Below are 65,000 nucleotides of genomic sequence, written 5' to 3'. Positions count from 1 at the left end.
AACAAACAGTAGGCATTAGTGCCCTGAGTGCCAGTATTAGCGCATCTCTGGGTGGCACTAAGAATAATATTGCCGTTTCTTGCTTTCCCACAGCGGTGTGCTTCTTTGGCGGCCGTCTTGACAAGCCCCCGGTTTTCTCACGCTCCACCGCCTGTCGTATGGTGAAGAATTCTCAATAAATCTGGCTAAGCCTGAATAAAATCCCCCAGAAACACGCATGCCAACTCAGAATATACATTTTCTGCTCTCCACAACAGAGTACTGCTCGGCAGCATAACCCCGTTCAGTCAAAAAACGCCAGTGACCATGCGATTTGGCCAGCCTTTCCTCTTAGTCAGAACATTTCAGCAAATCAGCATTAAGACGAAATGAACTTGGTATCCTTATAAAAAAAAACACAATACAGTTGGCACTCCACGTTCGTGGAGGTTAGGGCCGCAGGACCCCCACGAAAGTGGAAAAACCACCAACATCTCTAGCACACCCCCCCCCCCCCAAACTCTTAATACTGTTGGCCATATTTAACACACGAAAAAAAGTAAAACAGTACACCATACTGCATTTATGACTTACAACTTTTTTCAGTTTTCTTTACATTTTCTAGTCTACTCGAGTCTGGGATTTTCCACAGTAGGCCGCAAAACTGCAAAACAAGTTCTATTACCTATTGACGGCAAACTCGTGAATAATCAAATCGGCAGAAGTTAAACCCACGAAAGTCGATGTTTGACTGTACTGTCTCTGTAAAACTATCTATATTACCTTTGGTAATAAATTCTGGCGCAAAAAGTTGTGAGCTTATTGACGGTCAGTGGCACGGCCAAATAGACAGTGAGAGAGTGAGACAGACAGACAGACAGAGAGAGAGAGAGTGAGAGGGCTACTTTTTCTCACAGAGAGTATGTTGAAGATTAGTAGCAGGGGGGGGCTGTTGCTTTTTTGGGTGCACAGACACTGGGTGGGCTGATTTTATAATCTCCCATGAGTCCAGTTTCAGGTAGGGAGCAGACGAGAGAGGGAGAGAGAGAGACAGAGAGAGAGAGAGGGAGAGAGAGAAAGAGGGAGAGAGAGAAAGAGGGAGAGAGGCCTGCTATATTCACTCAGACTGTCTCGTCGTTTTCATACATTCCCCCGACTGCCCGCCGTATTATTGGAGGTTATTTTCAGGCCCATTTATTTAACTGGATTTGAATGACATCGGTTCGGGTTGAGTGGAACCAGTACAAACTCCAGAACTGTGCAGCCCAGAAAAAACACTAGTGCAAATAAATCAATTTGTATGTGTGTGTGTGTGTGTGTGTGTGTGTGTGTGCATGCGTGTGTGGTAGACCAAAAGACAGCAGAGAGAGAGAGAGGGAAAGCGAGTGAAGCAGACAGAGGGTGGGATAGAAATGGGTAGGATGGAGAATTAGGTTTCTTTTGCCACTTTCTTTTTAACCTTACTCCTCCTTTATCTCTCTCTCTTCTTTCTCTTCAGCACAGGCCCAACTGTCACTACTGTTCGCTGTGTTTTCAAAAATATGGAAAGTGAGGCAGGGTGTGTTGATGGCTTATGTGTTTAGGATTCAGGTTCTCCTGGTTGTCACGTGACTATTCTGTGAAGGCTTACAGAGGAATGTATATCGAAGGAACGGATGAACTTTACCCAGCAGGCCCTGGGGTAAATGCCACAGGTAGTGACACACGACGGAAGTGTGTTTAAAAGAATTACACCTTCCTACTAACCTGAGGGATTCCAGTCACAGGAACACACACAGACACACACACACACACACACACACACACACATAGACAGGTGTCAGTAACTGATAATCACTGAGAAGCAACCAGTGACAACTCCTCGGGGTTATATACAGCTCCTTGTGTGTGTGTGTGTGTGTGTGAGAGAGAGAGAGAGAGAGAGAGAGAGAGAGAGAGAGATGAAAAGTGTGCTGTCCAAGCAAGACCACCCACATTCTCTCTCTCTCCCTCTCTCTCTCTCTCTCTCTCTCTCTCTCAGACATGTACCCAGTGTGGATAAGATCCTGGGGAGTGATCATAAAGGTCTCAGTAGGGGGAGCTATCTCAGTTTTGCCCATCATCCTCCTGTGTTACACGTTTAAAGAAAAAAACAAAACTTGGCTTTAAAAAGTGAGGCAGCCGCAAAACAAAACTAAAACAAGACAACAACAACGACGACAACAACATCAGAGAGGCACTCTAGCAGCTTCCTTTTCAGCCGATGACAGGATGTTTCATCGCCATGACAACCAAACCAAGCCACAGTCCTGCTTCAGGCTCAGGGGTTTTGCTGGAAAATGGATGGGTGCCGATCGCCTTTAGCTCAACAGGATGAATATGGGCTCACCTCAGTCCTTTCCAAGACCTGGGAGCAGAAAGAGACAGAGATGGGAGGGGGGGGGGGGGGGGGGGAGGAATGTTCCCCTCCAGGGTGTTTACCATGCACACCTGGGTGCTTTGAGGAAGGGAGTGAGGGAAGGGAGAGAAAAGGAGATGGAGGGGGGGGAGAGAGAGAGAGAGAGAGAAACCCAGCAGACACAGACTTTTGCATCACACATTTGGTGCCAGCATAAAGAGGTAAAGATGCTTTGTACAGCTGAGAAAACCTAAACAAACTGAGCATGTAAAAACTGATTTACTGAGCAAGAACTCATGTTACAACTACACCTGATACAGGAGAGAAAGTTTAATAAATGTACCTCTTTAAAGAGGAAAGATTTTTATAATCATACTGTTTATACAGGAGACAATAACTACCATACATCACGTAAGCACACAAGGATTATCAACGACCATTAGTGTACTATAACATACTTTCTCCAGAATTAAAAAGCAATTGCTGTTTACTCAACTAGTGAAGTCAGCTATTTTCACTTACACCTTCCTGGGTTTTCCCAGAATGCATCAGTTCCCCATATCTCTCTCAGCAAACAGTAAGCCACGTGGAAGTAAAAACTGCGCCGGGAATCCAGTCATTCCTTCAGCTTTCACAGCGAGGATCATCCTGGATCCCACCGCATTCCCTGCATGACGTCACTTTCCTCTCCTTCATTTTACTCTCTTAGATCAACACTGAGCGTTTACTCTTCCTGCAGAGTAGTTCCCCCCCCCCTTTTTTTTTCTCTTCCCCACGCTGAGTGACTGACAGGGCCTGCTGCTACCGCTAGTGCGAGCTAATCCTCGTCGCCGGTAATGAGACATCTTCAAAGAGCCAGGCAAAACACAAGCAAAGCCCCTGTAAAGACCCCGCAGAGCCGTCGGGCCCAGTTCTATCGCCTGCCTAAGAGCCTGCGTCAAGCCCGTTTTGGGTCCAGCGTTGGCGCTGGAAAGGTTTCCTGGGATGAGGAACATACTAGGGGTCCAAACTCTTCTACTCAGCTGCATGTACTCTGAGAAGAGAGTGTGTGTGTGTGTGTGTGTGTGTGTGTGTGTGCGCACGCGTGTGTGCGCGCGCGTGTGTGTCTATGTGTGAGAGTGTGTCTGTGTGTCTGCATGTCTGTGTGTGTGTGTGTGTGTGTGTGTGTGTGTGTGCGTGTGTGCGTGTGTGTGTGTGTGAACGAAAAGAATGAAATATAAACTGGCACAAAACTACCGAGGGTATTAGCTGGGCTCTGTTCAAGGCCATTTGAATCCGCTTTAAAACTGCCCCTCAGTTGGAAATGTGTTCTTTTATTGTCTGCTATAAGTCTCTAGGCAATAAGCAAACGGCTGGCGTCACGAGCTTGCCTGCTACCCCTCTATTTGAGACCGTGCTATTTGAGGTTAAGTGCTTTTCACTCAAGGTCAGAACAGCCAGAGACTTTGACTCTGCAACCCCTCCAAGTTACCGATTCATTAGTTGGGATTCGACACAACAACCTTAGGAGTCGCTCGCCCGTATCCCTAACCTCTGAGCTACCTGCCAAATTTCAAAAAGGTGTTTATCGGGCATGGTAAGGATCTCTATCTGGGCCTTTCAGGCCTTGACACCAGAGGTTAGGTGTTTGTTTCTTCGGAGTATCACGTGTCGGACCCGCTGTTTGGGTCGTTTCGGCTGACCGCGCCGTATGAGTGAGGGTTCATAACCCCTGTGGATACTACAGGGCAACGAGAGTGTGACGGAGAGCCACGGACCAGTCTGCCGGGGGTGTTGGGTGGTGGAGCGGTGTTGGATGGGGCCTTGAGCCTGAGAGCATTCCTTAGGGTGGAGGTCGAGTGGGTTCTGGTTGGGCGGTGGGGGAGGTTTGGGGGGCAGGCACTGGAGCACAGCCCACCACCCATTGCGCATTCCCATTCGGGTTGATCCTGCACAGGCAAGCCGGCGGATAATTAGCATCAGTAAACACACACGCGGCTCCATCAAAGCCCTGTCAGCAATGGGGCGTGATACAGGAGTGAATGAGTGAGTGTGTGTGTGTGCTTTGATGTGTTGAATATGTGTGTGTATCCCTGTGCATGTGTATGTGTGTGTGTGTGTGTGTGTGTGTGTGTGTGCAATTACATGTCTCATAGTTGAGTATATGACAAAGAGTATATTTATGTGCACTTGTCTGAGGGTTGTTAATGAGTGTATATGTGTTTGCATGTGTGTTTATGCATGTGTTTTCACCTCTGTGTGTGTGTGTGTGTGTGTGTGCTTATTTGGATGCTCTCAGTGTCGTGCGTGTGTGCGTGCGTGCATGCTTGCGTACGTGCGTACATGCAGGCGTGTGTGAGCGTGCGTGTGTGTCTGTGAGTGCGTGCATGCATGTGAGTTTCCATTGACACCCTACCACCCAAGGAGTGTTGTCAGGTAAATCTGTCTGGCAGAGGTGAAGTGGATGGGTGCAGAGAGAGGGAAAGAGAGAGAGTTCCAGCTGAAACAACCACTCAGGCTACAGATAGTGATCTGATATCAATGCAGACACCTGATACCGCATCAGACACACACTCAACCTCTCTGAAGACCTTCTCTAGCCATAAACACATTCTCTTCAACCAGAGTGCCCTTGGCAAACAACCAGGCGTGCATTTGTGTGTGTGTGTGTGTGTGTGTGTGTGTGTGTGTGTGTGTCTGTGTGTGTGTTTATGAGTGTGTTAACAATGATCCATGAATGCACATACAACTAGATTCTCAATTTACACGTAGTCGACCTGACCATATTATGCAGATAGAAAACCTGAAGTATAATTTTCTTTACTTATCACACAAAAGGAAGGCTAGAATCAGCAAAATGTCACACTTGAGATGGAAAGGGAATAAACAATACACTATTCAGTAGCAGTTTATTTTGCCTTTTTTTAAAGAGTCTAAGAGCAAAACATAGGTCTGTGGAAAACCGAAACGTGAGTCTGAGAACAACAGCGTGTACTTTCATGTGGCCTGGGCTGTTGATGCCACCTTGTTGCCATGGCAACCACAGGTACTGGCTCACACACTGTCCTGTTGTCCCATTAAAGCTTGTGCGTCTGAGGGACCTTTTTCTGGTTGTTCATGCCAGACCCGTACCCAACCCTGTGGTCCGGTCATGATGTTACCCTTCCGTTCCACAGAGGGGAGCTGCAGCTTTTTACATGGCTGAAAACACACACGGACACAGATACACACACAAACACACACACACATATACACGCGCACACACATGCGCACACCTACACTTAAGAGGCTTTAAGGCCAACGCCACTACTTCAAACCTGCACGCAGCGAATCAAACACACAGTAGAAAAAAATGATCGCAGCAGAAAAAAAGAAAGTCAGCTTATGCTTCCCCCCCCCCCTTCCCCCCACCTCACCCCCCCCACCACCATCGTCATCAGCCCCACAAACAAAAAGACGTACACCTTTCAAAGAGTTTGTTCAAAGCCACAAAACGGGGCTTAAACCTCTTCTGTCTTTTAACATAGAAATTTGCAATATCCAGCTGTTTAACTGTAATGAATGCTCCAATATATGAAGTTTGGAATTTCATTGCTACATGCAGAGTAAATAAATAAACGAATAAATATTCAGGAAATTCTCAGAACAAAAATTCCATTGACTGATATGTTGACAAGATAGTAGCAACCGACACACAAGACATATCAAAGCACTAATTTTAAAACAACATAAAATTTCACAGATTTTTTTTCTCTTTTTTTTTTCTTTTTGTTGTTTTTTGGTACCGAGTCTATTTACATAGAGAATGTTAACGAACCTACAGTTTTATCAAAGTATTAAGCGTGAAAGCCAACTGTTCTGAAAGTCTGTATGTTGTCAAAAGTGTTTTATGGTGATAACGATGATGTAAGTGAGACCAAAGAGGTGTTGGGAGGGCGGTAGTTTGGGGGGGGGGGTGTTGGTAATGAAAAAACATGTTCTGGACACATCTCATTACACCCACTCTGGGCCAGATCTGTCATTTTTGTGGACATACACTGCACATCGAGAAAAAGAGCAATCGCCCGGGGAACGGAGAACTGAACACACTCTTTCTTCTTTTCCATATCACTTATGACAGAGTTTTCTCTTCTCCGTCACCTCCGGACGGGTGTGTTTCAGGCGGTAGGCAGGAGAATCCCTCGGCTGTCTCTGAGATTGAGACCGTGTGTCAAACAGAGAGAGCAGATACGAAAGAGAGCTGAAACTTCTGATGTTTCATCTCAACAATTTATTAATAGAAAAAACAAGGGAACGTAAACACACAAGCACAAACACACGCACACACACACACACTCACACACACACACTCACACACACACTCACACACACACACACACACTCACACTCACACACACACACTCACACACACACACACACGCACGCACACGCACACTCACACACACACACTCACACACACACACACACGCACGCACACGCACACTCACACACACACACTCACACACACACACACACGCACGCACACGCACACTCACACACACACACTCACACACACACACACACTCACACACACACACTCACACACACACACTCACACACACACACACACACTCACACTCACACACACACACTCACACACACACACTCACACACACACACTCACACACACACACACACACACTCACACACACACACACACGCACGCACACGCACACTCACACACACACACTCACACACACACACACACGCACGCACACGCACACTCACACACACACACTCACACACACACACACGCACGCACACGCACACTCACACACACACACTCACACACACACATAAAATCATGAGTTTTTGTGCCGTTTAAAAAGGCTTTTGTTTTGAATATTTTCCTCAGGTTTTCAGGAGGTTGCAGAGAACAGAATTTGGCAGGGACACACACTTACAGACACAACTCTCATCTTAATAAATTAAATAAGAGGAAAAATCATTCCTGAGAGATTTGTAATTGAACTGTTTATAAAGAAATGTGGGTACTTTGCATTCCTGTGTCTCAAATGAAAAGTGAAATGAATCCAATGAATCCAATGAATCCAATATACATATAATATATACAATATATTTAATGCATATATTTGAATGCAAGTTCATGGCATTGACTGGTACACTGCAGAGAACAAATATGTAAAATTAATGTACTCAACGAAACAAAATGCAAACTGCTTAATTTGCTTGTAAAAACAGAATAACTAACTCAATAACTAATCTAGGATTAATTTTCTACAGCAAATATCTTATTAATGGTGCACAAGTTCCAAGATCAAATCATTTTTCATGAAAAACATAATAATTAAAAAGGCAAGCATTAAGTCCTCTGAATTAACAAAATTTATATTAACAAAAGTTAAAACATACTATTTATCAAAATGAAATATAGAGCTCATAAATAAAAAAGAAAAAAACTCCATTTTTACTTTCATCCTTAATCAACACCGTCAGGATGTTCTGTTGAAATACAGAACATAAACATAGTACATTAAAATTGTACTTTTCCATCTGGTGCCACAACAACCACATATTTATTGTATCATCCATAGTGACTATATTGTAATCTTAAAATTGCACAATATTTCAGTCAAATGGTGGTTGACATTCCAAACTGACACTGCTCTTAAAAAGCCTTTCTCTCCTTTCTTTTACTCAGACATAAATGTCTTTTGTATGTAGTCTTTGTATTCTCTGTTCAAAATAGAATACTTTCACTAATCCAAAACAATGTGGTATGACTGGTCGACACGACAAGCAAGAAATAAAACTAAATGCATCCATTTCTATGTAATGCAGTATTCATGCTGACAAGATACAGAGACTGAAATAACTAAATGTGTGTGTGTGTGTGTGTGAGAGAGAGAGAGAGTGTGTGTGTGTGTGAGTATGTGTGTGAGTATGTGTGTGTATTTGTGTGTGTGTGTGTGTGTGTGTGAGAGAGAGAGGGGGGGGGGGGGGGGGAGAGACTCACTGTAAACGTATTGACAGTGGACTGTAGCACTCCAAACAGGAAAGAAAGAGTAGAAAGATTTTTTGTTCTCCTACCAAAGTCACTCTGAGGACACACTGTATTGTATTCTTTCTTCTCATTTTCTTTTTCTTGTTCCACCTACACACTGCGCAGAGCTACAGGATGCAAACAGACGGAGGTACCTGCAGTTACAGACAGTGTTTTGTTTTGCTTGTACTTGGTTGTGAACTGCCAAGAAGTCCACCGCTTACACACTCACACACATACACTCACACACATAGTCAGTAGATGGTCTTTCTATAGCTGTCTGGTTAGGAGAGAGAAGGGCTTCCCCTCTCCTCCCCTCTGCCCCAGAGAACACGAGTCAACATACCACAATCCCCATGTCACCTAATGTTACACCTCAGGGCCTGCTAGTGGCTATCCAAACCAAATCAGACACACACACGTACACACACACACACACACACACACACACACACCCCACAGAGATGTTTGTTTACTTAAAGATAAACTCACAACCTTCAACCGTCCACCGCATCCACATAGGCACTCATTCAAACAAATGATTAAGTCATTCTCAACCACTGATCAAGTGGATATATATGTGTGTGCGTGTGTGTGTGTGTGTGTGTGTGTGTGTGCGTCTATGTGCACGAGTGATCACAACATATTTGTCTTATCTGATCACAGGTGAATTAAAAACCTCTGCATGAGTGAGGCAGAGTCAGTTTTTTAACTGTTTTTGCGGTTGTTGTTTTTTGTTTGTTTGTTTGTTTGTTCGTTCATTTTTTCCTTTTGTGTTTTGAGATGCTGTGAAAACGTGTTAAACTGGGTCAAATTCATATTATAAAGTAACTTGCTTCAGAGCTTAAACTCAAGTAAACTCAAAAACTAAGAACTGAGTTTATAGTGGGAAAAATTTTTTAAATAAATTGCCTTCAGAAATATGAAGTGGATCGTCAAGAGAGAAGAAAGACAGAAAAAAGACAGCGTGTTTGTGGACGTTTTATGTCGGGTTTTATGTCCATTATCATTCTGCTGTGGGACACGTGGGAAGAATAAGAGATGGAGGGAATATCACTGACCATCTCATGCCACTGTTCCGCGTACAATCACTTTCTGTCCTTTATCAGGTGGAGAGAGGAAGAGGAGGAGGAAGAGGAAGAAGATCTCTACCAGCTGAGTCTGTACTACCAGCTAAAACTATACATGTAGTGACTCATTTTTCTGTCTATTCTGAAACGCATTTTTAATTGGATGGTGCGTATGCCTGTATGTGTGTGTCTGTGTTTGTGAGTGTGTGTGTCTGTCTGTGTTTGTGAGTGTGTGTATGTGTGTGTGTGTGTGTGTGTGTGTGTGTGTGTGTGTGTGTGTCTGTGTGTGTGTGTGTGTGTGTGTGTGCGTGTCTGTGAGTGTGAGTGTGTGTGTGTGTGTATATGTGTGTGGAGTGAGGAGAGTTTTGAGTATCTACAGCTCTGATCCCTGACTCCTCTGTTTAGGGGGTCAACATGGTGGTCTGTAAGTAGGTGGGTTTAGGGGGAGATCCCAAAATGAACAAATTATCCATTTCCTGGACTAGACTGGGTGACCAGGGATCTCTCTCTCTCTCTCTCTCTCTCTCTCTCTCTCATGCTTAGTGGCTGCATCATTCACAAACGTGTTGAAAACCACACTGTTTCTCATTGTGAAGAAGTATCATCAAGTTACCGACCCTGAATGAGGCAGTTCCTGGTGGAAAACGGCTGAGAAAGAGAGAAAGAAAAAGGGGGAACGAAGGAGAGAAAATGACCCTGATCCAGAGAGGGGCGTTAAGAGTTTGGAAGGGTTTGAAACAAAAGAGTCAGATTGTGGCATTAGAGGAAGAAGTGAAACAGGATTTAGAGCATAAAATAATATCATTAATAACTCATAGACTACAGCTGAATGAGTAAAACAGAGAGGAGGAGAGAAACAGGTCCCTCTTTCACCCTCTACTGCTCTAATGCTCCCACACACACACACACACACATTCACACACAAACACACACGTGATCTTATCCTTGAGTTACTGTTAGCGCGGCTCCAGTTCAAGTTCATGGTGGTGTGTGTGTGTGTGTGTGTGTGTGTGTGTGTAGGAGTGCTCGGCAGAACAGAAGAGAAATTAACAGTGGAGTAGGGTGGACTTAGGAGACGGTTTGATGTTTCTGCCTCTCACATTCAAAGTTAGACATTCAAAGTAATGCTGAACAAAAGGTGGGAAGATTCATATTTTACCCCGTTTATACCCATCGGCCCGACCGAGCAGAGGAAAAGCAGGCGGTAAAAGATGCAAATATGACGAATGTGGGCCTAGTCTTGAGTTTTTGGACAGACGCGCACTCTCACGGAAAAACCAGGCGAGGATCCGCCCCGGGTTCAGAGGAAAAACCCTTAATTAATTTCGGAGGTCTCTCAAGGCCCCGGTCAGTATCAACGAGCCTTTGTGGCAGGAATGTCAGCTATTTAGAGATTGACCAATCGGATGCGAGGTAAGAGACGAGGTGATGAAGGCCCTGGCCGCTTCTACGCAGATAGGAAGAGGATCTGTTTCAAAAGCTAAAAGCTTCCCCCTATTTCTGAAACAAAGGTGGGAGCAAGAAAAAGAGAAAGAGAGAGAGAGAGAGAGAGAGAGAGAGAGAGAGAGAGAAAGAGATTTTGAAAAGAGAAACATTCCGCAACACCCTTGGTCTCTCCCTCTTGGTTTCTCTGAGAAATGGCCTTGACAAAATAAATGCTTTATATGTGCTTTCAAACCCTGTATGTGCGCGTGTGTGTGTGTGTGTGTGTGTGTGACGCTTGTGTGCGTGTATGGACTCACATGTGCTTCTGACAATATGACAGACCATCTACACTCACATTTTCACACCTAATTATTCCTATATCCTAAAAAATAAAATGACATGAACGTCTCACAAATCGAAGCCCTTCGAAAAGAATTGTAAACAGGCAACACTGAGAATCTGTGCAGTTCTCAGAAGACTGCTTATCACACACATACACACACAAACATACACACACAGACACACACACACACACAGACATACACACACACACACACACACACACAGACATACACACACACAGGCCAGTTTGACAAATGCATATTAAGACACGTTAAACGTATATTTTCCATAATCCCAGTATGTAGATATTTCTTAAATGCACAGCTTCCTTAGAACAGGCAAAAGTGAGAAAAGGAAAGAGTTGGAGACAGAGAAAGAGAAATAAAAAGTTATAGAGAAGCCTCAAGAAGAGTTTGTGATGGGGACGAAATATTTAATGCCTGTTAATGTGTGTCTCTCCACAACGGGGCTGGCACACTCTGTGTGTGTGTGTGTGTGTGTGTGTGTGTGTGTGTGTGTGTGTGTGTGTGTTGAAGGACATTGTGGGCAGCTGTCATGCCTATATTTGTTAAGTCTGTAGAGACCAGTGGGCAGAAGACCCTCCCTTTCTTCCAAATAAACAAGCAATCGGGCATCACCAGAGCGCTGAGAGAGAGAGAGAGAGAGAGAGAGAGATTGGAGTGAATACCCCTTTCTTCAAATCCCCTCTCTCTCTGCCATGGAAAGAAGTATTTAAAGGTGTTTTTATAACTCTCTCAATGATGGTTCTTAATATTTTCTTCAGACTATTTATGTGAATCATGAGTTTTTTGTTGTTTAGTTTCTATCGCAATATTTCCTTGGAAACCACAATTTACAAACAGATTTATATGTCGTGAAAGTGCCTATTACTCTTTCCATTTGTAACAGTTAATTTCTAACTAAATATTGACTTGCTGATTACCTCGCTGAACCCTTTTAGAAGTTCTCTATTGTTTGAGTGCATACTATAACGTGGTGTTATTTCGAGAAATATGTATTTAGCATGAATAGTGTAAACAAACTGAACTGTCTCACGCGTCACCAAGAAATCCCTTAATTTGTCAACTTCAGACAATATAAGAAACAAAAGAATAAAGTAAAGAAATGTTGTATCAAAAATGTAAATCCATGGAATTTTAAAACTACTTGCAATGCAACGTATGACAAAAGTGTTCATTTTTAACCTACCGCATCATTTTTATGACGAAGAGTGAAATATCACCTCAAAACTATCCTTAAACCGAGAATACGAATTTTAAAACGATTCTTTTTTTTTCATCTGTGAGTTTGCATAGACATAATTATGCTGGTTATATGAGTAGTTTTGGTTCTGCGCAAACAAAGATATTGTTTGCCAGACTATAATCACGCCAAAAATAAAAACTATAAATTCAAAAACCGCTGACTCAGTCCATGAATACAACACATAAACACCAAATAAGTACTAATAAACAATAGTGTATCCGAATGACGTCGGAAAATCCTGGCATAATTGGCATTTAACACAATTTGCCACTTCAAAATAATTTCCATGACCCAAATCGAACTTCAATTGTATTTCAAACTTCTGTTTAAAAAAATGTGCGTGACAGTGATTGTGGGAGTTGTGCCGGGTTGCGCATTGACCTAGGGACACTTGGGAATCTTGGTTTCAGCCGTTAAGCGAATCCATTGTGTTCACTCCCATTGTGTTTTTATGCGCCTTGCTTAAATGACAAAAATACAAATCTAACAGTTCAACAGGAAAACTGAATTTTTCAGCCAAAAAGGAAGTGTGTTTATTGTAAATGGTCCTGTCTGTGTCCTTCTCCCTTGTTATTGTCACGTTCGGTCCCAATTCTCAAAACCCGCATAAAACACAATCAATTATAAACATTCCCTGATAGTTCTTTTCAGTTCGTGTAGGACAAAGGTATGGATGTGACATTGTAATAGTACTAGTGTAAGAAACTTCAAATTTATATCCTTATTCGAAAAATGGGCAAATAGCGTAGGGCAACACTTTTGTTATAATTCAAACGTCATCTAACGGTTAAGTTACACCTAACAGTGAACATATAGTGTGTTTTGGTTAGAGAGACAGGCTAGTATTTTTCAATTCACTGAAAAGATATCGCGATGTGGCAACTACTGTAAGTTGATTTTGATGGTTACATTGGTCAGTATAGGATTTTTCCTTTCTGCCTGCTAAAGCATTTTACGTTTTATTTTGTTATATTTCGGTTATTATTATTATTATTATTATTATTATTATTATTATTATTGTCCGTACAGGAAAAGGACTGCTCACAGCTCTAAAGGTCTTTCCTCAGGATAAAATTATTTCGGGAAGAAATGCAGAGACCTCGCCTTTGACGTGTAGAATTAATACAACGAATATCATAATAATACATAATTGGATTTAACTGGCTTTACGTCATTTTAACACGACACCGAACAGCCCAGTTATTAGGGGGCTGTTTTGATCGAATCGATGAAAAAAATATATATGATTCGTAACTCCATCTTTTGATTAAAGCACAAAAATGTATAACAGCGGTTTTTTCAAATTTCAGGCATCTTCCACAATTACTGTTTGTCCGACTGCCGTAAGCCCTCCGCCGCGAGGAAAGACAGCATGACCAGTTACTCAGCAACTCAACTGTCAACGGTCAACTGCTCACTTCCCCCTTGGTCTTAGTCGGGGATTTGGGCTAATATTTAGATAGTATAGAATTTTATACATGGAGCTTGCCGCTGGAGACCCCATAGTTCCAGTCACGCTATATGAATGTTGAAAATTACCGTTACATATTCTTTTGACACCGGTTGATTTATTATCTGCTAATTGATCTTTGGTTTTAATTAATGTTTTGCCATTTTTGCCTTCTCCTGGGTTTTCTTTAAAAAAGAGAGAGAGAGGGAAAAAACTGAGGAGATACCTGGGAAGTTCAAGGGGCCGCCTGGATGAGATTCATTTAAATGAATAAAAAAAATCTGAGCATTTAACTACATTAAAACATTAAAGCCACGTCCAAAACAAAAATTTCGATAAGCCCCTGGCCCGTATAGTGTTTTAACAGAGAAATGTCATTGAGCTTTAAACTGTTTTCAATTCAAAATAACTTTATCTTTAAGATACGCTCTGTTATTTGCAATGTCTCCTGAACGGCGGTTAATCAACATCACACCTTGTAGTTTGCAAACACCAAAGAAAGGGCGGGGAACATGCCTAAACATACGAAACGTCCTAGTAACTTTTCTAATGAGGCATGGATGCGAGCTCTTCTTCTCGCAATCGATCAAGTTACCACAACAGAACGCGAACACGCAGCTTATGGACCACACAGCGCCAACTCTAAATGCATAACAAAGAAAACCACCGTAACTTGTGAAGTCTGTGTACACACATTCCAGTTAAGATACTTCATCGCTCCCTGTGAACTAAACAACCATCAAAAACATCTATAATAATAATAATAATAATAATAATAATAATAATAATAATAATAATAATAATAATAATAATAATAATAATGAACGTCTTTTTTGGTCACAAAAACAACATATAAAAAGACATTATATGGAAAGATATGATATAAATCTTGATATGCATGGGGAATATGCTTGCTATGGTAGACTGCAAAATATTAAACAGCTCCCGAAACAGGACTCAATTCTCCCTCAAGAGTCTTAGCTGAACCCCTTAACAGAAAAGGGAAATTATATATGAAGGCCTGCAGCATGAGTTCTCCTGAATGTACGCCATACCAATCGACGTGATGGAGAAGTTAGGATAGTACAAAGGCTAACAAGTGTCTATTAATTTCCATTGAGGTGAACTGTTTATGAAGAAGGGTTGCGTATAGTTCATTCACTAATGAGAGAGGAAATAACGGGAGATCCGGGGTTCTTGAGCTTTGAATGCGCTTGCGAAAAAACGAAAAAATATACTTTATTTCCTTTTTTATGTATGGTAACGTAGGTTGCTGACGCCCTTTTTTATTTTGGATTATTTGCTCTCAGTGCAAAACATCTAACAGAGATGTCATATTAGAAAACAAAATCAGCCCATCCTAGTACATCAAAACAGCTTTAATGAATCTCGCGCCGATGTAAACTGTGCGTAAAGCCTGGACATGAACATCAGCTTGCACGTTAGAATCGCTATACATGGAGTATAATGTCTGGAGAAAGAGAAAGATCCTCTGCCCTCTTGCCCAGTGGATATAATAACCAAGGTCAGTGCTTGGCCGAGACTTGTAACGTGTTGGGTATCAAATGTCTTTTGGAACAGTAGCCAGATACGAGGCTACTGTGCACAGTTCCGAGATGAATAAGGAGAACTGTACAGGCTTACTTGGCCTACCTAAAAACGGTCTTCTGGCAAGTAAAGAATGCCATGTAGACCATTTATATAGTTCTGCGTCTGAGGTGATAGAATGACAAGTACATGATTAGTTACACCAAAACCGTTGGCCGCTTACCCCCCCCCCCCCGATCCCCCCCCCGCCACCACAGACAAACACACACACACACACACACACACACACATTCGTCAAGAAATGCAGATACTGTAGCTGACAAATTACACAATAAATGTGCGTTAAAATGAATTCTGTTAGCTTATGGCCCTTCTATCACCAGAGGAGGAGAATATAGTCGCTATCAATATTGATATAAATTCCTCTGAATAACTACAGCACTGGAGAATTTATTGTTGTTTGCTAGGTATGATTTCATGTTCCGTATATAACATCCTGCTTAGCCTTCGTTATATCTGCTTTGTGTTAAATCCACCTTGTTCAACGTAACTTTCACAAAAAGCAAGTTTCGCGTTATAAAGTCGGGTTGAGGAAGTTCATTGTGGGTTTATGATGTACATTGCGCCATCTTCATGTACAGAGTTTTTTTTTCAGAATCATGCTTTAGGATCATATTCAATAGTGCTTTAACTCACGTAATTGATAGCAATAGGAAACAACACCACACTGAAGTGTTGTGGCCCAGTGCAAAAGAGCCTTCAACAACACCACTGATCAACTGTGATTGGATGCTTTGTTCTCACATGATAAACTGTTTTAGTCCCATGTTTTGTCCTATCTTCCCTTCTGTGAGCGCAATGACAGAAATGCTGTCCTGGAATTCCCCTTGTTGTTTAAGACAGGGTTGTGCAAAAACACACATTACCAGACACTTGAAGCATACAAAATACTTTTTTCGTGAAGTCAATTTGTGTTGAGTTGTGGGAGGTTGGAGACTTTTAATACGAAATGTAGAGTCTAACTTTATATATTTAAAAAATTAAGTGTCCTTTGAATTACTGCTTAATTTGCTAGAGTAATTTGTCAGTATTAGGCTAACTCTTTGGTACATTTAAATGTTTGTGTTTGATTAATCAATAAATGCTAAAATACAAACACTGTTTTATACTAAAATAGAATGAGGATAAATGAAATAGCCTTAGCTTTGAGACAGCTCATTATAGACAGAAAGAAAAAATCATCAGTGAATTATTATATTAAGACATTCGTATATACACGTTTCACTGGGGAATGATTGCCAAATTCACGTCTTAATTTATTCAAGAGAATTAACGTTGTCGTTTCGAAGTGATACAGCCTGCCCTCATTTGATGAGTTAACTTAAATTTCTGTGTTTGAGTTTGCTGCTGCAAATGAATTGGTTTGCACCTCGTTTGGTTAACGGTGGCTAAGCGACGCCTTTAGAACAGTTTAAAATCATAAATCTTACTAAGCAGTTGGAGCTATTGCAGTTGTTAATATTATTACGAAATTAACTGCAAATAGTTTATGATGTCTGCTTTTTTCTATCTATGTTGCCTGAAGTACAATCTGTCAGCGTTCCTCTTTGGATGTAGGCACGAAGAGGTTTATAAAAGTTGGCACTGTTTCACACAAGTTGTCCATGGCCGGATAAAGACTAGATCCCCGTTGAGGCAAAGTATTTTACAAAATAGCACATATTCCAAATGGAGGCTGATGCGACTGACGTTAAACTTTCATTTTCGTGTGCGTTTGAGGCACAAATAAATGAGACATCGAGCCCGAATAAAAGTAAGTGTGGGCCAGAGTAAAAAAAAACTTTATTATGTTACTTTTTTATTTTCTGATAAACCGGGTAGTTATCAGGTTTTACTAATCGCACGACTGAGCTGGGTTCTACTTTAGAAGTAATACGGTATGCAGCTAGGACAAGCGCACACCTGGCGCATACAGCGAGGCGCCAGTGGGAGTCAAAACAGGAAATGTGGCTGGTACTGCAAAACCCGCTGAAACCACACCGCACATTTTTAAAATAGCCTATCAAATAAATACATCCCTCAATTCAGATACATTCAGCGTAGCCTCCATATTGTTTTATCGTGATAACTGGGCCACAAATATCAGAAACAATGCCAATGAGTGCAAAATTTCACACAGAAATCCAGAAAAAAGATAAGAAGGTAGCGTGTCTTTCAAGGAGTAGTTAAGCAAGATTAAAGAAATTTAGGACAATGAAATTATTGTCGTCTTGAACATGCATTTAATATCTTATCCAAACGTGAGGCAACTTTTCTGCGCTCATGCTGTAATATCCGTATAACCGTGTTACTTAAGCATAATGAGTTATGTAAAGACTTCAGATTCAAGTATAGTATACGACTCCTGTTTACAAACAAATTTTGAGCAAAAGAAAATCTTATGGAAGATCTCTTTGTTGCTGAGTCGGTTATTAGGAGATATGAAGATTAGCTGGATATCCTCTTGACACGTTACACTGAAATAATATATCTCTCAAGTACAAATAAAACTGCTCTAACTTTAAAAGCCTTAAGAGAAAAATTCTGACGTATTATTACTAGTTTACAAATGAGGAAATGTACAATGTCTGTCACGGGTTTTTCATTTATGCGTAAAAAAAAATACAAATCAAATGTCTCGATTGCGCAACTTCACGCGCAAAAGTAAGAGAGCGTTCCTTAACACCTATTCCATTTTTAACAAGTTCTGAATTTCGTCTGTTATCACTTGAGTATTTACAAAGGACGCTTCCGACTTGGCAATGATTAAGTGAATTGATATCAACAGAAGCATCAAGATAAAACGAAGGAAGGACACGGGCATGTTTTGAACCACAGCAACTTGATATTTCACGAACACACTGTTCACTTGGAACACACTGGGGGAAAAACAGAAAAAAAAATCCAGTGTCTGATACACAAGTTCAAACAAACACAAATCATTAAATACCACAGATATTGACAGTTTTATATTTAATGTAATCTTTGCCTAATTTCGTATAAAAATATATTGGGTCTAGATTTCCTTTCTTAAGGGAACTTGCAGCTAAATGATAGATATGATCTTGAATTTTGTTCATGGTGCGTTTTTCTTCCATGGATTAACCTCGCTGGTTATCATATTGACCTTTCAGATTACTGTCCATGGAGACCTGCGTGATCATTTGCTTCAAAATGCAGGGGATCATCTCAGCAGTTTATTTGTGTCCGATAGCACCGAGATAAATAGCCAAAACAAATAGCGTTAAGCTGAAAAGAAAACAGAGTAGCCCTTAACTAGGTTACCGCATTAGATCCCCCGTTGCTTTTGCCCCGTTATTCAATCGCCAGTGTGTAAATTAGATTCAATGCAGTTGCTATCGCAGCAGCTTAACAAAATAACTTTTGTTGCTCTTCATTAATAATGAGGGTTTGATAAGCTGATAACCAACAAGATACTGTATGTGCGCGAGAAAGGTCAAGTGCCTAAGCCATGCGCACCTCGCCTTGTGTTTCACTTGCACACGGCTCAGCGGTTTACTCTTGCAGCTTCATTCGGCCACGGACACAAAGTGAGCCTTGTACAAGTTTCAACATGTTTTCTTACCAACATTTTGATTCAGATTTCCACTATAGTTTGACAGAGACAACAATAATAATAGTTGCGTTTTATCGTCATCTTTTCAAACCTGGTTCAACAAACAACGTTTACATGATGTATGTTAGGCTCTTAATTTTATTCTCAAACCATTCAAACTGTAATGCTGACATAGTTTAACCACAACAGTAACATATTAAACCTCAACTCGCTTACGCACATGTCAGCTTTATTCAATTAGTTGAAGCGCCCCTAAATTTGAATCGTGTCTAATAATATCTACCAGCGCTTGAGCGAGGCATAAAAGGGACCGGATTTGTCCGGAACTGTCCACTATTGCTATAAGCTCGTATCTGGGGAACTGGGGTGCCTCAATGTCAAGTAGCCCGGTCTATGAAGACAATAAACGCAAAAGTAGTGTGGATACAAAAACAAAATACAAAAACTAGGAAGCTGCACAACCAAAACGGTTCTGAGATCAGCTTAAAACCAGAGGACAAATAAACATTCGTACCAATGTATCCCCTTCACTTCTAAACAGTAAGAAAGTGCTTGATTAATCTGTTAGCCTCATTTTGTTTTTATAGCGATTATTTTTTTCGCATAACCTATAGGGCACAAGTTCGCATTTACAGTAAAAACTGAAGCACTTTGAAGACGGACATCCGCAGTGACGTTCACGAGTTTTTTTTTTTTTTTTTTCTTTCCTCAGTGAATTCAAATTCGGTACAGTGATTGACAAGGTCCTATTCAAATAAAACATCCAGTGGAAAGCGTGCACACTTTTTGGGAGCTCTGCACTGGAGGCGTGGAGGAGCGCCTACTTCTGACATTCTCTCCGCGGTAGCTTCTCCTCGAAGCTGACTAGCGAAGTCCAATGACATCACCTAGACACCAGTGAATGGGGGAAGTTCGCTTTTAAAAGCGAGAAAACCCTTTTTTTGTGGATGAGCGATGTTTTAATACAGGGGTACGTGTTTGGGCACATCCTTTTAATTGGAGCATAAAAGCAACTCTAAGCCAGACAGTGTCTTGCTAAATTCCGTGGGAATAGTTTGTTTTGAAAACACTGGAGCACACCACATCGCCAAAAAGGCCCCTTCACCAACGATAGTAAAGGCCGACGAGCATAATGTATGCTTCTAGTTGTTGTTTGTGTTTTTACTGTATGGAATAGCGCTGAGAGAGAGCAAGGGGAATACGGGGTTTCTGGACTCGATTTCTCGCCTATGGACGACAGCGGTCCCCTTTCTCCAAAGGCAAATGCTTTCAGTATTGCCTCTCTGATTTCAGCAGCGGAGCAAGCAGGAAACGCAGAATTTGACAAACACGGCACTGGTCCGGACAAGCTCCCTACACAAAACGGCTACAGAACTTGTAAAATGCACTACAGCACGGTCACCAGAGAGATGGAAGGTACGGCCGTACTCTTGTCAATAACCTTGTGATTTTGTGCTCTTGCTCCGAAATGTTGTCTTACTCGTCTCACACATTGCATTTGCATGTAGCTTTTAAGCACTTTGTACACTCTTCCACGTAAAATCATGCACATGATCCAACCTCCAAAAAGAGTATAAAAGCGAACTAATCCGTGCTTAATGCCCGAAAGGATTTTAAAGCTACGCACGATAAACCTACATAGGCTATCACAACCGTCTTTTCCCACTTGGACTGAGCGAAACCGTTCCACTTAACAAAAAAATAAAAACATCAGTAATGCAATCTCTTGCACAGTATATACTGTTGATATTGCAAATTCTTTCAACGAATGGAAAATAGGCGAATAATATAGTAAGACAAGGCTGTAGTTCGTAGTACCCAGCGGGTTTGGAAATGTCACAAGTTGTTTAGACAAATCAGTATCAACTTCAGTAAGCACTGGGATGCTTAGTGACGGCTGTGGGTGCGTGGGATATGAGTGTGTATTGGACTGACCGCAAAAACGCTGATAATAGGAAATAACATTGCAGCAATAAATGAGGGATTTATCTGCTTACTCTCCTTTAAAACAACATATAGCACGGGATTTTTTTTTCAGTTCGATCAGCTCACAACGTTTACCGTTTGTTTGTTCATGTAGAGTAGGTGTTTGTTTACCGTACTAAAAGTTTACACTCCGTCGTGCCAGCCAGCCATTCTATTGTTAGAGCATGCTGATGAGGGTGATACCCTTATCCAAAAGTAAATGGGTACCGGAAAGCCCATTAAAAAGGGGCGCACTTCACTGTCAATCAGTCTCGTCCCAAGGCGAGGAAAGCCACATTACCTGCAGTTCCTTATCTAAATAGAAATAAGAACCGGTTTTATCGTGAAGGGGAGGCCCTCTGCGGGAGATAAGAGAGAAGTCTGGATTTCAGTTTAGCATACTGCAGTAGCGCAGTGTAGAGGCCGCATGGAACACGTCTGAGGGCAGACCCCAGAAAACAAATGGAACGCGTAGCTGTACCCCAACGCTCATTCGCGTATTAACTTTAACTTCTTTTGTCAGAGAGAGAGAGAAAGAGAGTGTGTGAGAGAGAGAGAGAGAGAGAGAGCTTTAAGCAGCGACTGCTCGAATTTGAAAGCGAAATAATTTTTTTTTACCATACTGAAGTTTCGATCGAATACCTTCCTACAGTCAGAGTGGCTTTACTTTGGATACACAGCGAGAAGCAACGAGAAACTGTAAATGCACGAAACGGAAACCATTTTTAAAACTTTCACTTGGAAGAGGCGACGTGAAACTTTATGTCTTTTTTGACAACTGGCTTCAACATATCATACAACTGTTTGCGGTTGTTTGTTATTAACGAGTGCAGCACACAATAGTAAATCCGGTTTTTGGAATGATTTCAGCAATATCCAGTCCGTGGCTGACGCAGCTGTCCCATTTTTGCGATGTTGCAGCCTTCACGACGAGCAGCCTGAGTAGCCTCAATACACCGGGGAATTATCACCTCTCGCCATCCCCTGGGGACCCGTACGGCCAACATGAAACCCACTTCGAGCCTTGTCCAGCCGCCCAACACGGCTATAGCTACACGGGCTCGAACCCGAGCCAGGCCCAGCAGAGTGACACTGGCGCGTCGAACTGTTCTTCGTCGTCCTCGAGCTCCCCGCAAAACAAGACGTTAATAAAGAAGAACCCCAAAGTGGCCAATATTAACGTTCAGCTGGAAATGAAAGCACTGTGGGATGAGTTCAATCAACTGGGGACTGAGATGATTGTTACCAAGGCTGGCAGGTGAGTGTTACTGACATTCAGACTTGAAAGTTCATAACTCTGTTGATATCTAGAATTAATCTTGTGGTATGCTGCTGGTCCCGAACACATTCAACCTGAATCTACATAAACCGTGAAACTACATAAACCGTGTGGCGTACATACTTCATTTTAGAATGTGCCATTCACAAAAAAACAAAGAAGGAGACGGAACCTTTTAAAAAATTTATTTCACTTTCCCAATCACCGTCTGCTGTCATAACAAAACAAAACAAAACAGCAAGGCAACGATCGTACAGCAATAGAGAAAATGATATCTATTATTTAAATGGCTTTTAATATTTAGCTACAAATGAGCAACAAAGCCATAGCTATGCACATTCACGTTTGATTAAAATGTTCATTTTCAGAAATAAGCAACATGTAAGGGTATAAGCAAATGTAAACTAAATTAACATAGTCTGTAGGATGCCTCTGGAATATAAGTATAGTGGGAGAAAGGTTACACCAGAAAACGATGCACCGGTGCATTTCATTAACAGTTTGTGATTTGGGCAAATCAAAGAGCGAAAACCAATTGCGGCAAAACATTTTTAGTGGTGGGAATGCCAAACACTATGATGTGTTTTAGTGTACAGATTTAAAAGACCCGACAAGACTGTTGGCTTCTCACACAGATTTAAAAGGAGTTTGTGAGGCTCCCTCTGGATGTGACCTGCCAAATTCATAGATCTGACGGTAAATATAAATATTTCGCGCTGTTTAGAACTGTGCATGAACGGGTAACTATCCTAAGAGAGAGACTAATGTTATTGTTGTTGTTTTTCGATTTAGCGATCAGTAGCTACATGACACAGAACGATGCTTTTTCTTTCTTTTTTTTTTTTCAAAAATCATGGCTTTGTGCAAAGGAGTTCAATTACGTAAACATCGGTCATGAACGCGCGAGGCAGTAAAACAGCGAATGGTGCATTTAAAATCATAAAAGTTAAAATGCAAACGCAGTCTGCAACATTATAACTAGGCCCATGGCCTGTTATTAAATTCAATTACAAGACATCAGCTTATGCCCTCCCTTGTAAGCAGAGGATAGCCAGGCTGCACTTATGGCCTTTCTTTGGTGATGTAGGATGCGGTTGAAATGCCTACCGATTATTTAAACTGATAATGCCTCTGTTCAAACAGATAATGTTCACTGTTTGGACAGTGATCTACTAGCCTTTACTAGCGCACAGTTTATACACCATGCATTAAAGTGTCGAGTCGTTTTTCAAAACGGACATTTCTCTGTTCGTCAATTCATTCATCTTCTGCTCCTGCCACAAATGTTGTATCCTCGTATTCTCACGCTGTAAGCGATTTATTTATTATACGTTTACTTTTATCCATAACAACCATTACCGGGGTTGTGCTTACCTCTCAAACGAGAATTGTAAACTAGCAGCCGTAGGCCCAACTGTGAGTACACGTATTTTGTGTGCCGATATTAAGACATTTACTGTACAACCAAGTAACAGAAGTAAACAATTTAATCACAAAACGTCTGCAAGTATATGTTTCAGATTAGTCTCTTAAGATATGTAAACATGTGATCACCATATTTTACAAGCAGCTGCTTGACGCGGCAATGAAATTCAAGGACTGAAATATGTATTTTATGTAGCCTGCAAAAAATCGGCTAAAATCAAAGCTAATTGACTGTTCTTTGAGATGTACCGCATTAGCCTAAAACCTGTCAAATTTGTGTCCATGTCCAATGGACATTATCTCAATTTTCGTCAGGTTTTCACTCTTGGCAAATATAGTACTTTCTGTACGTGTGCGTAGACGCCCCTGATAATGGTCTTAGCTTATTGTTTAGTGCTTTACTTTCAAATTTAAACTTCCTATGAAGCAGAAGTACAAAAAATGCCATTATGAATGTGCCTATAAGACGTCTCTTAAAAGTATACATAGCCTTTACGATATAGATGTTTATATACATCATATTTATTTTAAATTTCTTTCACGATTTAAAGAGTACAGCAACAGAAATACATAGCACAATAAGAAAGAAGAAGAAAAAAAGAAGAAGTATGTCCAGGGATACTGCACGAAACTTTTCCTAACTCCCTGCTACTTTTTAGTCAGGCTGCAAAGGATCATCTGTCAGTCCAAAGACGCTCACAACATTGAATCCAAGTGAAGACACTTTAAGCGCTACTTTAACCTCACCAGTGCACAGCTTTGGCCTCAATAGAGAATGACGTTAATTGAGCGATGATTCTAGGATCAGTTTCACTAGTGTGCTTTGTAAAAAAAAAAATGCTCCTTGGTTCGGCTTAAATAAAAAGAAAAATACAATGTTTGGAACACAATGTGCAGAATGTGTGTGTGTGTGTGTGTGTGTGTGTGTGTGTGTGTGTGTGTGTGTGTGTGTGTGTGTTGGCATGCAGGTGAGTGTGTATGCGAGAGAACCAGACAGATGGATTGGATGTGTATGTGGGTCAATCAAAAGATGCCTACTCAATGCAAAATCCACCGACAGTTTTTCAAGAATGAAAAAATGAATAAATGATTGCACAGATTAACTCGGCAATGGAAGGGGGGCGAGACACAATTTTCGAACGTGATATACTTTTCTTTCAGACTTTGAGGCGAAATCATATTATGAGAGTAACATACAAATACCCTCGTGCTTTAGAATTTTTCCTTTTTCGAATTAGCGATATGTAACTTTAATGTTCAAACAAATTTAATATAAAATCAAGGCAATTACGGAGAAATAATTAAAACTAAGATGAGTTTGTGGTTTAATATTCTTTTGGGGTGTATTCTTTAGATATCCAATCCATTAGAAGAATATAGGATCTGGTATAATAACTGGATAAAACAGGTTAATGTACCAAACGAATAACTGTAGTGTGGACACTTGAGTCGTTTAAAGATCTAAAAGACACAAGATTCCTTCTGCTATGGAATCGAGGTATTGGAGATGTCTTCTTACATTAGGCCTACCTACATTTTCTATTCCAGGCGAATGTTTCCAACATTTCAAGTTAAAATATTTGGGATGGATCCTATGGCTGACTATATGCTCCTAATGGACTTCCTACCAGTCGATGACAAACGATATCGGTAAGTTATACCAAAAGATATGATAACTTTCCATTGCGCTACACTCACATAACAATAACAACCGGTTCAGCACACCTATGGAATTATGGAAGTAGAACGGAAAGCGATATGGTTCCCGCTTCCCCTTATTGTTGAATGAGGTATAATTACAAAGTGCGCCTAGAATGACAGAATCCACTGAATGTTTGTATCATCTCTCTCCCGTCCTCTGTTTTAATTAGGTATGCCTTTCATAGTTCTTCGTGGCTGGTAGCAGGTAAAGCGGATCCCGCTACCCCGGGGAGAGTTCACTACCACCCTGATTCTCCGGCCAAGGGCGCCCAGTGGATGAAACAAATAGTGTCTTTCGACAAACTAAAACTTACCAACAACTTGCTGGATGACAATGGACATGTAAGCACATGCTTCAAACGAGACAATAGTTACTCGGGAGCGACTCGGAGAGCAAAGCATTAGTGGTTATTGCTTTGGCGTTATTAAATGGGCTTCTTAGTGTTAGACAGCGTTTTAAATCAATGCATTGTATTTCGTTTAGAGTAATTCTGAAAGAGCAGGCTACAATTCAAGTCAGCGTGTTTCTCAGTGAAACTGGATGTAATATTTCAGTGAGGGTCGCAATTATTTTGTTAGGCCCAACTGAGGCAACATTCCATAATGAATTCTGGTAGGCTACTTGTTATAAATGTAAAAAAAAATGAATAATACGACATCTTAAAATATTGTGAATAATGCAACCACCTAGTTATCAAAACATAGCTATGTCTGTGCATATCATTCTTTATGTCTATGGAGTATGAAGTTAAAACAAGTTATCCAAAAAATGCTAAAGCACACATGCATCCGACCCATTAAGATGGTTAATCACACTTCGTGCTGTTTTGCGCCAAAAATGGAAACAATGGACCCATTTCACAAAGTTGTTCATGCAGGAATGAGTCTAATGCTTAGCCGCCCGTCTGTTTTTCTTGCAGATCATTCTGAACTCCATGCACAGGTATCAGCCTAGATTCCATGTGGTCTACGTTGACCCACGAAAAGACAGCGAGAAATACGCCGAGGAAAATTACAAAACATTCGTCTTCGAAGAAACTCGCTTCACGGCAGTCACAGCATATCAGAACCACAGGGTGAGACTTTAATATTATTTCTAGCGTACATTTTGTGTACAGCATTGTTACTTGGCTTTGAATTTGCTTCAGCTTTCTAACTAACTAGACCCAGACAGCAAGCGGCTCCCGTTTCCAAGGAACGTTCTATATTGTTGGCTTTCTTTTTTTTTTTATTTAGTTTCTTTCTTTTTGACAGTACATCTCACTGCGTACAGTTTGGAACCCCAAAATGCCTGTTAACATATTCAACGCAGTCCAACGTATCGCAGTCCTTGCAAATGTATTGTATCCCGCGGTACATTTTCTATTGGGAAATCAGCGAACGGGTTGTCTCACATTCTTACATATCTTGAGTTTGGCGTAGGCTATTTCCCACTATTATATTTGTTCAACAGTTGGCTATTTGCCCTCTTCAGTTAAAAAAAAAAAACAAACAAACAAAAAAAAAACCTGATGAACAGAAATAAAAGTATAGGCCTACATCTGATGATTGTTTTCATAGAACATCTATGATAACACATTCCCCCTACGTAAAACGTTTACTACAAGTGCGTTTTGTCAAAAGAAAGTTATTTTTGTAAAATTGAGTGGTCTATTAAAATAGACTTTAAAACTTGAGGCAGTATGTCGAAAGGATAGTTTTTCTTCCATTATGTACCATATCCCTGATGCTCCTGCACAGCTGTCCAGTTTTTTTTTTCTTTTTTTTTTCTCCCCCGTCTTTGTTTCCCCTGCCGTCTTTCCTGCTCTGTCTTCTATCAGTTTGACCTTTCGTTGTCAAACTCCTGCCGAGGGGGTTTGCGTTTGTTTTTCAACTCATTCCGGAAAATCAAGAGCACATATCTTCATCCACGACCGTGCAAAACGTTTGTGCCAATCAAATCAGACGCGCTCAATCGCGAAGCTGACATTTTGCACGATTTGTGTATGGTATTTGTTTAACATGTAAATTATCCAATTATTCACTGGGATGGGGCTGAGATAAAAAAAAAAAAAAACAAATATCAATAACATCGTAAGGATGTACTGTGGTGATAATAAAATCACACCTAACGCTCGTCACTACTAACTCATTTTTATTAATTTACTTTTTAAAGGGTTTTTTTCAGTTTAGTTTTCTAATATTTAGTATAACCAACAGAAAACGCGCGCATAACGAAAGATCATTTTATGAATTCCCCTACACCATAGGCCTAGCTGACCTGTTAATTGTAGCTTTAGGATAATTTTTTTCTCTGTAAATGGTCGCAGGTAAATGTATCATTTAAGAAGTAACAGTGTATGTATTGTGAATGATACACAAACATTAGCTAAACGAATCTGTTGCAAGTGAAGGTTTTCAATCGTGCGTGATCCTAATGGCCTTCTTTATCCATTTTGTTTCAGATAACCCAGCTAAAAATCGCTAGTAATCCTTTTGCAAAGGGATTCAGAGACTGTGACCCTGAAGACTGGTAAGTAAACTTTGTGTTTGTTCCATCAGCGACCTTATGTGCAGATTTTTCTCTGTTTCTGAGCGAGGACGAAACAAATAAAATAATAAACCTGCACTGAGATTGTTTTAAAAACTATCTGCCCACCAGTTATTAATCTGCAGTAATAGAACAGATAATAGAAAGCATGTTTATAATCCAAATCGAATACATCCAGCAATATAAACATGAATAAGAATGTTCTAATAATCCGCACATTTGTGTAAAGCAATCTGTAATCTATGAAGAATGTGTATTGTAACGTAAACAAAGTTTCTCAATATTTAGTCTAGGATTGCAATCAAAGTCCTAGCCAAGGTTAAATAAACACTGTAAATTACAAGAGTATTGAGTATTGAAATGTGTCTGAATATTGAGTATGTTGTAATGTAAGCTGTAACCTATGTTTTCTGTTGCTGTGGAAACGGGTTCTTACAATTTGATCCAGTATTTGCCATTTGTCTATATATACGTCATACTGTGGAAGACAGTCACTTTATTGACTATAGATGAGCTAATAGTGAATATGTATGGTCTGTAAACATGTATAGCAGATGTGCGTGTAGTGAGTTTTCACGCTGAGTTTGTGTTTGTTATTGTTTACGTTATGTTGGGTTATGTTTAGTGTTGCTGACGGTGTCATGTCTGTTCTAGGCCCAGGAATCACAGGCCTGGTTCACTGCCAATAATCAGTGCTTTTGCTCGAACCCGGAACCCGATGTCTTCTCCCCCACAGCAGAATGGCACTGAGAAAGGTTTGCATCCCCCTCCTTCTGTTTCTCCCTTTCGTCTCTGCCTGCAGTTCTTTCGTTAATATAAATTGCTCGTCATTTCAAAGGGCTAAGAAACCAAGTAAAAGAATCTGTCATCCTTTGGAATCCGGCCTGAGTGGGTTATAAGTTAGTTTGCAGTTATGACGTGTCCTGATTTTTTCAGTAACAGTTTCTAATGCGCTACATATGAACATTTGTCCTGTTACAGGATTGTGAAACATTAGCTGAACCTTAAATAGATCAAACCAGAATAAACCAGAAGGACACACGTGATCTAACAGACCTTTTTTACCATCTTTATCAATGTGTGTGCGTATGTGTACACACACACACACACACACACACACACATATGCGTGTGTGTGTGTGTGTGTACCCATGTACATACAAACATACAGACATAAACTAAAAAAAAAAAAAACCCTCAAAAGTTTGTGATTTAACTATGAGCTCGTTCAGAAAACTTCAGTCAATTTCATATACTATTTAAGTGCAGTTATGCACAGCCACAGAAATCTTGAAACATTATAAGGTAGAAAATAAGCTTAACACATCAGAGGTTCTTTAATGTGGTTCATTTTTACTGATGTGGTGCAAAATGTGGAATGATCTATGTGTGAAACAATAATGTGATATACTACAAATGAGAAAATAATAAACATCAATCATTGCTTTCAGACACCATTTTTAACTGAGTGACCCAATTATTTCAACAGTGCACAGACACAGTTTTCATTGTGGTTGGGTTGTGAGCACGTAGCACACGGGACAGAATAAGCTTTTAGCGAAAATGAGTATTTTTGGCTAATGGTCTTTTGAGAGCATTCAAAAATTGTTGTTCCATTGTGACATAAAAGGCTCTTTTGTCTCCACCAAGAAAATGAATGTTTAATTCAAATATTTTTGAATCGCAGCGGTCGTCCCCACCCTGTTAACTCTCTCATTTTTTTTTTTTGTTATTGCTCTCTCCTTCCATTGCAGAAGACAATCGACGGGAATACGAACGTGACCCCAGTGCCACGCCCATCCACGCTGACCCCGCCCATCAGCTGATGTCACGTGTGCTGAGCCCGGCCCTGCCCGTGCCAGGAGGCCTCCACCCCGTTCCCCTCACAGCCGGGCACAGGAGCCCCCCTCACGAGCTTCGGATCGAGGGTCACCCCCAACCTCCGGACACGCTGCACCATCACCCCTACAAATACCCCACCACGTACGAACACTACTTGGGCACCAAGACTCGACCATCCCCCTATCAGATACCAGGCATAAGAGGACATAGCTACCACCCGCATATGAACCCAGCGTCGGCCAACATGTATTCTGCCACCAGTGGGCCAGCTAACTACGATTATGGGCCAAGATAATGTGCATGGCTGGACTGCCTTTGCCGACAACAAGAGCCTTTTTGGACGTAGAACGTAGACAAAACAAATACTTAAACACACACACACACACACACACACACACACACACACACACACTCACGCTCGAACACAAAGAGGCACGCACGCTCACAAAACCGTGCGTTCCACAACGTGTTGAAGTCGAGGGGGAAAGGTGTCATTTCTGAGATGGACACTCTCAAATAAGGGAAGAAGAAACGGCCATATTTATTTAAGCGGAACTCGTATCCTGGTGGGAACTAAAGACAAACGCTGGGGGATCTTAATTCCTGATAATAAAGTGGGAGAACTTAACTGAGGCAAGTAAAGCCTGGACAGCGTATGCGGCGGAAAACAATGACCAGCAAACACATAAACCCAGAAGAAGGCCCATCACAATGGACATGTTATCACAGACTGAGATTGAATTTTGTGTTGGATGCACTTTTTGTCTCTTTTTTTTTTTTTTTTTTTGCTTTAAAAAAGCCATAAGTTATATACTCCTGAGCCCACCATGCTTCTAGATAGACCGAATATTTGCATGTTTGCGATCATCCAGAGGTGCACAGATGCCTTGAGATGTTGTTTTTTTTTTTTTTTTGTTCCTTGATTGAACTTGAGTCGTTTGGAAAGGCTTCTTCTACCATAGCACTGAGTTACAGCAACCCCAGTGAAATACAAAATGGACACAATGACCTTGCTGTACCTGTAAAATAAACATTAAAATTCTTTACTTTCAACATCACTTTTTCCATTACCTCTTTAAAGTATCATGCAGTTTTTCCAGCAATTTTATCTAATTTCACTCACATGTTTGAATTGGAGTAAAGTGAAGGCTTGAACTAACTGCCAACAACTCAACCAACTCATTAATATATGTTTAGGTTGAAAAGGAGGTAATACACTACCACAAAATTCAAACGAAAGTGCTGCAGTAAGCTTAAGGACGTTTTAAGTCGTTACTCATTTTCACCCTCGTGCATACTCATTCACAAACCTTTTTTGAAACAAGTGACTTCATTTCTGTCTCAAATAAATCTTTTTTTTTTTTTTTTTAGTACTAGGATGCATACCTGCAAATCTGGAGTGACTGTAAAAAAACTTTCCTCCAGTTTAAGGAGAGCTATTAATTTTAACAATTTAGTTTAAAACTGATTTATATTGACGAAATCAGCATTCAATCATGTCGAAACTGGTGCCAAGGAAACTAAGAAGAATCTAATAACGTCTTTTTTTCTTCTTGGAATCAAACTAGATTCACTTTGCATCTACGGAATTTTAGTAAATAAATACAGCCGATATTTCAATGAAATATAATCAGGGGTAACTTCAGATTCGATATACATTCTTAAACGTAATCTAGCGAAGTGGTTGTCTGAATGTTAAATATATTTTGTCATGAATTACGCTTCTTTCTTGTCATGCGTTACATAATTAGCACAGTTGAAATTAACATGTAGGCTAACTTTATAAACATCAAACAGTAAATTCCATAACTTCAAAAGGCTGGGAATGCAAACAAAACCGTCATTCTTCTCTCATTCGTCTTATCAGTCCGATTGATAGCGGGTGTGACTTCAGAAAAGTCTAAAATGATCAGTCACCTCGCTTTACTTAGGAAAACAATATATAGGGTTTGAAATAACCGAATGCTAGTTCTCCAGAAATTATTCAGAGGCGTCAGACGCGAAAGAAAATGACAGATTATAGAAAAAGGAAAGCTTACGGGTTAAAGCAGCTGAGACTTTAAATAGGTTTCTTTTTTATAATAATAATAATAATAATAATAATAATAATGGCGTCTCTCACAAATAAAATGTGTATATAAAAGTTTTAGCAGAAATCAAGATATCAGTTTATTAACGCAAATGCGACAGTTTCCTGGTTGTGAAAAAGAACTTTAGTATTCCAAATGACCTCTGACTGCTAACGACTTTCCGAGGCACCAAAGGTTAAACAACGTTTTCAGCAATTTTGGAGGACGACTAATTGGACGTATAATTTTCGTCTCGGGTACGAGTTCCATTCTCACATTCGACGGACATTTTCGCTTTTTTGTTTGTTTTTGACCAGTTTTCCTTCATCAAAACTGCTATTTTATTTCGCTTTCATTCGTAGTACTTTAATGCAAATTACCGTTACACCGTGGTAGGCTACACAGCTGTCAATATGGACTACATGCTACATATAACCTGTGTGGAATCAGGTATAATATTTATTAGTTTTACTCCTTCTAATTAAATAAATGTGAAATATAACATTTTATGTCGACCGTTTTAATTAGTCTAAACTGTGACCACTAAAAACGCCACTAAAAATTAATGTAAAGTATATCAAAAGATGAACAAGTGCTGTGATTGCTCCATCATCATCTTCCACTGTTATAGTATTTTTCATACAAGTCAGTAACATTTAACGACTGTATATTTGTGGACATGTACAGCACATATTTCCCTGGTCTAATATTTCAGGTTCCGGTGCGACTTGAGCAGGAAGCGCCAGTCTGGAGAATTGAGGCTCCCTTCGCGTGAGGCCGGTGTGGGCTGAAGGTAATGAGTTTGGTCCGACAGGATGAAGGGGACATCGGGACCCAAGACACTTCCGTTAGACAGTTACAGCTGTGTTATTCCTTGCGGTGTTTCGCCTTGATGTCGGGTCAGCGGTCACCCAACCTGCGCCGCTCTCCGACAGAGACGACTGGCAAAGGGACCCGCAGGTGAGGAAAGGATCCATGGCCATCTGAATGAAAGACTGACCGCTGCTTTCAAACACCAAAGAGGAACTCTCTGAATACTTATTATTTATGTACTGGAAGTTATCTGTGCTGTTCAAAAATAGGCTTACAGTATACGTGAGAAGAGAATTGCGGCCGCCGAGGTACCTCTTATCCCAAAGGAAACATTTGCGCATGACAAACGGTGATGGATCCCGATGAAAAACGTCAGCCAATTATGCCGACCTCAAACCGACCGAAATATTTTAAATATACCTCATATAAATTGACGTATAAACCCGGTTGTTTATCTAATATCAAGTTAATACTTTACAATTAAATATGAAACAATATTTCATATCAGAATTTTTTAAGACGGGAAATTATGTGAACAAACAGTTAATTTCCTCTGTTTTGAGATAAACCTGAATTATTTATTATGTACTAACTTACCACAATTAAAAAAGTAGGAGGGGCTGGAGGAACAAAGTGGTTGGACAATTTAGTTTTTAATAATGCAATTATTTCATAACGACGTGAAGCCATCTAAAGTTCCTAAGGGGAAAATAAAATGTAACTTGTTCTTCAGTTTCAAGAGGTATATAAACTAATTTCTTTGTATACTGGTGCATGAGATGTCTAGAAGTGAACAAATGCGTGTGTGTGTGTGTGTGTGTGCGTGAGAGAGAGAGAGAACAGATGAATGAAAGCAGGAGTGGGTGAGTGAGTGAACGAGTTAATGAGTGACTGAGTGAGTGAGTGACCATGTGTGTGACTGTATGTCCGAGTGAAAGAATGCCTGGAAGATTGTCTGAATAACTGTATGAATGAGTGAGTGAGTGAATGCATAAATGAATAATGGTACAGGGGGTATTCCTTGACACTGTGCATCATCTGGAACCTCTGTTGTGACAAACCTATCAGAGATGGTTGGGTTTGTTTTTCATTTGAGTGCATTTTTCCATTTCCCTCTTCTCTCTCCCTCTCCATCCACCTATAGAAACCTAGTATGTCCATAGGTTTGTCCTATCACAAACATGGGAGGTGAACGTATAGTGTGGTCACTGATCTTGAACCATGGGTGTGTTCGTGCGTGTCCATCCCCAATGGACATTTTACATCAAAATGTTCTAACTTCTTGAGTTTGAAAACGGGGCCATTTTACTTGTAAAAGCTGTACATGCATGAAAAGCCCGCGTGAAACAAAAAAAGTTCAGCCTCCTCAAGAAACAGAGAGAGAAAGAGATGAGGTAACATGATCTTGGATTCACATTTGGCAACATGGTAAACATCTGGTAAGCTCCAGGAGGTCAAGTGAGGCAGTGTGGAACAAACACAATTATTGTTAATGAGCGACAGAATTAATATGGCTTAGATGATACTATAAGTCATTCACTGTCCAACAGCATGCCGACCACTGGCCACGATGGGAGCGCCGTGCGTTCACTGAGGCGACGGGTCGTTCTCTTTATCTAGTCTGGTGTCAGTCGTCCACCTTTAATAGGCTTCCTGAAACAATCTATTACAAAATGATTTACGATGATTCGGCTCGTGTCCGTGACGACGGGGAAGGCCGTTTGATTCATCACCCCCTGACGGACGGAAGGTGTCCGCGTGCGGGCTTTTGTCGTTCGTTTTAGAGGTAGGAAGCCATTACCTATCGACGAGGCCTTTTTCGGAGAGGTCAGAGGTCATGGGCAGAAACGCAGAGGGGGGGCGTGAGGATGAGGCTAATGACGGCAGACCTTAGGAAATTATTTGTTTTGTCTTTCCCCGCTGCGCTGAGGACGTGGGGCCTGTGTTTTTTTTGTTGTTTTTTTTTTTAACTTGACGAAGGGGACAGCCTTTGATTTGCTTCCTGTACAGTCTGAAGGGCTACTCCGGTCTGGACCAGTCCTGGGAGACAAACTCTTTATGAGCCCGAACGGCTGCAAGGCGTTTGAAGTTCTACCGCCTTTCGCTTCCAGACGCATGAAAATCCCTGCAGGATTATTGCTGTGGATGGCTACTATTACCATTTGTGCAGAGAGAGAGAGAGAGAGAGAGAGAGAGAGTGGGGGGGGGGGGGGGGGGGGGAGAGAAAAAAAATCAGCTCTCCAACTCTCTTTTGTGGGGTAACAAATGATTGTGGCTGCTCTTAGCTGGGAACATCACGAAACACTGAGAATCAGATGTTTGCTATCTAAAAACTGTGGGAAGAAAAGCCTAGTCGGCGTCTTTGCATTAGGGGCTATTTCGATTATTACGGCAGATAACGGAACTTTGTTAGACGTAATTTTATCCTTGAAAAGACATGTTTTCCTGGATTGATTATTTAACGATGTTCATGTGGAAAGTGAAGGGTAAAATAAAGCTCTTTAAAGTGTAATTAATAAAAATCAAATATCTCATTTGACAAATGATCATACAAAAATAAATTTTCAGATGTTTAGCGCATGAAAGTATGAAATGAAATCTAGAACTGGTATAATACAAATACATAGACACACACACACACACACAGATCTTAGGTCAGAGCCTTGTGATATATGATGGCATGGTCTCCAGCGTTGAGCTTCAGCAAGCTTCATCAGTCCGTGCTCTTGAGCGAGGAAAATTTAAGGTAAACTCGCCCAATGAATCTAGTTAACAAACAGCCCCGTCTGTGTGGTTTGTACTCGTGATTAACCCAGCTTGATGGATACGCTAAGGGTCAGCCTACAGGGGAATGTTAAGCTCAGGGAAAGTTAGGGGAAAAACACACACACACACCCATGTGGATCACACAGTCACTCATATGTGACTATACGGGACAGATCCGGTTCTGGTAAAGTGGATCTCCTACTGAAGAAGCAAACGACACAGAACTCAAGTCCAGTTCAGAGCCTCAGCTCGGACAACGACAGACTGAAAGACCTCCATGTTCTGCGTGTTTGTCTTGGAGAGGGAACCAAATGAGGGGTAAGAAGTCCTGACATTTTTAACGGTTCCTATTCGTGCTGCAGACACTTAACGTTAACCAATTTGTTTGTTTGACAGCAGCACCAGCAGTTGAACATTAATGGGATCTACAGCCACAGGAAAGTTTACAGGAGAAGAATCTATGGCTTTTGAAAAAGGAGACTACAGCTGCGAGCATGTTGGGAAAAAAAAAAAACAAAAAAAAACGAGAAGCTGTCTCCAAAAGTTTTTGAAATGCTGGAATGAACTAAGTTACAGAAGTGTCATTCAAAGAAGATCAGCACCTTCAGATCATCAGATGTCTAAGACAGTCAAAGAGAACAGCTGGTCATCCAAGACCACTGTAGACCTCTAGTCACCCAAGACTTTTATCCCTAGCTCTGGTTGTATATGGACCAGAGGCTAATTCGTTGATCTTTGGATCCAGCAGCCAGCAGCCTCTGCCTGGGGTCATGATGGTCAGAGAAGCCCACGCTAAGTACCATGTCTGTGTGGTGCTTCAGGACAGCCAGAGGTCTGAGTTTCTTCTTCCAGGCGAACACTCGGAGGTTGTTGTCCCACCCGGCCGACGCCAAGATCTTACCATCGTCACGGACACGCAGCTGAGAGATTCCGGGGTTCACCAGCTCAACGGAGTCATGCATCTGTGGGTGTGTGGGTGGGGGGTTGGGGTCACAGAAAGTGAGAGTTTTGTTAGCCACGCAACCTGCTGCTTTCACAAAACGTAGTAACAGAGCTAGACCGTGCTTAAGTTTAGAAGGGTGCGGTCTCTAAAAGCCCACTAAGCTAAGTAAATTAAATAGAGTTTGAACTTTAAGTAGTGGACAAATTAATAAATGCTTTAACACAAGAACATTGGAGAAAACAATTATTTGCTAATTTAGTGGAAAGTAGTTTTTACTTATTCTGTTGACACATGTTGTTTACTAGAGACAAATTTAGCTTGTCAGGTAATAAATGTCTTAAAATGAGCAAAAAAAAAAAAATCAGGAAAGAAGAAGAAGAAGAAAAAAAAAGAGCTATTCTTTCAGCCATCTCTACATCATCAGCTGAGCTGTTGACTGAGTTGCAGACGAACAACGAAAATGCTGTTGAACCTGGCAGAGGAGATCTGTAGAGACTCCAGGACTTCAATCATCGTTCGTGAAACATACAGGCGTAACTGGAGCGAGCAAACACTCCTCCTGTTGCTATTTGGTTTGGAGTTTAAGGGGAAGAAAAAAAAGAAAAAAAAAAAGCTTTCTAGGGTTGACTCGGTTACCTTTTGTTTCTTGTTTCGCTGAAATCTTTGTTTGCATAGAGCTGTGCTGCTTGAAGTGACTGGATGAATTACTTTTTCATTGAAAGGTCCGGTCAACAGACTAAGGGACTCGATAAATACCAAAGCTGTAACATTTGTCTGCTAGAGATTAGTCGTTCCTGTGATCTACGGTGTCCCTGAGACAAAATTCATCTCCGTAATGGGTACTGCTGTGACAATATTATGAAGTATTACTCCATAAGTATTATCTGAGATCCTAGGCCTTGAGGACATTCCAAAAAATGGGGAAAACTTAAGTGATCCACACACATATTCATATCTGTCTCCGTACGCTGGAAGCATCTGGCCTGGATGCTGGACAGCGTAAAATCAACTTCATAAGTGGTGTCCGTGGAGACTAATGGCCATGTTTCGGGAGGAGACGTTGAAGAATTTGCCTGCTCCTGTTCCGGGCCGGAAAAATCAGCCTCATTCCCTGCTGCATGTGGAATATATAAACCGGCCAGGTACTCCACACACACCCCAATGGGATTGTGGAATGCAACAAAAGAAAATGACCAGCAACAAAAGCCACGGTGCTGATGTTAAAAAAGTTGATGCTCTAACACAGAGATGGGACTGCGTTAAATTTCAATGCCGGTTTGATGTGCAGTTCAGTTTGGTGTGCGGTTCATTCAGAATGCGTTAGCTAGTCAAAAAAAAAGAAAAAAAAAATCCACCAATTTTTCCTGTAGTCTATTTTTTACTTCAGTGACAGAATTTATGAGAATTAATTTCTTCATCTGACACAGAACACCAACACTGCTTTATCTAACGTGCATCCCGTTGACATCTGGAATGAAACCAACATTCTAAAGGATCCATTTCGAACATTCTCAAGTTCCATTCAGTACCATTTTGTCATGGCTTTTAAAACTGGCGTTCCGAAAATGTGAAAATGCCTGTAGAGATGTTACCTGTGTGTGTGTGTGTGTGTGTGTGTGTGTGTGTGTGTGAGTGTAAGTGTGAGTGAAGACAAGGAGAGGGAGAGGGAGAGAGAGGGAGAACTTTCCCACAGAGGAGCGGGTCTGTTCTCGAGAGGAGGAAAAAAGGAGAGATAGATGAATTGTTTCGTAGCAGGAGTTGGTATGTCTGAGCCTTTCTCCACCTGGACTGTGTTAGTGACCTGATAATGATGGGTTAATATGTCTATCTTTGTTTGTTTTGCTTTCCAGAGTTTGTGTCAGGAAAATACATTAATTTAATTAAGAGGTCAACGCTAAGTGAAATAAAAAAGGTAAATGGGTATTTACAGAGCTAGACTCCAAGGAGAAGTCATACTTCTCTCCCCCTCCCTCTCAACTTCTCCCTCCATCTTGTTTCTGTAGGAAAAGAAGTACTGGATGGACGGCAAAAAGAAAACCTGCATTGTGACGCCCTCCAAAGGCACTTCCTGTACAGAGAACAGTTAGCTCCAGGCCCTATCATTACCCACTTCTCTGTCATTAATAAAAAAAAAAAAAAAAAAAAACCCCATTGACCTCCTCTTGGGAATTCCAGCTTCACTCCTTGAACTTTTCAAAAGTTTAACTCCAGTCGCCGTGTAGATCCGTGAGGCAGAACAATCTTTTTTTATTTATTTATTTATTTTGAAGTTGTAATGTATTTCTTTTCACCTAAGAAATTTCTGCAAGCTTGCTGTCAGCTAGCCAATGGCCAATCAAACGTTCTGGCCTTGACTCTAAATGAGTTCTACCTCTGGGCCTTACGTGGTCAAGGGCCAATAAGAAAGTGCACCACCACTGTGGTTCATGGCATAGACAGATGGCGGTTCAAAGGGAATGGTCTCTTCAACGCTGGTTTCCGAAGGCCCTATCTCCCACAATTCCCTGGACTTGGCGAGCAGCACGCGTCCTACACTGGTTCTACTGAAACAAGTCATCAACACACATTCACTTGAGCCTGTCAGTCAGAGTGTGCACAGTATGTGTGTGTGTGTGTGTGTGTGTGTTTGTTTCCTGGTATGTTCGAAGACACAGCTTCACTCTTGAATCTCTTTTTTCAGTCTTTTGACAACTATGTAGTCAGAATCCTTAGCTGACAGAAGATGTTCCTTCCCAAAGTATGATCAACGTCTCAGATGAGAAAGAAAGAAAGAAAGAAAGAAAGAAAAAAAAGAAAAGAGAGAGAGAGAGAGAGAGAAAACATCTGTAGCAACTTGAAAAATCACAGCGACAAGAGTGAAAAAGGCCTTGCAGGATTTTCCAGCCGGAAGCACGAGCAATTCCTGCTTCTCCAATTCCAGGTTATTCCTGCTTCAGCGTGAGCCAGCTTTTAAAGCACTCCAGTGCTGAGCGACACGCGTGTTCTGATGTAGGGGAGACACTGTGCAGGTATGGAGGTTGAAGAGATGCTTAATTTTGTGAGTTGAGACGAATGTAAGACATGTATAGATACACCTGTGCGAGCTGTCAACAACATCTCAGACGGCGCTCACGGACAGCCATGGCTAATTTATGCCGTTAATCTCTCTCTCTCTCGCTCTCTCAACCACTCATTCTCAATCTCTCTCTCTCTCTCTCTCTCTCTCAACCTCTCCAGCTCCCTCTCCCCAGTTCCCTCATTTGCTCTCTAACTCTTTCCCCTTTCTGTCTGACTTGTCTGTCTCGCTCTCTCTTCTCTCTCTCTTTCTTTCTCTGCTGGAGCTCATCTCTCTGTCTGTCAATAGGCAGAGTAGCATCCAACAAGCAGACCGTGGAGCCAAAACCTTGATCACACACAAATAGACAGATACACACACACATACTCACACACACACTCACACACACACCCTCACACACACAAACCCAAAAAATCATCCGCATTCATCCATGCACGCAGGCAAAGCGATATGCACGCGCCATCACTCATAGTCAAGTCACTGACACACGGGGCTGCTTAAATTCCAGCCACACAGATCTGGCCTCTAGACCGCATGTGTTGTAAATTAAAGCCAAGCCTGAGTGTATCTCTTCTTATCTGGGCTCAGATAAACTACGTTTCCCAGAGTTTCACCCTCTGCTGTAGTTCTGCCACGGCACTCGCACTGGCTTCTGTCAAATTCGGTTCCCCCCTCCCCTTGCCCGACATCTTACGCTGCGGAACGGCGCTGAAAGAGTCTTCTACGACATATTTTATACCTCTCGTTACTCTTACCTGGTGCTATGAACTCCAAGTCTTGTGGGAGTTTGTTTCTCAAATCCAGCCCAGGGTAAAGCAGTCAACTGGATAAAGGATTTTGGTTGCAGCCCTGCACTAACACAGCTGTCATAGCTAATCAAGAGCCTGGTGATTACACGAAATTAGCTGTGTTTGTGCCGTTTTTTTGGGGGGGGGGGGGGGGGGGGGGGGGGGGGGGGTTTGCCATCTGGTGGTTCCAAAGTTTTAAAGAAAAGGTGCTTATTCTGAATGCTTGTCCCCCGCACACTCATTCCAAACCCATGTTAAGAGAACACTTATGTTCCTACTGACTTCTGTCAAAGCCAGTTTTCCTGGTAGTTTTTTTTTTTTTTTTTTTTTTAAACACTCTGAGGGGAGTGTTCCCACTCAAACGCAGTAGGGAAAGGTGGAAGAGTCGAGTTTGAATGGCTTTTTAAGGCTTTATTGTGAGATTTCTCCCTGCTGTGAACTACTGTTCCTCCTTAGTGCAGATGTGTTTTCTGTTTGCGTAGCCACCTCTGAGCTGCTGATGTTTTTACTGCTTCTCTTGATGGTCATTTGTCAATGGTTGGGAGCTCACGCAGACACACACACACACACACACACACACACACACACACACACGCACAACCGCATCTGTGAGAAACCAAGACCAAGCCCAAGCCCAAGTCAGCTAAATGTCCATCCTTTTTCCAACTAAAATCTTCTTTTTAAATCTTGCGAAAATAAACCAGAACCACCAACCATTTTCTTGAAAATACTGAAGGCAACTCTTTTGTAGCATATTCTCAGATGTTTTCTTTTTTTTTTTTTTTCGAAGGTGCAAAGAAAAAAAGAACGTCTGAGGGTTCTAAGAATGTTTCCAATTCGTCCGTTCATGTGTGAAGAGCTCTGGAAAGAATAATACAGCTAGCCGGAGCGGACGAGTTGTATATCAATCTCTTGCTCACTCCAGCACTGATTCATAAGGACGTATATGAAATATTAGAGTCTTTTACCCCTGGAATCAACAGAAAATATGACTGCAAATGAGCCGTTACCTCTCCGATGCGCAAGGTGTTACGCAAGAAAATATATGGCCAGACTATGTGTGCTTGTGTGTTACTGTGTGTGTGTGTTTTCAGAGGTCTGAAAGTATTTGTAGAATTGTGGGAGAGGAGACTGAAGCCTAAAATGCATTGCCAAAGACTGAATTTGGCATGTGAATATGTGTGAGTGGTTGAATAGAGGGACTTGCAGACAAAGTCATACTCAAATCAACTCTTAACCAACCAGTCGGCTGATTTATGAAACCCTGAAGAAAAACTACTCTTTAGGACTAAATATTTTCCCAGTGTAGTGTGTATCCATGTTTGTGTGTCTCTGTGCGTGTGTCTGTGTGCGTGTGTGTCTGCGTGCGTGTGTGTGTGTGCGTGCGTGTGTGCATCTTTTGAGCCCCCCCTCCCTCCTCCTCACCTGTAAGTTTTGCTTCTCGTCGATGGTCCAAGAAGAAATGACCTTCTCTGAGGACCCTGAGGCGCCCTTGAGTCTGCCTGAGTCAAAATCCAGGCACATGACTGGCTCACTGTAGACTTTCAGGCAGCTGACTGGACGCCTCTGAGTCACGTCCCACAGGACCACTGAGCCATCCTCATACCCCGCAACAATCTCAGGACACCCACCACTGTCCTTCTGAGAAAGAGAGAAAGAGAGAGAGGGAGAGAGAGAGAGAGAAAGAGAGAGAGAAACAGAAGCTGTAGTGCAGGGGTTATCTGATTGCACGTTCTGTATGTCATTAATCAGACGCTCCCACTGGCAGCCAATTACAGCGCTCGTCACTTTGCTCCTCATCTGTATCCCGCCCACAGCAGGCCCCAGTAACAGCACAGAGCACACCAACACACATATACACACTGTCACATGCCACCCTTACACATATATAAACACACGCACACACAACTGTTACACACACATCCCCAACACATAAACACACTTACTCTTACTTACACACAGACACACACACACACAAAAAACCCCCACATATCTTACACATAGACCATACCATACAAAGCAGGCTCCTCTTACACACAGATGCACACATCATACCACCAATTTACGAGTGCATACACACACACACACACACACACAGAGTCCCTCAACACTCTGATACCTCTGCCCCATCTTAAACACTCGCCACACAACCCCTATGTGTTTCTCCTCAGCCAAGTACCTCCTCTCAGCATTAGCCGTACGACCACTGTTTGTGTGCACACTTAGCTGGCCCGTAAATCACTTTAGCAGATAAACACAGGGAGCGAGTGAGAGAGAGAGAGAGAGAGAGAGAGAGAGAGAAAAGGAGAGAAGAGGAGAGAAAGATTGATAAACGTATATCCCATATTTCATCCCACTGCCGCGGGGCAGTTACAGACACCCAGACGTGATTTACAGGTGAAAGGGGACGGTCCACCGCGCCAAAAAAAAAAAAAAAAAAAAAACCCTCCCAATTCACCGCCGGAGCAGCGCGAGCATCTTTAGCCGCGTGTGACAGCGCGTGACAGGAGAGCTTTGATAAGTTCCTCCTCCTGCACGGTCCCCCCCCCTGTTTTCACGTGCAATCGAGTAGCCTGGCGGTGCACGAGGAGGAGAATAAGAAGATACTCACACTCGTGTGTTTGGAAGTTAAGATTGCGGGGGGGTGTTTTTTTTTTTAAAAGCAGCGATGAGTGAAAATCTTGTCGTAAAACAAGCGTTGCTACATAAGTCTGCGAGTGGCGGATGCGTCGCTCTGTTATATCTGCGGTAACTTTCCTTTTTTCAGAGTCTTACGTAAGTCCAAGGAATCTTTACAGATTGTCTTGCCCTGAAGCGATAGGCGAAAGTGTACCCTGCTTGGGCAGAGAAGTAAAAGAATTCTTTCCATATGTGTAAGGACCGAAACGAGGGAACTCACTCGTCTCTCTCTCTCCCGCTCTCTCTCTCTCTTCCCCCCCCCCCTTTTCTTCTTTTTCTTTTCTTTCTCTCCAAAAAGTCCTCCTCTCACTCCGCGGGTATATTTCTCTTTCTCTACGTTTAAACAAATTATAGACAGAATCATGTATGTCTTATAAACACATCACGGAGCGAGATATTTCGAAGAAAAGAAAAAAACAAATAAAAACAAGAGGGGAAATCAGTCCGTTGGGCACAGGGACAGTTGTTAGGTATTAGTGTCTGTTGCCCTGCGGCCTTTCAACTTCACTTAAGTGTAGGAGCTCCGTGATTGATGATGTCACAAGTCAGAGGTCACAGAACCCTGGGTAGACACCTAATTCATTATATCCTCCATAGCGGCTCTACAAGAGAGCGTTTGGCTGGACCACGGCTCAGGCTTCAGGGGAAGATTCATCATTCCCACAGCTGGTAAGACCCCAAGCCCCCCCCCCCCAATCACCCCCCACCCTCCCAGTTTCACTGCGCGGCAACAAGTCAGAGTCTGGCCGTAGTGGCTAACACCCTTTACCCATGGAGACGCCCCCCCCCCCCACCCACACACACACACCTCCCACCCCACCCCACAAAAAAAAAAACACACGCACTCCTTCAGCCTCTTTTTAGGTCAGGGGGTAAGAGGGATGGTAGAGGATGGAGGAGAAAGGGTGACAGAGATGGGGTGGGGGTGTGTGGGTTGGGGGTTGGGGGGGGGGGGGGGTGGAGTGAGCTCTAGAAAAACCTTTGGAGGTGAGGTCCAGAAGAAACCTTTGCTGTAGAGAAAGGGTGTTTTTCTAAAGAGAATGGGTTTGGGTTATTGAAAATGGGTGCGCTTTAGAAATAATGTGTATTCCTGAAGGCACAGGTATGCTCCAAGACACGATACTGTGCGTGATCTAGAAAAGAAAGGGGGGGGGGAGACGTCTAGAAGATGCAGATGTGGTCTAGAAAAAGCAGGTCATTTTACTAATGATACAACTATAGATATCACATACAAGAGTTGACATGGATTAACTAAACCAGAGCGCTCTAGACAAGCCAGACCTTTTGATTAGATTCTAGACAAGCCAGACCTTTTGATTAGATTCTAGAAAGTCCTGCAGATGATGACCACAGTTGCATTAGTTGCACATCACAGTACAAGATTCTGTCCAGTCCCTTGAGGACATGTAAAAGATCTCTGGACTTATGAAGAGGAGAATCTGAGATCCAAACTTGACCGGAAATGATGGGCCACACATACGGAACCAATCGCCCGACTGGCTGGCGCATTTGGATGATGTCATGCCTCCCGGGCGGGGGAATGGTCGTGATGGATATCTGTTCTGGAACATTCCCTTGCTGCCTGTAGCCTCTATGCATGTTAAAAGCCTTACACATCATACATCACCCTTCTCCCCAATCCCAGAGACCACATCTACACCAAGTTCACATATGGAGGCACTTTTTCTCAAGCTCCTAGCCAATCAGAGAGCATTCTGAGAGCCTACGGACAGTCTGGAACCCCCCCCCCCCTCAACATTCTAACTAGGAATAAAAAATCTATTCTGTATAGAAAAGAGAAGCCAAACACGAAAGAAAGTGTTACTTAATGTGGCAGTTAAACCTCTCTAAAACGTCCAGACAGTTTAAAGTCAACCAATAAATCTGTTTTCATGTCCCTGCCAAAATACTGAAGTGAGAGGCCAAAGACACACAGAGACAAAGAGAGAGTTTACTAAAACAGCAGGGGTGACCAGCAGGGATCGTGAAGATAACCAGACAGCTGAGGCATGGCTGACTGACAGCAGGAGTGACCAATGAGCAACTTCTTACGGAGATGACAGGGTCGAGCTCCTCACTGAGAGAGGTCTGATTCAATACACACACACACACACACACGCACACACGCGCCCGCACACACACACACACACACAAAGTTTTGCGGCTTTCTTCGTCCAACTGTGGAGCAACATGCTGGGTTTCATTTTGACAGTTATGTATTACCTTGGTCTGGCAATGAAAGCTTTTCATTCTGACATGACTTACAGTCACCTGGGCCTCAGTGCTTTGATGTGAGCGATCGACTGAAGAGTGCCCCATTAATATTATATGATTATTAATTACTCCGCTGGCAGACAAAGCTGGGACTCTCAATGCCCGTACAAGACCTACAGAAAGGCTGAGGGGAACTCAACACAAAAACAAACAGCATTACAAAAAACTCCCTTGTCAGTCAGTGCTAGTGATACATATCGCCCTGATCACCCCTCAGCCAATCAAACGCAAGCACCGCCGTTCGTTTTGGTTACTGACGATTAACCACAAGAAAGCTGTTCGCTGGAATCCAGTGACCGGGTTCCACTTCAGGGAACAGCACAGAAAAAGAAATTATAAATATAGCTTTAAGAAAATAATACGGGGATATTAATTAAGCGTGAAACTAATTACAGGTCTCATTTTTAATGAGGGGGGAAAAATAAAAACTTTTGACAGTGTTTACAAAACAGGAGACGAAAGCCTTGAATGTGATGTGCAGCTGGAGGACTGATATACTGCTCTGAACCTCACGGCCTTTAACAAATGCTTTAATTACAGTGTCGGGACCTGGGATGGATTGAGGAGGGTGCTGGAAAAAAAAAAAACACAGGGGAGAGAGAAAGACAGAGAGAGAGAGAGAGAGAGGGAAAGAGAGAGAGGGGAAAAACAGCAAGAACCCAAAACAGGTTAAACCATAAATCATTCCTTTTGCTCCCCCCCCCCCCCCAATATTCTCTTGACACATTGTTTCTGCCTCGTCTGCAAACGGCTCTTTGCCAATCTCTCCTTATCACCACTAATAATAGTAATAATAATAACACTGATAGATATCATTTGGAAGACAGCACAGAAGGGAACGAACACAAGGGTTTTTTTTTTTTTTTTTATGTACGTTTGCTTAAAAGAAGAGCTAGAAAGATGAAGAGCTAGGAAAAAAACAAAAACAAAAAAAAAACACAGCAAGGTTTGGAGAGCGTCTGGGACGGAGAATTTTTTTTTTTTTTTTTTTTGGTTTGTTTTATTTGGTTTTTCCACCTGAGGAACAGACCGGGCGTTACAGCGCGGAGTCTTACCTGCCAAATCTTCACGGACATTAGCATGCCTGCTTTAGAGTCCGGCTTAAGGGAACATACTGGAATCAGGCTGGGAAACTCTGCTACTCTCACCTGGAGAAGAAACACAAATAGGAAAAATGGTTGACAAACAGATCAATAGTTTAGGCAGCAGAACAGCTGCTAAAGCTTAACGTTAACTCAGACGTTTCTTGAACCCTCGACCCCGGGGCTTCGTCGACCGGTAAGGACGTTAAACGGACGCAGACAAACGCGTATATTAAGCCCCGAGCGAAGATCTTAAAACAAGATACCGAGGGAGAGAAAAACAGAAAGAGATTAGTGAGAGAAAAAAGAAAGAAGAGGGTCCTGTTTATTTACCACCACAGTTCTCTAAAACCAGTTCAGAGCAAACTGGGGCCCGATCAAAGCACGGTTGGCAACTTGCCAGTACTTCTTTTTTTTTTTTTTTTTTTTTAGAGCCTGTGTCAATGTTATTGTGCCCTGATCCATCAAGCTGCAACTTGATTCTCCTTTTAGATTCACCAACAAGGAGTCTTACACAATCGCTACACCTTGTTCAACGAAACAGCAAGACAACTGTCTTTTTTTTTTTTTTTTTTCCTTTTCTTTTTCCTCCGCAGCTGCTTCACGACCGTGGGCCGCGCGCTCGGAACGACAAGCCACCGCCTTCGTCACCTTACGGTATATAATCAATCCTAATCCGAAAGACTCATTCCTTTCCCTGTGGCAGTTCCTCCGCTTAAATACACACACGCACGCACACACACGCACACACACACACACACACAGGGAATGATGAGGGTAGTGAAAGAAAGGAGTGGAGTAAAGCTAGGGGTCATACTCTGATTACAGAGGCGGAGGAAATTAAGATCCATCCACTTGCTGTAAGACAGATCAATCAAATATCTAGCATTTAAAAAAAATAATAATAATAATACAAATAAAGCAAAACAAAAAAAAGGGGGGGGGGTTGTTGTTGTCACCATTTTTTTTTGTTTGTTTTTTTGTAAGTCAGCGCCCAACAGCATCTGCGTCACATGTCGATCCCTGTTTACCATACTCAACTTACTAAAGAGGTTTTAGCCACAGGTGAGAGAGAGAGACAGAGAGAGGGAGAGAGAGAGAGAGAGAGAGAGAGAGAGAGAGAGAGAGAGAGAGAGAGAGAGAGAAAACTTGAGTGGCACTTGCTGCCCATAAATAAAACTGCCTCTCTATTAATTAATGCGATGCTATGGATACTGAGTCTTCGCAACCTGGCATAAACATGAAAGCCACTGACTGCTGAGAGGGGAAGCTGCCGTTACGATCCCCGCCTTTGGCTCCAGGAGATCCCAGCTTGTTTTTCTCTTTTCCTTCATTTTATCTTTCTTGATGTGTAAAGCCAACAGTAAGGGTGCAATGTAGTTGGGTGGGGGGGTGGGGGGGCTATGATTTCAGTGTTCTCTTATTGAGCCAATCATTTCCTTCGAGACAAATAAATACATTTCCCATGAATCTCGGTAAAGTGAGGACAATAGTAAAACTGCAGCGTCCATGCGCCTTTCTTTGTCCGGATCAATGACAGTCAGTCAGTCAATGATACTAAGGACAGTGAAAACACGATTGTCTTGACAGAATGACTTAAATCTCTCGTTCACGCGAGGAGTCGTCTGAACGGAGAGGCGTGACGGGAATCTGGAGGTAATAACAGAACCAGAGGTCAACAAGACCCTGTGGGCCGCATCACTGCGAAGAGATTCGCTTAGTTCCACGCAGTCCCTGTCAAACCATCTCCGTCGAACAAGAACCTGCCGTGAGATGGCAACTCCGTATTGCGCAACAACACAGAGAGTGAAGAATTTAGTTCAGCACGTTTTTGGGATGATTCAGGAAGAGGGTGTGCTTACACATCTAATCAAACCTGGAAGGGGGATTTTACAGTGGGATGGATTCATTGTGCGGAATTGGATTTATTAAAAGACGTGAGCCAAAGCTGGGCCACATCAAACCCCAGGCGAGATGTTTCTGCATGTACTGAAAACGTGTGTAATGATTTTTTATGAAGTCTTGGTAAACCATGTCAAATTAACGCTACTTGAGTGTGTTAAACCGTTAGCGTTTACAAAAGGCAGAGGGCTAATATAACCATGGTTTCCTGTTTGTCTTTCGGTGTTTATATGTTTTGATGCTCTTCTTCTCTTTGTTCATGAACACACACAGACACCTGATGAAAATGCACCTCTTACACATGTTAAAGCACATACCCACACACACACACATACACACACACGCACGCACGCACACGCACGCATGCACACGTACGCACACACACGCATGCACGCACACGTATGCCCACACACGCACACGCACACACACACACACACACACACACACACACACGCACACGATATTACTTCAAAAAACACAATAGCACAAACACAGACACATACACACCTCCTCCATCTGTTCTCCTGGATATGCTAGCAGCCATCTTCCTGGTGAAGTTTCTAGAAGAGAACACTGGCAGAATCCCACGCTTCCCGTCACAAACGCCTCTGTGACATCACCGCGGCCCTCGCCCAAGTCCCAAACGCAAACGCGCATATCGCGTCCCTGGCTGGGGCCACAGAGACACACACAAAATTCAGACCTAAAGGCCAGACAGAGGTTCACAGCTCATGAATCAATGTGACAGTGATGTCAAAAAGTTCTCTCTGGACTTTGCGAGACTTAGCGTCTCACCTAATCAGCGTTTCTCTAGAGTTTAGAGTGCTGACCCAGATGATGGAGGAACTTGAATGACCTTCTAGAACCTTCTCCGGTCTTCTGGTGTTGAGATTCCAAACATGGACAGCCCCATTACCTGAGCTATAAAAGAAAAAAAAATTTTCAAGGTTAGGTGAAACATTTCAAAACAACTTGAACTCCCCAAAGACGTGTTTTCCCCGTTCAAAAACTCCAAAAGAGCGTCCTCTTTTCGTCTCTTCTCTTCTTCATAAAAAGTACTTTAAGGAAAGTTGAAAACAAAATAGAAGCAATTGTGCTCAGCCTGTCGCTCAGGCTTTATGAGGATCGCTACAAAGAAAGGAGGGAGATCCATGGAAAAGCATTTTCTCCAGAAGTTTCTGTCTTAAGACAGTGACAATATATGTTTGAGGATTACTAATAAACTACAATGTGTACAAGTGCACAAGATACTTACCCAGAGAAGAGTAGCGGTGGACCTTCATTGTCGCACCTGAAGTGGAGCGTGTTAATTTGGGCTCCCGACCCCCTAAGGATGTACTGGGGGTCTGGGGGAGGAAGTGACATCACAACATCAACCGCTGACCGCTTTGCTAGTTACAAATATCGGCAGTCTCCAACCTGGAGCCAAAAAAACATCAGCGGGTTACAGCGAGTTCAATTTATTCAAACCCTTTAATAAAACATACACGCTACAAGCAGATGAATGATTGAGCACAGATGACAGGGTTGTTTTGAGGTTGAGTTTCGGTTCGTTCTGCTGATTAATTTCAATCACGTAAATTAAAATCAATAATATATCGCCTTGGCCGCCGCCAGAAGTTGCAATTTGGGCCCAAGGTTTTCAGCACGTTCGTTAAAAAGCCGTGATTGGCCAGAGTTAGCCATTTACGATTTCAGATCATTAGCGTCACCGCAACCCCCAGAGGGGTGTGGGGGGTGTGGGGGGGGGGGATGGTGAGGAAAAATAGCATGCCTTTAACGTCCTTTTTACATTCGTCTTCATCTGGAGTTAGAAAAACAAATGCCATGACTTCAGAATTCTCCTTACCCCTGCAGGAATCTCGAAATTCTGATTGCTAATCATTTGCGCACATTTAAACATAACTATCTGTCTACCGGGGGATTCACTAGCCTACACTGTGAATGTAAACAAACCCTTTGGGCGTTCTGAAAGAGAGAGAGAGAGAGAGAGAGCGAGAGAGAGAAGGTGTGCACATTTTTTTTTCTTTCTTCCTTCCACATGATAAGAGCTCTTACTCAATATGTGATAAATCACAGGCCATGACAGGTTAATTACAGTAAACACGACAGGATTCAGCCTTTTGGTTTGATTTAATCGACGGCAGGTTTTCAAAGGGCTAAAAGGATGCAGGCGTTTCGTGAAGGCAGTAGGCCGACCGCAAAAATGTTGGCGGAAATTGTGTGTCATTGTCAAATTACTATGAAATGTTGACTCACTCTTTGTGTGATACCTTCATTTGAAAAAAAAAGAAGTGATAAAAGCTCAAATACACACACACACACACAATACACAAACAAGTACTCGAAAAGACAGGAGACAGTCTTTTATCTCTAGGCCAAGACCAATATTGAAAGTTTCAGATATGCATCAGGTTGGTTAATAAACACAGCCCTGCCTACCTGTCTAACAGGTAATCACCCTTTGCCCCGTGCTGAAACCGGAGCCAAAGGTATTTTGGACAGGCTCATTTTCGGAAAGTTAGCAGTTAAATTGTCCATGTTAATCTGTCAAGCGGAGTAGTCTCTTTGCCCTACCTTCCTAATTAAGAGGAGGCGACCGCCTGCCCCCTTCAGTTTGACCACTGACAAAGAGACACAGTCACCGAGACCAGTGGTAACCGTTATTAAGGTGACCGTCGACACAAAGGCAAGAGAGAGAATGAGATAATCTGGAACCCATGACTATCAGGCTAAATCAAGTCTAGAGAGGAGCCGGGTCTAGACTAATCTATTTAAGTCTGAAATCAAAACCTCCGCGGTCACCAAAAACCAATGAAAACTGTCTAACAACAAACAAAAAGACTTCAAATATGTCAGAAAGCTCACGGACGTCAAAAAAAAAGGAGCAAAAAACCCCACAGTGGTTTATTTTTTCGACTGTCTATTTTGAGAAGTGCGTGCGTAGGGGTTGGAAGGGTGCACCGTGGGCAAATGAGGTGTGTGTGACAGCATAGTTTTGTCTGGGATTAAAGTGGATTAGGGAACCCTTATTGTGTGGCTCAGGGTGGCCAGGTGATGTGATGCAGGTTTGGAGAGACACACTCTCCTTAAGCAAACACAAACCATCAAAAAACATTCCTCCAACAGAACAGCACTGTCAATCAAGGCTAATTGTGTGTGTGTGTGTGTGAGTGTGTTAGGGGGCGGGGGAGTGTGAAGCTAGAACGAAACTTCACTGGAGTTAGTAGGTTGTTGTTGTTGTTGTTGGCATTGTCGTTGTTGGTGTTGGTGTTTGGGGGGGAGGGGGGTCAATGTAGAATAAAATGTAAAAGGGCGCAGTGAGGTTATCAGATAAACAATGGAACTTTTCTCAAGTCGGCCAAAAGAACGTTCAGCTTCACTGAAATCAATGTGAGCCTCACCGCAATCGACTTTGTTATTTCCGTGAGAATCTTGGTATGGGTACGCTCACTTAGCACCTTTAGTTAATATGCCACTAAGGGATTATGGGAGTCAGCAAGAGAATCATATTCGTTTGTCAATCATATTCCCATTCAGCACAGTGAATAAATTCGATTCACAGAACATAATTTATGATGAATAGCGAAAGAATTAACACCTCATGCTACGTGAGTACAACTGTGTTGAAGAACTGAATCTTAAATCACAAACTGAATCTCTTAATTCACAAAAGTAAAACCAAACAGACCCAAAAGGCTCTTCACATTACTGTTAAATGAACACAGAGTACTGAATTCCAGTTCAGAGCCCTGTATGGATTCAGTGAACTGAGATGACAGAAGTGAAACTGCAATGAATCCAGGTGTGGGTCCAAAGTAACTTTTTGTCTTCCTCACCAAAGCCTCCTCATCCTTGACTGGACCCTTAATCAGCGCATTTTAGGTCCTTTGTTTGTAAGTAACAATTGAGCACTTGTGGTTATCACATCTGTGACACTCACAGCAAGGCCATCGATGGCAACACAAAAAGCCAGAGACAAACAAAACATGCCAGTGTCAAACCGTCATTCAAAGTATAACAAGAAAAAAAAAAATTCTTTGGCTGTTTTGAGCCGAGTCAACCAAATAAACAAACTAACAGAGGCCGATTCAAGAAGCTTGTCAATGCCAAGATAACATGTTTCTTAGCAAAACCTCCCTGCATCAATGCCCAGAAGCGGACGCCAAACATTTACCAAGCGGCATAAGTTAGAAAGGCGCTTTCAGAACACACACACACACACACAACATCATGGGAGTTAAACAGAGATAAATTTAAGGGCAACGATTTGTCATCCATTCGAGATATACGACAGCATATTATTTTCAGTAGAAAAGTTATATTCATCAATATGTCACTCTCCCAGCAGGAATGCTGTCTCTCTGAGAATCAAGAGATAACGCAATAAGAAACAGAGACTGAGAAGGTAAATGGACATTCCACATACTTCTCAGGCTACCAGATTAATAACGATTTCATTAAATATGTCAATGGCCGACAAAATTAGCCTCGGGGACTGGTAATTAAATTTAGGCCTTGTAGAAAAATAAATAAGAATGACTGATTCATATGGGCTGACTACTATCACACTGCTTCTTCCAGCGAGGGGAGGGGGGCAAAGAGAGAGAGAGAGAGAGAGAGAGAGATGGAGGTTTTTGCTGCCCCTGTAACAGATAAGACAGCTCAGGTAATCCGACTCTAAGTCTCTGGATAAAGGCAGTTTGTCTCATCTCGGCTCGTCCGTCAACACCTCCTGAGTAATTAGGCCTAATTATGAGAGCGAGCGCGCTTCCCCTTCATGTTATTAAATAAGAGTCAGCTTCACCGGCCAGGTATCTCTCAACACCGGCAAGGGGCTGGCGACCTTCAGATCAAACAAAGCCACTATCGGTGCCCCCTGCTTCGCTTCTCATACGAGCGGGGGGGTGGGGGGAGGGGTTGGATTGAGAAGCTCGTCATTTTAACATGCGCTTCAAAAGATCAGGAATGGGCCGTCCGCATTCCTGCGATGGATTTTTGAGGCTGGTATCGTGTGATAGGCGGCTAGCCACCTGAACCGCCCTCTCTCTCTCTCTCTCTCCCTCTCTCTCCCTTATGTGCTGCCATTCATAAATAAACCCGAAGCCAGATTTCATAGAGATTATTATGAAGCTAGACAAATTACTATGAGAGAACCTCCCATACAACTCAACGCCATCTCTAAGGGAAATGGACAAAAAAAAAAAGTGAAACCTCTCAGAATTACACAGTGGTACATTTTTGATTGTTACCATTAATAACCTAGAAAATGCATGAACTGTCAAAAAAGCTCCGCTAAGAAGAATGCAAGGGAGAACGCTTTCTCAATTCCAGAGCTGAATTCTGCGTTCTGTAGGTGGTACTCCTTTTTTAATGAGATCATAGCTCACTTTTGCCATTACTCATTCTTTTCTTTATCGGGACGTATCCTTATCTTGGGTTGACCCCACCACCACCACTCCCCCCCTTCTTCACGAGCATTTCCACTTCGCTGGGGGGGGTACCACAGACACAACCATTAGTCAGCTTTTTCCTAGTTCGCTAAGGGGAAAAAAAAAGCGCCAAATTCTTTTGGGGGAGGAAACCGACGTGCTGAATAGGGAGTCCTGGTCCATTATAAAGTTCAGTTAAATAAACACGGTAGGAAGTGTCGCGAACACACGCCCATTATTGTAAAGGCCGAGCGTTGGTAGCTGGAGTATCTAGACTGGAAAAACAGTGGTGCAAAAGATAGAGACTTCAGCCAGACACACACACCCGCGCTGTCACTCACAGTACCCGACTGGGGGAGGCGATGGTATTGTTCGTGTCAACAGAGTGAATGCAACGCTAGGCTTCGACTGATAAGGGCTGAATGCTACTCCTTCTCTTTGTGGGGAGAGAGAGGGAGACAGACACTGATTGAGTACTTTGTCACCGCATTGTGATTTAGAAGGGCGAATTACCGATCACTAACAAAGAGGTCTGCAGGTACCTTCTCTCTTATCTGTTAGCTTTATCATCTATTTCCTTCCCAAAGTGTTTTACCTGAAAACGTCGGGGAAGAGGACAGGTAACCGTTCCAGTCAGTCAAACTCCAAGCAACCACAGACACGTTATCTCTCCCAATCAAAAACAACATTACTAAGCTGATTTATAGTTTGTGCATGACGCTACAAGCAAACGTATATGGCTATCAGGCTTCGTTTTCTTTCTACGTTTACCAAATTTACGCCTACATTAACTTGCGTCAACAATGTATTAGTTTGTTCGCGTAGTAGCAAGATCACGAAGCGGTGACAAGTTTGTCAACACTTTATCCTCAGTATACGAGACAAGTTCAAATGTCGGACCATCAGTTAAGTCGTGACATCTTGCCAAGTTAGAAATCCTCGTTAACTTAATTAGACAGACGTGCTAACGTGCAAGAGAGTGTTGAAATGACAGAAAAAGCGGAGCGAATGATACGCGGCAATGCAGTCCTGTGAGCTCGGTGCAAATCAGGAGTGTTAAACTGACAAGGAAAACACTTTAAACGTTGCTATAGAACAGATATATACCGGACAACTTGTTCTTAAATACGGTCAGAACATGTGACAGCTTGAACAAAGCTCAAAGTTTCAGTACCTGAAGTCTGACAGCGCGCGCAGGGAAAAAAAAAACATGCGACAATGAACTTGAAAGCCCCTACAAGGATAAGAGGCGTCCTTGGCGTTGCCTGATTTCTCGTGCTGCAGGGGAAACTACTTTTTGTTTTAGGGTTTGTACGACGTTTGACAAATATTCAATTCTAAATAATGTCAAAAAGATATAATTATTCACAGTGCTTTATGTTTGTGAAGTAGGGGGGACTAGTATTAACTGGGGCTAGCTTTAATACAGCGTTTAAAAGCAGTTTAAAATGCTTAATGAAATAAATGAAAGAAAACAGTGCCAATGTGAGGCAAGTGTCTCCTCTGAATTTATGTAAACATTCTGAACCTGTAAAAAAGCCCTCACAAATCAGACCATTCTGTAAAATTCTGACAAGCACCACCCCCCCCACCCCCCCCCTTTCTCTCTCTTTTCATTCTAATTGGGAAAGAGAGGAGAGCAGGAGGGAAAAAGACACTGAGCTTTAATCCTCTGAACACACAGTATGTCCTTTCATAAATACACGGGCAGAGAGACCTCTATTTGTCCATTCCTATCACAGGAGAGACAGAGAGGTTTCAAGCTCGGCTGGACCCGAGCGAGAAGATTAGATGAAACCAGAGCGTTTTAAACCTCTTTAGGGGAGGCTTGGATTAGACCAGGCAATGCCTGAGTGGAGTCTTTCCCTTCAGTCTGTCTAAAACGAAACAATAAAGAATTCAAGCTCACAGGTGTTTGGCGAAAATATTCAGAGAGAGAGGGTACATGAGGGGAGTTCAGCATTAAGACATTCAAATGATTTCCCCATTTGGCTAAGGGTACAGTGCGTAATTCTTGGAATTTAGACTCAGGGGGCATGAGAAATGCCCTACGACCAGTATATTCTTTGTTTCACTGTTGTCAAATCAGGTCAGTGAAACTGGATTGAAGTCAGTGGGGAAAGCAGTCAGTAGTTTGCTTCCTCTGCCCTGATGAAGGTACAGGCATGTCTGAGTCTGTCTGTTTTAATAATCTTTCTACGCATGATACTTGTGTCTTTCCTCTCTGAGATATGGGTCAAATTAGCTGGAATGGAACCAAGTTCAACTCATTTTTTTAACTGCTATCCATTGAGCTTCTTGAATATTCTTTTCCACTCCATAAAAGCACAACACTTTTAGACAGACAGACAGACAGACAGATAGATAGATAGATAGATAGATAGATAGATAGATAAATAGACAGATAGATAGATAGATAGATAGATAGATAGATAGATAGATAGATAGATAGTTAGATAGATAGATAGATAGATAGATAGATAGATAGAAAGTTAGTTAGATAGACAGATAGATAGATAGATAGATAGATAGATAGATAGATAGATAGATAGATAGATAGATAGATAGATAGACGTTGACTAGCCTTTCTCATTGTGACACCCTTTTGTGGACTACATGTTAACAGCTTGCACAGATGGCTGATGGGAAATTGGCCTCTGAATGTCCCTAATTAGAGTAAATGGATGTGATGTGCCTATGAAGAGTCTGAGGGGGGCACTTTTAACAGGCCTCCTGAGACAAGTTCAGTCCACCAGCTTGCCCGAGGGGGTCATGAATTATTCCTGTGGCGTCTCCGTTTACCCACAACGCACCACAATGCCAGCGTGGGCGCCGTGGTCTCCCTGGGTCCAAGGACGAGGGGTACCTTGTCGATCAAGATGGAAAGTGGAGGTAAGGAAACTGCAGGTCTGACGCTCTCTCTGTCAGGGGGCAGAAGGTCACCTTACAAGTTCATCAGCAGAAAAGCTTTTAGCGGAACAGACAGGACCTGATGCACTCTCTCAACGTTACCAGCCTGGACAGGACTCGGTGCACTGTCTGAACTTTGCCAGACCAGGTCCAGGGGAAGGTCATTTTCACAGAGCACGAGCCTTGCACAAAGCAGAGATATCAGAAACCAGATCAGAGCATACAATATAGTTATCATCAAGATAATAGTGTTTTATCACTTTGTAACTGCTTATGAAGAGAGTTGGTATGGAGCTACTACCGAAAGCGTTATTGTTCCTTAGTAACAACATGTAAATAGTTTCAGATGACTCAGTTCTAGAGTCTGAGGTAGTTTAACAATGATGTAATGTAGTAAGGCCTTTTAACTGTGTAATAATTAATAATTACACCATATAACACCATAATGTTAATGAGTACAGTAGTAACAGGACACACAGGACACAGTAATGTTTAGTAAATTATTAGTTTAGAAGTTTATTTATTTGATAAGGTGAGATTTATTTATGGTCATTAACGTTACAAGATCGTTTTCCACGGCAATACCATGAACCCCACTGCAAAAATGGGGTGTTAAACGTCAAAGCCAAGAAAGGATGGAGTGGAATCGGATTCTCTCACGTTTGTTTTTTAATGAAATGAAGAAACACACTGTGCATAGGATTCAGGGGGTATTTTCACTTTTCATACCATGTATCATCTGGACGCTGGATTTTTAGTTGTCAGTATTGCAGAGGCTGACATGAGCAATGAAAATAGTTTTATCATGGGCTGTAGTCATTGATATATTAATTGGGGCCCAGGATTCAAGCTTAAATTACAAGTCAGTGTAGCAAAGTGACTCATAGTATCAGCCCAAAGACATACCAAATTAACTGGAACAACAAAGAGGAGTTTCCCCAGTTGATGAAAACGGGAGTGAGGGATAGTTTCGTTTAAGCGCGGGTCTTTCCGGAAAGTCTGAAGTTTAGTCCTCCGGGTTTTGTTTTTCTTTAAGGGCTATCCGTACGAAAGTACGCGTAATGTGTCAATGAGAGACCTCAGAGGAGGTGAAGACTGACTGCCGAGACCAGAAAATGGAAGGAGTGAGCGAAAAAAAAAAAAAAAAACCCAAAAAAAAGGCGCAGCGGAGAATGCAACACCCTTCAGATGACGGTGTACCCCCTCGCCATCCAGGGCAGATGGCCTGCTCCTCTCAACACTGCATGGAGACACTCCCCTGGAGTGAGGGATAAGGACCGGTGGAAGAGGCCTCGGTTACAGAAGCTCGGTGTCTTATCTTAGCCGCCTGAAACTCCCTCACTGTCTTTTCTGCTGTTTCTCAGGGTCAACGCACCAGCTGAAAAAGCTGTTTGTGTGCATTTGGCTTAATTTCTCCCCTCCCCTCCCCTGGTTAACAGTGAGTGAACGACAGTGACAAAGTTCGGAGTAAGGCTCTGCGTTGAAATGACCGTTTACTCAACACTTTACTGTGCAGAAGATCTCCATCTGGGAGAATTCCACCATGAGGAATCACCATCTTTGTCAAGGTTGCTTGATTCGGGTCCTTGAATCTATAAATCTAACAGGATTTTTTTTTTCTACCAACCACTACATGTCTCTGATTGGCCGAGAAATCTGCAGTTCTCTTTAACGGTTAAAATCGGCATCAGATTTTGTGGCAAGGTAAAAAGGAAAAGAAAATTGTAGCCCTCAAGGAGCAAATTTATATTGAATCTATAACCACCGACAGTCTAGGTCTCTAAGGATAATTTATGTGTTTAGTCCACTGTGAAGACATTGTACACCTACCATTTTAGTGCTTCAGACACTATCCAATCAAATGCTGCAACAATCAGCTACTTTTTAATGAATGAGTGGTGTCACAGTGTGTTGTTTTAGTGTTAATTCACCATGCTCAAACAAATCATTAATCATTCATTTACAGAGACGTCCTAGTATTTTTCAACAGCGACTCTAGTATTTTGCTTTTATCCAAACAGGCTAATGTAAAGGTCCATTCAGAAAATTGAAATTGTCTCCGGAAAGCCGAGAGCAACAAGTAGAAGGGGGTGTTTGATTTAAGCAAAATAAACAGACGAAAACCATAAAGACATTTGAATATAAGAAGACGTGACGATGATGAGGAGTTTGGCCAGGAAACAGACAAACAGACGAGCAGCATGAAGGAGCAGGAGCCTTCTTCAAACAGGAAATGAGATCATTAAATTGAGCACCGTAGACATCTGCCCACGGTGGGCTGGCCGATAATGCAATCTGTCAGCCTCACGAAACCGGCCCATCAATACCACTCCATCTGTGGTCCGCAAAAAATACACAAGAAGGAGGAACAGAATACAAGAAGAAGGTGTATTGAACCTGAAGACGAGAAGACAAGAAATGTGGTGTATTGAACCTGAGCACTTGTCACTACCTTGCATTCCGACAGGAGAGAGAGAGAGAGGGAGGAAGATGAAGATGAAGATGAAGATCCTGTTGTACTGATGTTTCTGTAGTCTGGCTGAGGACAGATACCTTAGGACAGAGGCAGAGGAGATGCACTTGGCGGGGAAACATATTCAGAATGTAGCCACTACCCCACTGCCCATACGATTCCCATTGTATGACACACTTACCATGCAGCAGTGCAAGGCCTACATCTCCATAAGACATAGTTTATTGGAACTCTGTGTTAGCATTTTAATGCAATTCGAGCATACAGAAATATGCAAAAATATTAAAATAAAGTAGTGGGACGAATTCTGATTTTTTTTTTTTTTTAAATTTGGAGCAAAGTGGACAATCATAGAATAACATTAATACAAATTGAAACATTGAAATGCCACAAAAACAGATTTAATAGCTTTACCCGGCAATAAACCACGCTTTAAAACTGTGACATGATAATTAGCTTAAACTTTTTTTATTGTTTATTTTTTTGCGGGGGGTGAAAAAAAAGGCGTTGGGTAACTCTAGTGTTTACGCTAAACACGAGGTTAGGCGTTGGCGTTGCAGGCAGACAGTAATGTTGATCAGTCTGTCTGGTATGAACATCCCACTGTCACTTTGGCAGACGGACAGGTGTCTCATTTACTCATGACAACACAACGCAAGCTTAATTACCAGCACAAAAACTTCCTGGGTGGCTGCACATTATGAAACTATAAATCAAGCGCGTGACATATTTATCTCGTCTGGAAATGAAAAAGACACGGCCTTCTAATTCCAGGTCGCCACATGAAAATAAACGAAGAACCTGGCATTTTCTAGTTTAAATGGGGACCTTGAAGTTGCCTTTTCAAAGGTCTTGAATAAAAATATTCAATATAACTCATAAAAGCAGACATTTTACCGAGTCTACCATGCCTTTCTTCTCACTGAAGACTGATGGATATTCCAGTGGATATTCCAAGAAGCAGGAGTTCTCATTTAGCTAGAGCTAAAAATCAGAATTGTCCAATAGGAAAACAGCTAAGGAACACTTCCATCGGACGGATTTTGACTTTTGATTTGAGTTCTTAAGCTATCTCAGAAATTCAGCTCCAGTGAATAGCCATAGGTGTAAGTAATCTAGAATGTAATAAGACATTAGTAAAACATCAGCAGAGTGGTTGAATTTGAAGACTTGAATGAGCATTCACTACAGCTGTATGTCTTGTGTCTTCCTCACACGAGCACGGACAGCGTGTGTTGTAAATTAAAGGCAACCCTGAGCGTATCTGTTCTTATCGGGACTAAGATAAACTACGTTTCCCAGAGTTTCACCCTCTGCCGCGGCTCTGCCACGGCACTCACACCCCTACTGGCTTCTGTCAAACTGAGGTCCTACATCAAATCTCTTTCTACTCAATGTGCTGAATTGCTTCTTTCAGGACCTGCTCTTGTTTTATCCCTTACCAACCACAGTCGACTTGGTCATTCACATTGAGAGAGCTGTAACACACAGTCTTAGTTCTGACTCTCTGAGAGCCGTCTAGCTGGACAACGCTACTAGACGTATGGGTCTCACAAGGTTAACTGGTAAAACCTGTCAGGACAGGAAACGTAAGAGGTGCAAAATTGCCTTAAATTAATTTATAGCCTGAAAGAGACAGAGAGAGAGAGAGAGTGGGAGAGAGAAAGGTGGTCCAAGATTCTTTAAAATGCACTGATATCATGTGCAAAATACCATCAACATCTTGAGAAACTTTTTTTTTCTCTCTCTCTCTCTCTCTCTCTCTGGTCGTGAAATATGACCACGCTTCCTTTCAGTGCCTCTCTCTGTCCGTCAGATAACTTCAGGGCGAAAGTTAAAAAAAAAAAAAAAAAAAAAACAGCCAATAGGAGAATAGATATGGAACGGTCCTACAGAACAAATCTTGATTTTTTGGCTCATGTTATCTGACTGACTGGAAATCATGTTGCTTATCTGGTTTTGGTCATTTTTTTTTTTTACTCATAAAATTTCGCCAACAATCTTTTAGTGTGACTGTTGGTACCACTACCCCCCATCTTACCTGGTCCAAGCCCCCCAAGGGTTTCTCATACCAACAGTTCAACGAGAAACACTCCCCGAAGGCAAAGCAGTTCATGCCGTAATCGGCCCCCATTCATATTTGAGTGATAATCCTCCTTTTTTTTGCTCGCTCAAGTCTTTTCAGTTTTCTTGGCGGCGTTACTGTTTACACAGAGCAGATATTTGAGTCGCCACCCAGAGTTTAGGACACAAGCATGTTGCTGTGTATCGTCATTTTTTGTGTGTGTGTGTGTAGGTTTGTGTATCTATCGGAGTTATCTGTCTGAATGACTCCAGTCACAATAGCCGCGCACATGCAAACGCAGAAGCCAACTGTCAAACGTCAATAGGTCGGATTAAGACGCGGAATAATCTCTGAATGCTCCCTGACATGTTGACATGTTCTGCTAAGTGAGTTTAAAGGTGGGTTTAACCACATTTGTTCCATTTTGAAGGAACAGAAAAAGACTAAAAGGCTTGTACGAGTAAAAAAATGTGCCCTGTTTTTTTGCGGGCAACGCTGGAGACTTTATTCTTAATAGCTACGCTGAGCTAAACTTTAAGAAAGTTTTAGGGGTGTCATGCTTTTAAAGGAGTTTCTGGGGTTTTGAGAGAGAGCCTGGTTCTTAAGCAAACAAACAGAGAGGAATTTGTGCCATTGTTGGAGAGCACGAGTGATTGACAAGCCTGTATTGGCAAGGAGCCTGTCAGCAAAGACAGCGAGAGGTCAGAGTGTTACCGACCCCCACTGTGCTATGGCTTGCACATGTGTGTACACACACACACACACACACACACTCACTCATATATGCTCATGAACACACAGAGGAACAGGCAAATATATTTTTACCTATACTCAAGAGCATTTTCTCCCTGGGACACCCACAAGCACATGTGTGCATGCATACACGCGCACACGCACACGCAAATGCACACAACCGCACACATAGAACAAAACAAACCGAAAAAAAGAAAAAAAACACACCATCACAAAATCATTATTTAAACAGTGAGACTGTACACTCTCATATTTTATTCTTGGATGCATAAATTATACAATACAAAGGTTTTAATCTCATGAGATTTTTCTATGTACAGAAGTGAATGATAAAGACCAGGTGGCATCAGACTCGCTTTGTCCAGGTTTTGGCTTTTACAGCGAGTCCTCATTAACTGGTCTCCTAATAGAGCTAAACCCTGACAGCTCTGAGGTGAACAGGGGACTGAGGTGAAGTGGTTTGTCTATCCATAAGTTTTGTCTCTGTTCGCTGCTACTCGATGCTTCAGTCTTGGCAAGAAACATCACGACTGTGAGAGTAGTCCCACTGCGACTGAAACTGGAGGACGCTTACATGTGTCTTAATTCAGACTGTGCAGTTGAGAGAGGGGAAAAAAAAAACACGCATTGCCTGACAGTACATTTCCGAGGTTGGGCCTCCATTCAATGTGGACCTGGTGAAAAAGACTGTTTTGTTCATTTGAGGAATATATGTGGTCATTTTGTGTAACTAAGAGTGTGTGTGTGTGAGAGGGGGGATTTGGACAGTCCCAGCCCTTTCTGTGTGGACAAGTTTGTGTGTGTGTGTGTGTGTGTGTACGTGTACTGATAGAGTCAAGCTGTTGGTGCCGTGTGAGGGTCAGGGTTTTTCATTCATCGCCCCGTTTCTGAGGAGAGCACACGGGACCCCCCCTACCTTCACCTCCTCCACCTCTTACAGCCCCACACACGCACTCTCTCCCTCAGCACCAGGTACAAATAAACCTGGTAGCGCTAAGCACTCTGGACACCCACCAAACAATCCCACCTCCCTCTCTCTGTCTCTCCCTCTCTCTCTCTCTCTCTCTCCTCCGTCTCTCCCTCTCTCCGTCTCTCTCTCTCTCCTCCGTGGCTGTCAAACCCCTCCCCAACCTCATTAATCAGTTCCCAGAAAGATTAGACTTCAAACACAAACAAAACCTACCAGGTCTCTCTCTCTCTCTCTCTCTCTCTCTGTCTCTCCTCCTTTCCCTCACAACACTCTCTCTCTCTCTCTCTCTGTCTCTCTGCACAACTCTCTCCTTTCTAATATGCCCAATTCAGGGCTGAAGCATCATTGAAAGTATGGCTTGGAACAACTGCATCAGATTACAATATAATCTGCTACTTTCTGGATTATGAAAATTATGTAAAGATCCTTAAACAAGGACTTTAGATGCTCAGTACAAGTGCTTTAGGTGCTCATCTCAGCATCCAAAAGATGGAACTGGTGAACCAGTTCAGGCACTCTGAGAGAAACACTCCTAATAAACACAAGAGAGCCAAATGTTTTTTTTTTTTTTACAAAAACATACAAATATAAGCAAATAATCCTCGATTGTGCGTGATTTAAAGTGTTTTGAATTTATGTGGACTTGACTGTTTAAATTCTCAGGTTATTTTTAGATAAGTGTATGAATAGAGAATGTGCAACTTAACGCAAAAAAAGAGAGCAACACTGCCACCTAAAGGCAACTCCGGGTAAGAGAAATACAGGCATCATAGATCCTGGCATGTCAGACTGCTTTGGCTTGCCTGTGAGGCTACCCAAGCACAGTGTGAGAGAGAGAAAGAGAGGAAAGAGAGTGTGTATATGTGTGTGTGAGAGAGAGAGAGAGAGAGAGACAGAGAGAGCGAAAGACAGCAAGAGAGAAATACTCTGACAGAGTGTTATTGTAGTGCCTCTGTATTCCCAGGGTGCACTGGGGTGAGCTGCCCTCACGCTGTACCTAAACAAGCAAGCTCTCCAGCCGGGGAACCGGGCCTTAGCGTGAGTGACAGCAGGCTCGCCGAGTGTTTGTCTGTATCTCTGGGAACCGGGGTGGTGTCACCACGACGACGGCTCTTTGCCATCCATCAGTGTCACCAGCTCTCCGTGTGTTACCCTCAAGACAAATGGACAGGAAGTACAGGCAGAGAAACAACAATATTTGCAGAATATAATTCAGATATGTTAGGGCCCTGCTTTTTCTTAAAACGCTTTTATTTCAACAAACTGTAGCTATACCACGGCCTCTGATTTATGTGTGTTTACGTAAGGCTTTAATGTTTCTACAACCCAGATTCCTAATTTTATAATAGCAAAATAGTAAAAATAAAAAAGAACTAAACTTGCTATTCAAGTTCTATGCGATCGTGTTTCTCAGTCGTGTACCCGATAACCGGCGTTAAAATCTCCAGCAAAAACAGATCAGGACAGAATTGTTGGCATTAGTGGTACCAGTGCAAACAGATCTACATCCAGACCTTTGGTCAAGACTCACAGCCAAGTATCTGAAGGAGGGAATACAGTAAGATTCTAACACGGAACCAGCTGAAGCTTCCATTGTTTTCACTGAAACTGAACATTCTACTGTTTCCCATGACAAGGTTCCCTTTATGACATCACTGTCCCTTCCTTTGATGTGTTATCTTAGACTGGACAAAGAGAGAGGAAGACAGAGACCTCACTTAATAAACCCAAACACCCAAGTATGCTGCTGCTAGCCCGGGGCTGCGTAGGAGAGACAGACAGACATCGCCCTCTGAAAAAAAACAAAAAAAAAACCCAAGCATACCTGTTCTGAGATAGGGAGAGATAGAGACAGAGAGACAGGGCGGGAACAGAGGTCCAGAGGTTATGCATTTGACCTTAAGGAAGTGGTGGGGGCACTGAAAACACTATGACATTGTAACTGTGGAGGCTGTTCGGCCCAGGAGAGACCCCGTATGCTCTGACCAATCACAGAATTAGGGGCGGGGCTTAACCTCAGCAGCCTGTTACAGTAGCATCCTGGCCTGAACGTTTGGTGATGTGGATTTTGGTCAGTTCCTCTGCACAGGTGGGATGGATACCTATGGTATCTAACAAGTGAGAATAGGTAAAGCCACACCTGGGGAAAGAGAGAGAGAGAAGAAAATACTGCATTCAATACATTGAAAT

At 42.2% G+C, this 65,000-nt stretch overlaps 3 protein-coding genes across 3 annotated transcripts in view; 1 reads left to right on the top strand and 2 right to left on the bottom strand.

Annotated features, from left to right (window-relative positions):
• The first annotated feature begins 20,477 nt into the window (after window positions 1-20,477).
• On the top strand, window positions 20,478-30,131 carry tbx1 (T-box transcription factor 1). Its single transcript, XM_030791884.1, has 8 exons — window positions 20,478-20,511; window positions 21,982-22,318; window positions 25,313-25,414; window positions 25,636-25,807; window positions 26,386-26,541; window positions 27,910-27,977; window positions 28,650-28,750; window positions 29,749-30,131. Exons 1-8 carry the CDS (start codon window positions 20,478-20,480, stop codon window positions 30,129-30,131), a joined length of 1,353 nt encoding a protein of 450 aa, XP_030647744.1.
• A 6,025-nt stretch (window positions 30,132-36,156) lies between these two features.
• On the bottom strand, window positions 36,157-49,626 carry gnb1l (guanine nucleotide binding protein (G protein), beta polypeptide 1-like). The gene is made up of 6 exons (XM_030791966.1): window positions 49,463-49,626; window positions 49,003-49,128; window positions 48,715-48,877; window positions 46,279-46,371; window positions 41,696-41,911; window positions 36,157-36,446 (listed from the first exon to the last, which is right to left on the bottom strand). The coding sequence occupies exons 1-6, from the start codon at window positions 49,570-49,572 to the stop codon at window positions 36,177-36,179; spliced, it is 978 nt and encodes a 325-aa protein (XP_030647826.1). The 5' UTR covers window positions 49,573-49,626; the 3' UTR covers window positions 36,157-36,176.
• A 13,426-nt stretch (window positions 49,627-63,052) lies between these two features.
• The window catches only part of txnrd2.2 (thioredoxin reductase 2, tandem duplicate 2), a 17,956-nt gene continuing 16,008 nt past the window's right edge, over window positions 63,053-65,000 (bottom strand). Inside the window, exon 17 of the mRNA XM_030791381.1 lies at window positions 63,053-64,950. Coding sequence (XP_030647241.1) covers window positions 64,827-64,950 — 124 coding nt within the window. The 3' untranslated portion in view covers window positions 63,053-64,826. The remainder of the gene's footprint in view (window positions 64,951-65,000) is intronic.

This window comes from Chanos chanos, chromosome 14 (assembly GCF_902362185.1).
Source record: "Chanos chanos chromosome 14, fChaCha1.1, whole genome shotgun sequence".
NCBI lineage: Eukaryota > Metazoa > Chordata > Actinopteri > Gonorynchiformes > Chanidae > Chanos > Chanos chanos.
This window is presented reverse-complemented; position numbering and strand designations above follow the sequence as displayed.

Bases quoted from the DNA above. Each gene is read 5' to 3' on its own strand.
- tbx1 (XM_030791884.1), top strand. From the start codon at position 20,478: ATGCACTACAGCACGGTCACCAGAGAGATGGAAG. The intron at 22,319-25,312 runs GTGAGTGTTACT...TTTCTATTCCAG, and splicing joins ATTGTTACCAAGGCTGGCAG to GCGAATGTTTCCAACATTTC. The intron at 25,415-25,635 runs GTAAGTTATACC...TGTTTTAATTAG, and splicing joins GTCGATGACAAACGATATCG to GTATGCCTTTCATAGTTCTT.
- gnb1l (XM_030791966.1), bottom strand. From the start codon at position 49,572: ATGTCACTTCCTCCCCCAGACCCCCAGTACATCCTTAGGGGGTCGGGA. The intron at 49,129-49,462 runs GTAAGTATCTTG...TTTCTTTTATAG, and splicing joins CCACCGCTACTCTTCTCTGG to CTCAGGTAATGGGGCTGTCC. The intron at 36,447-41,695 runs GTGAGGAGGAGG...ACACACCCACAG, and splicing joins ACGAGAAGCAAAACTTACAG to ATGCATGACTCCGTTGAGCT.